General features: G+C 41.7%; 1 protein-coding gene across 2 annotated transcripts; it reads right to left on the minus strand.

The window, feature by feature from the left end:
- Positions 1-2741: 2741 nt before the first annotated feature.
- SLAIN1 (SLAIN motif family member 1) lies at positions 2742-60348 on the minus strand. 2 transcript variants are annotated; one of them, XM_074563414.1, is made up of 8 exons: positions 59718-60348; positions 56337-56476; positions 26560-26709; positions 24490-24639; positions 21335-21673; positions 10715-10879; positions 8155-8467; positions 2742-3843 (listed from the first exon to the last, which is right to left on the minus strand). In XM_074563414.1, the coding sequence occupies exons 1-8, from the start codon at positions 60197-60199 to the stop codon at positions 3768-3770; spliced, it is 1815 nt and encodes a 604-aa protein (XP_074419515.1). In that variant the 5' UTR covers positions 60200-60348; the 3' UTR covers positions 2742-3767. The 2 variants fall into 2 exon arrangements, with proteins under 2 accessions (XP_074419515.1, XP_074419525.1); XM_074563424.1 differs by lacking the exon at positions 26560-26709.
- Between the last annotated feature and the right edge of the window lie 600 nt (positions 60349-60948).

A 60948-nucleotide genomic window follows, 5' to 3' on the forward strand; every position in this document is an offset into this window, starting at 1 on the left:
CTCACCGGTGCTTTTTAATTATGAAGCCTTACCCATCATTCACAGTGGATGTTTAGTGTTTTCCATATGAAGATGCTAATTTTAAGTATTTGTATTGTAATGTTGCGCCTGGGATCCTAGGCTTCCCGCTACACAAAGACAAAGGGAGACCATATCCATGTCTCCAACAACTTGCAATTTAGGAATAGCAAAAAAAGACCAAAGAAAGAAAAAGCGATGAGGCCACATTCTTTTAACGGGTTCAAGAGCAGTAAGGCGACACGGGCAGTGTAACTGTTGTCCTGCTTTTAGTGGCACTGCACTAAAGAAAAGCCCTTTAAGGATGAATTTGAAGGCGAATAAAATTGGGAGTTCCTTACGTTTATGGGGGATTCCCCCCACAGTGGGGAACAACATGGAAGGGAGCTAGGAGCTGCTTTGCTTGCAACAGGCGTAACGCAGGCTGGCATCACGGACTTAGACGGGGGAATCCACTTCAACACCCAATAATAAACTAGTATCGGGATGGGATAGTGTCCGTGGCTTTGTAAAAGAGTACCACTAGCTTGTAAGCCTTTTTAACCGTTTTCCACAGGGAGGGGGAAATCAGTAGGAGTATAAAAAAGTGGTCAAAGCAGTGACACAGTCGAAGTAGGAGGACAGGAGAATGGTCTTATCATTTTAGTTCGGACAGATTTGACATGCTGAAGATTGGCCAAGGAAAAGTTAAAGCTAAAGGTGAGCTGATGTCCGAGTCTCCCCACCTGAAGCCAAGGGCTGAGCCCAAGACTACAGGTTGGACAGAAGGAGGCAGGTAATTTCTGGGACTCAGCAACAAGGAGACAAGACTGGAATTTGCATTCATGGACCAAAAGAGAAGAACCCAAAAGGGTCAAAGAGAGAGTCCTCAAATGCTCTCTTATTCTTAGAAATGAAACTTCGGTTGTGAAAAATAAGTTTGGTTTTGTTTATTTTAAAAATAACTGCATGGTCTTGCCGTTTCACACCACCCTGGAGGAGATTCTGCCTCACACAAAACCAAGCGTGACAGAAGTGGTTTTCTGTTGCTTGTTCCATGTTTTGCTCCCAGTGAGGCTGTGGTGAAATATCCGACACTTTGGGCACGGTGCAGTACTATCTGGTTCGCAGATCCTAATTCCAGGGGAGACAGCCAGCTCCCCCCGCCTGCAGGCAAACAGCAGCGGTACTTCAGTGACGTGGCTGAAACAAGTGATTATCTTGATTGTCAGAGTGTAGAAATGAGATCAAGCTGCTCACACCTTGGGTTTTCTCCTGAAGTTTGATGGCATCCAATGTGACAGATAGATACTTGACAAAAACCACTTAAACCAGCAAAGCTATAAGGTTACCAATTCCTGACACAATGAAAGAACAGATAGCAAGGGAACAGGACAATTAAAAAGGGAAAAACCACCACATCTTCTCAAAAAGTTCATTATATCCCAAATGCTTGGCTCTCCAGTTCACGACACATTGCGTAGCGTGAAATTTAAAAATGCAAGTCACAAACAGCTGGGCACCTTCCTCTAACATGTTGCCATCGTACATAAACAACACTGGGAAGCAACATACGCGCCGGATTCAAACCAAGAGCCTGGGAAATAGAAAAAGCTTTAGCTGCTAAAAAGAAAACATTTTCAAAGTATATACTGCCCTCCAGTGTACAATTCGGTATTACCGCCAAGTTGCTTCCTATTTCAAAAATTCACAGTAATGTGGGGCAGTCATGTCCTAAACAGCGGAGGAAGAGGGATAAAATCCCGGCACTGGGGAACAGAGTGAAGAGACAGCTCAGGCCAGGACTGGTAGGAGCAGCAATGAGCAGAAGCTAATCATCGCCACCGGTCTCCAGCCATCTTCTACGAAAAAGATCGCGTGGGCTCCCTAGCACCAGAAACCAAGAGAGCTTATTAATTTGGGAGGTTCTGCAGCCCTCCTTGTCACAGACAAATAGCAAAGCACCCCCAGAGCTGGCTCTGCACGTCCCCCCCCACACCCCCCGAGTTGGTCTCTAAGCGAGATAAACTGTTCAAGACAACAGAGATTCTCCAGAAATAACTAATTGCTTTAACCAGCAGTAACTTCTTCCAATTAAAGCTTCTTACGAACAAGATGAGTTTGGCACAGTCCTACTTAAGTACTTACCCATGCAGAGGCAATTTCCTTGTCGGAGTACTTCTTGATACCCTCTTCAACAGTTCTGCTTTTTTTCAGAAAAAAAAATGGGATTTTAACCGGATTAAAAGAACTGAAGTGTGAAAAATGAATGGTTTATCTCTGTTAAACATTAAGCTATGCAGAGATACTACTGCACTACTATACAATCACTTCTGGGTGTAATGTAGGTTTTACTTGCCACTAAATGCTCCTCTTTTGTTTTTTATTTTAGCTTGCCCTTTTAAAAAAAGCACGTCCTCGAGCAAATTCAGAGGTATGGTGAAAGACACAATCTGTGTTTCCCACTGCAAGTCACATTTGCATTTGCAGAATCTGCACACTGAATTGAAAAAAATTCCTAAGATCATCGTAAGATTGATCTGAAGTTAATACATATTTGTCTTCTATGCATGCTATGGCTTCATAACAATTTAAAAAATATTTAGAAATTTTCAGATGAACTTAGTTACCATTTGCAAAAATCCAGCACAATCTTTATAAATGCTAAGTAATAAAACTTCAGGAGCTAAGTAGATGCTAAATTCTCACAATGTTTACACTGCACACTCAAGAACAGCATTATTGCTGAAATAGATTCTTTATTTCTGAAACATTCCAAAACAGCAGTATACACAGTTGTAATCAAATATTAAGTCATATGCCATTATAAGAAAGCATTGATTAGTGCAACTGGATTTTGTAAAAGATCTATCAAAAAGATTTATTCACATTAAAACCTCATTTTCCATAAGCAATTGTTAATAAAACATTACATTTTTATTCTTTGTAATAAAGTACCGAAAACCAACTGTCGTTTTAGAGATCACTGTATCTTTGTAAGTGCAATGTGACTTATGCTGCCATTTTAAATACAAAACACTATGACAATAAATTAACAATCGAACAAACGGTGAAAGACCAACAAAACCATGCTGACCCAGCTGGATGGCAATTTCCAGTGAATGCTACTTTTTTTTTTTTTTTGTGCTTCTGCAACATAAATATACTGCTTTGTATTGCCAATGGTACGATTTTGTAAGATATGTTCCTAGCGCTAAAAAAGTACATTGCCCCAAAAATATTATTTATGGCACAGAAAAGTTAAATTATCTCTCTGTTGTTCAAGGTTCAGGCAAGTTTAAATGAACTTAAGTATACAAAATAAAATGTACTGGAAACACTAGAAAAGAATTCAAGCACATATGTAAGTCCCCCCAAATTCAAAATAAAACGCATGATGCCTTTACACTGAATAAATTATCTTCGAATTTCAGTACGGCAAAACTGCTCAGAAAGCATTATCTCCTAGTCCTTTCCAAGGAAATTCTCTGGTACTTTGCACATATATAATACTTTCTTCAGTTCCAAATGCCAACACTGCCATTGTTAGGCTGATAACAACGCAGCTTCAGGTAACTGATTAAGTGCAATATTTAGTATTTGAGAAGATGTTCATTTTTTAAAAATGACATTGCGTTATGGATGGTTACATAGCAAAATCCTGGGGGAAATAATACTGTATGACCCTTCTTTCCCAAATCATTGCTACCCAGCCAGCTGGGTAATGAAATCCACATTATTTGTTTTCCACTGTTGATGGGCATCCTTCATCAATAGCAACCGTCTCTCCAGTTCCCATCCCTCATCGTGCTGAGTGATGAAAGTGGCTTTGGAGGCTGAAGAAAACTGGATGAAACGAATGACAAAAAACCACAAAGGAAGTCATATTTCATGTGAAAGATCAAGGTAACATATATCATTTACTTCTGCACCAACACTGGCTTTGGAGGCATTACTCCGGTATATTTTTGACTTCATGCTAATGCAAATGTAAACATCTAAGGTGAAATTAAGGCCACTTTCAGTGAGATCCCATTATGGTTACTGGTCTTAACAGGATAAAAGATTGGCAAAAAGGAATTTGGTAAATAATTCTTATGATGCATGAGACCCCTCTAAATGGGAAGGTCTTGTTCTTGAAGGCTAAAGGCAATAAAAACCTATTTTTGTCACTACGGACATATTCCAATATGGATGGACAGCTGAGATCTAATGGGAAATATTCTCCAAAAAGCTGTTGTGCTTAGCACACCCATCAAAAAACCAGCACTTTATAAAAATGCTATGCACTAACAATAAAAAATTTTGGCATCTTATCAGTTAAGAATTCTACCAAATTCTGCTCCAGACCCTCTTATCGAGACACATGACGATGTGTTTCCATCCCACAGCCAAAGTCACAGAGCCACCAGTCCCAGCATCACCACTCCTGCAGGGAACTCGTCGTCCTCCAGGCCCTCACCCTCACACCTGGGCTACGTCTCTCACTAATGAATGAGGACTTACTATAAAATGCTTGTTGACCATAGAATCATAGAATGGTTTGCATTGCAAGGGACCCTAAAGATCATCTAGTTGCAAGCCCCCGGCCATGGGCAGGGACACCTCCCACTAGACGAGGTTGCTCAAAGCCCCATCCAGCCTGGCCTTGAACACTTCCAGGGATGGGGCATCCACAACTTCTCTGGGCAACCTGTTCTAGTGCCTCACCTTGACCATCTTCCAAACCTTCCAGGTACTACTGAGGTCACTGTTTCAAATGAGCGCACAAAAAGGAAAACCAACCATCTGACTTGACGTCTGATCACCAACTCAGTGGGGATGAGGAAGGCTATCTCTAATTTGCCACAACCATATTTTAGTTAGACCAAAATTTGCTGAAAATAGTGCCTCAATTCTGTGAAACCGTTTCTTAAAAAGCCAGGTCTCAAGCCTTGTTCTCGCACTTCTCTGCTTTTTCTGTGAGTTACTGATGCCTCCTCTCCCTTCCAAATGCCCTTGGCTGAGAAAAGGCAGAGGTATGTTGTACGGAAGGGAGAGTCCGTAAGTCAAAAGCAGTCACCAGAGCAGCTTCTCGCCTCTATGCTACAATTCCTTTGTTTAGTGGCAAAAATTTTGCACTTAAGTAAAAAAAGCTGGTTAAACTTAGGTTCAGCCAAGCTGCTTTTGTGCAGCTCCACTTTGTTGCAGGATCACTTATCTTGGACATAAATCCAGTTACTTGAGTCATAAAACACAACCTGCCTCTGATGTTTTCTGCAACTGCTTTTTTCATTTCTTTTTTTCCAGATGGAGAGAGAGGAAAGTACGTTTAACAACCTTCAAGAAAAAATGGGGAGGGCAAAAGTAAAGAATTATTAACTAAGCTGAAAATAACTGTAAGAATACTGCCATGTGTCCAGAGATGACTCTCTAACGCAGGGCAGTGAACGGGAAAACACAACAGTGCTGAAAACAGTTTCAAACAAGCACAAGCTGTCAGTATGATGCCATGTGGTCTGAGATAGTTTTGGAGGGTCTGTAGTCCCTTTCTACTGTCCCATCATTAGCTGGATCTCAGTGACTTGCTCCAGCGCGAGGCAGCAGGAACAAGCAACCCTCTCACCGTGACTCCGGAGCTGTGCTTACCTTGCCAGTGGTACCTGGTATGATCCAGACCCTGACCCACTGATTGACTTCCTGACTTTAGCTGGGACCTGCCTCGTCATTGTGGACTTCTCTGGAGATGGGGCCTGTTAGCTAACCCTGGTCACCACCAGTGCTGCTCTTGGTTGGGTGCTGTGGGGCAGCCTGGCTGTCCCGCTCAGCTCCCGGCTCACCTTGCTCTATGGGAAGCTGCCCCTGCTGCCCCTCACATTGTGATCCCGGGTAACGATAGAAAGTGGAGGACCGGCAGATAGCGGATGGGAGGTGAGAAGGTAGGTCTGCAAGAAGCCTGGAGCATGGAGTTGGAAAGGGTTGGGGGTTGTGTGGATCCATTCAACAGGAACAAAAAAACCCAGTGCTCGTTTGTAAGGCTAATTAGAGATGGACTATACTGTTAAAATTTCTTTACACTGCTTTTGGATCCATGAATCTCTAATGGCAAGGAGAAAAGCAGATAATATTTAGCCAAAATGGTTATCTTGGCTATTATAATTTTATTTTACAAATTATCAAAAGTACTTCCTCATCCTGTATTTGATCCTGTGCAGTAAATATTGACATTTCCTGATGCAGACCCTAAACAAAGTGTCTAACGGTGTATTTTAAGTATCTAAAATGCCAATAACTTAGCTACCTAACAGTCTGGCCATAGGTATGAAGACATAGCTTTGCTCTGAGTGTGTACTTCTCTCTGAACATATGATTTATTTAAAAAACAAAAGACCTGTTGTACTTTTAATCAATTCATGACTAAAAACACCGTTTAATTTTCAGTAGACTGAAAGAAGCTAGACTCCTAAACTGGTAATGAGAAATCCCATCCCTTAGAAATGACCACAGTGACAAAAATCAATAGTGAGAAAGTCTGCCTCTGATGGATGAATTCTTTCAAAGAAAATTCTATGTGAACTGAAACTGCCCTTACTTTCCACATAAAATGAAACAAGGATCTTAAAGAACTGTAGGCTGAGCTCTATTCTGTCTGTGCTTTTAGAGTCCTATAAACTTGTCATTCCCACAGTGCAAAGACTCTCCATCTTCAAGGATCATTGGTCTGGCTCTGTAGCAACATATGACGCTGCTAAGGTACATCTGAAGGTAAGACAACAGGAGCCCAGATTTTCTGGACTATAAATAGCTTTGTTACTGATTTGAATCAGCTTCTAATAAAAACAGTGTTGAGAGTACAGTGTCTCACCCTTCCACTGAAACCTCTTAATTTTGTTTTTCTTTAGTATTGTGTATTGTACGAAAAATTACAAAATTGCAAGGGACTGGTCTTCATGGCCCAGAAAGTCTCTTTTTCACATGTTGCTATGAAAGATTTAAGAGCTCTGCAGAAGAACATGAAGTGGAGGAAAGGAAAACGAAAAAAAGAAAGAAACCCCTCTACTATAAAGAACTCTAACAGAGAGAGTTCCAGCAGAGAGCAAAGGAGGCTGTAATAGAAATCTCATGGTACAGTCTTCATCAAAGAAGAAACCTGACGGATCTTTATCAAAGTTTCACCACAGTCGGTCAAAATCTGTTGTCAGTCACGTTGGTGTAATCCCCGAGTAACTCAAACAAAGAGAATGTGAGCAATTGAACTTATTCTGGATTTAGCCAGTATCTAGTGAAAAGCATAAAAACGGTGAGAGCTAAACAGTCCATCCAACAGAAAACCAGGTGGTCACACAGCGGGCCTTCACAAGAGGAGGGATGCATGCAATAGGAAGAAATAGTTGGAAGAGCTGACACAAGTAGATAGAATTTTCTCTTTGAGAAACTTCATCACCTATTAATCACAGAACATACAGCTAAGAGTTTAACTCCCAGCTGTGATAACGTGATTAAAACACAGTCTCTTTCCTCAAGCTTATTTTATTGCTTGCCCTAAAAAAATAAAAAATCATGTGGAGATGAAATTCTCTTGGAAAAATGCAAAAATGCATTTGCTTAGTATAGCTCATTGCAAGTATGTGATACTCCAGGATTCCCTGCTTGCTTATTGTCTCCCAGGTGGAATTTAAAAGATGCTGGTTCAACCAGCAGAAATATCCAGGACATTTCCTTCCTCACAATGCCATAATGTCACAAGTTGCATTTTTACAGTCTACTGACATTTACAACAACAGGGATGCAGCTCTTTCTATTTGAGTACTCCAAGATTTGCTCACCCTGTGACATTGGAATAGCAGCTGACACAAGTCTGGAAGAACGCAAGCCACATATGTTAATGATAGGAGGTTTCCATTTGTTTTGATTTCTTATTGGTGGGCGGCAATCTATTCTTATTTATATGTGATTACAATCTATCAATTATCCCAGTTCACTAGGAACTACCAGCAGGCATTGTCCATCACTGTTTCTGGAAATAAATCTTTACCCATTCAGTGATTCAACAGTGGGAGCTAGAAATTCTTCTGTTTTATAGCCCAACTTCATGTTCAGGAGAAAAAAAAACAAGGACAAACTCACAATCTAACCCAAAGCCATCTGCATAGGGAAGGAGGCCTGTTTAACTCTTACCTTCGAACTGGCTGTGCGATTTTACTTCTGGGTATGCCGCTCCCATTGATGGCCAGCGACGGTCTTGGAAGAGCACTGCGCCCTACAATCCCTTGACTGGCAGTCTTGTTTGGCATTGGGATCCCAGTGTTAGAATAAAACTGGGAATTGTTGGACACCGGAATACTGCTGCTGCTGCTGCTGCTGCTACTACTACTACCACCACCTTGTACGGTCGGGCTTACGTAGGCAGTAGCTTTGAGAGGCTGTCTGGCAGACACTGGAAATTGTCCCACACTGTGAACTCTGTGTTGAAGCTGTCCTGGTGATGGAACTGTACACAGTGGTAGAAAAGGAAGTGACAAGGTCAGTATGCAACAGATGAGGCCAGGTAGTAATGCTCATTTTTAGATAGGTCTGAACAGGAATAAACACACCATTATACAATTTACTTGCTAATTAGAAACTGATGAAAGAAACCCTTGGATCCAAGACTGTATCCAGTGACTCTACACTAACCTAAAATACTCTGTTCCATCCCCATCTGAACAAAAATACCACCCCATATCACCCCTTTTTTCTCCCCTCAAAAGAGGTTTTCTTTAGCCATTACAAGCACACTAATTCTACCTATGCAATTAAGAGTTTTAAAGAGGAGAAATTAATGAAGGTATAAATTAATTGCTGTTAAATCATTTAGATTTTTGTAAGGTTGCTTGCAATAACCACATCTCGTTTAAGGAACACTGCATTAAAGCATTATAAAACATCACGGAAGTCTAAGCTTTATGTATAAAACCAATAAAAAGGCTATAAAAACGTCTTGAATACAGCAGCGTATTCAAAGGCTGATGTTATGTAAACTATCATTTTAAATCAATGCTACGGGTTCCAGAAGCTTTATATATAGATTTTTTTACACAATCCTGCCCTCTGGTGTACATCAGACATGCGTCAGTTTCAGAGTTCACATATCAAAAGCAAACCGTCAAAAGCCTGAAGCCCATAAACTAACATACTGCATACAGGCCAATCCTTTTCCAAGTCTTTAAAAAAAGGCATCTTAAGATCATTTAAAGACACAGGAGAAAATACAGATGTGTGATTGATTTAAACAATACTGGCAATATAGAATTGCAGGGACACCTCCCACTAGACCAGGTTGCTCAAAGCCCCATCCAGCCTGGTCTTGAACACTTCCAGGGATGGGGCATCGACAACTTTCCTGGGCAACCTGTGCCAGTGCCTCACCACCCTCATAGTGAAGAATTTCTTCCTAATATCCAATCTAAATCTACCCTCTTTCAGTTTAAAACTGTTACCCCTCGTCCTGTCATTACACTCCCTGATAAAGAGTCCCTCCCCCCTCTCCTGTAGGCCCCTTTTAGGTAATGAAAGGCTGCTATAAGGTCTCCCCAGAGCCTTCTCCTCTCCAGGCTGAAATATATTGCTATGGAACTCTTATCATAACACAGCTTCTTAAATACCCCAGCACGGTCACTTAGTATAAATGTTTTTCAAAGAATTATTTCAGAAAAATCACACTTTATACACACATATAAATACATACATAAACACATACTGAAATATGTATTTTAAAAATAGTAAGTAAAATTAAACTCAGTGCACTACCATGCAAAATGAAGTGGGAACCTGAACTACTTCCATTCTCCTGTTGAAATCTATTCTATATTCTCCTATTATTAAACAATAAAACAAAGTAAATCCAGCAGTCAAGTATATTTTCCCGAAAAGATGCAATTTAATAGTTTCAAAGGCATTTGTAAATTCTGCTCAAATTTGAAAGAAAACACACAAAGGAAAAGGTTTTGCCAACTTCTCCCTCCAAAACCTCACAGGACATGGGAGGCATAAGTTAAATCATTTCTCCTGCCTGTGTCCAACGAAATACACTTTTCCATTTCTTCTTAGAGTACCTCAACCACTGTGCTAGAAAAGACGGGTTTGCATCTTGATTGATCTTGTTCACATTCTATGTTATTAATTCAACTTCCACTAGATCAATACTCCCTTCATCCCCCCATCAAGAAGTCACCGAGTCATTTTAATTCCCCACTCAAAAGGACATTATACTTGAGGATATAACCCTCTGTTGACCACATTTGCTCAGAAGAAAGCGGCTCAATTTCAATAGGAGAGAGGTCACATATTTTAAGATAGTATTTATACGGTGTACTGTAAAACCAGCATTGTATAAATTAGCAAGAAAAGCAGTTTTCAATTCTAGTATCAAAAGTAAAAAAGTAAGCTTATATGAATTAATTGCACTATTGGTCCTTCTAAAATACTACTACTACTACTACTGATTATTGGCACAAAATGAATGGGCAAAGAAAAGAAAAAAAAAGGAGGTGATGAAACCCTCAAGAGTGCATAACAAGATCAGCAGAATTTGCTTTATAAAATATAAACTTAGAAAATCCTGAGCTATATTAAAATCCGGTGCAAAAGGAACACAGTCTGCTTTTAATTTTTCATAAAGCAGAGGATCAGTGACTGGGACGTGTATTTTACCACTCTATGAATTCCTTGCACGCGGCCAAAGAACACAGGTACTTACTACATGACTGCATCCTTGAAATCCCATTACTTGCTCCATGCAAACTGGAGTCAAAGCTCTGACTGTTCCTCACGGTGACTGGAGAACTAGCAAAGCCAGCATTGCTGTTAATGGTGGGGGTACTTGGCATCCGAGCGAGGTTAGGCATGCTTCTTCGAAGTTTATCTGAGGCAAAAGAAGACAACATCCACAGTCATGTCAGAGTTTCCAACAAACACACGCAGCCTCTGAATAATTCCTGTAGAAAATCAAAATGGAAACAAATTACTTCAACACAAAGAAAGGTTTTGCTCTGCAGGAAGAATATGAATACATTATTGACAGCCTACTAATTGAACCCTTCTGACTATTGTAATAGCATGACTATTCACAAATAATTTTAAAGACACCAATAGGCAGTACATTTTCAGAATCACAAGGATTTAAACACTAAAATGTCATAATAAGGATGAGTTTCACTTAAAAGCATAAAGTAGGTCAGATGAATCATGCCCTAAATGCGCCTGTTTCTTTGCTGTGAATACAAAGCAAGGCTGCCGTGACAGTCAGACACAGGTGTCTACGCTGTGGATGCCTAAAGACAGGTGAGATGAATCCATCCTAAGTGACTCAAGTCTTGCTTTCAGGCACCAATGAGATGCTAAAAAATTCCATTCAGTACTGAGCCTTATTAGCACATTCGGTTTCTGCAGGCGGCCATGCGCAAAACCTGCTAAGATTTGATGATGTTCAGTTGCTTGGACATCAGGATGTTCACATCTGGTGGTTCTCCCTCTGACCCCACTTGTGATGCCTGATTTGGTGGGCATTTTCAGAACAGGCCTTTCACAAAAAGAAAGCTGCAAATGCCCCAATTGTTTTTGGTGCAGGTTCAACAGCCAAGGCAAGTGTCTAAGGGGTCAGAAAATGCAACCCCACTCATGCTAGTTGATTTGGAGGGAGAAGCCAAAACCAAGACTGACACCTCAAGAAGACTTCCCAACCACAACAGCATTAGGTAATGTAAGGTGAAGCTCTTTTGGTCTCTTCTGTCACAGGGTCAATGGGAGATGACTCAGTTCTATATGATCAGAAGAGACTGGCGGGGGCAGAAAGGCACACACTGAATCATAGAATCAGAGAATGGTTAGGGTTGGAAGGGACCTTAAAGACCATCTAGTTCCAACCCCCCTGCCATGGGCAGGGACACCTCCCACTAGATCAGGTTGCTCAGAGCCCCATCCAGCCTGGCCTTAAAAACTTCCAGGGATGGGGCTTCCACCACCTCTCTGGGCAACCTGTTCCAGTGTCTCACCACCCTCATGGTGAAGAACTTCGTCCTAACGTCCAGTCTGAATTGCCCCATCTCTAGTTTTAATCCATTCCCTCTAGTCCTACCATTACCCGACATCCTAAAAAGTCCCTCACCAGCTTTCTTGTAGGCCCCCTTAACATACTGGGACGCCACTATAAGGTCTCCCTGGAGCCTTCTCTTCTCCAGGCTGAACAACCCCAACTCTCTCAGTCTGTCCTCATAGGGGAGGTGCTCCAGCCCTCTGATCATCCTCGTGGCCCTTCTCTGCAGACGTTCCAGCACGTCCATATCTTTCTTGTAGTAGGGGCTCCAGAACTGGATGCTCTGAATGACCTGCTCTGAATTGCCTCCTGTGACGTGACAGACTTCAGTAAAGCACCGCTATGGGGAAACAACGGGTCATTCGTTAAATTGTCATTGACAACACCACTAACACAGGACTCTTGTCCGGCTTCAGGAGCACAAGTGCTGTGCCCTGCTGAGGTGGCTATGTTTCTTTCTCCTGGTTCCACCATCAGTGTGCAGGCCACCAGCTTGCCATAGCTTCCAGCGCCTGGAAGGTGTCTGCCTCCAGTTCTTACAGGGCAACAGAAAGCAGGGGTATGCCTGTCTTCTAAGAGGCAGCTACGACTGCTCCCTCCAATGGCAAGCAGAGCATTTCAACATTGACGCTTTGGATTTATGCAGAGGAACGACACATCACACACAGCTTGGAACTGCTGTTTTGGGTCGACCTCCTAGCTCACACAGCGCGAGTTCAGTCCACAGAAACAGTGAATTGAGTTAGGAATCTCTGTTTATCAGTCCACATAAATATATAACCTAATCAGCACCATCATGAGCTCCTCTAATCCTTAAAGCTGCTAACAACTGACAAGTAATAAGAAGTGACAGTGCAGTTCTATCTATACAAGGTATTAGTAGTCACTAACAGTAACTTCAATACATGTGATGCCTACGTAACTCCAGCGAACCGAGTCACAGCAAGGCTACAACTCCAGCTGGTTTTTATGACTGGTCCTCATGATAAGAACTGGTACAGAATCCTGCAAATAGTCAAAAACATCCTTGTATTTCAAAGGTCCAGCATTTCCAAAGTCCCTATGTCCCGAGTCCCAGTTACCAGTGCGACACTATCTCATGAACATTAGTCCTGTAATGATGACACCTTCTTCTCTTCCATCTCAACTAAGGCTGACTTTGTTACCATACATGGTCTGACATAGAAAACCATTGCGGTCTAGGAAACCGTTTAAATATTCCAGTGACTTACATACACTACATTTGCATATTTCTTAAATCAAACAGTACGTACAAGAGGTAAGATAGGGAGCAGGTTCAGAGCAGGAAAACAAATTGCAAGTTTCTGGAAACTAGAGTACAGCCAAACCCTAATAAAGAACCAGTTTAAGGGTAATCCTTCATTCATCCAAGAGTTAGAGGAGTTGTGCTTCAGTGACTCATCACTAACACAGGCAGGCTGAAACTGTTAGTGGTACCGCAATGAACATTAGCAAAGGAATTACCACTGTGGTTCAGGCAGGCGGTAAAGTATTAATATCAGTGATATAACAATGATAAAACAGTTATCAGGCTTCCAAAACCATCCCAGGGATGCAAACAATGGCATCCATACAGCTACTATACGTCCCTATTTCTGAAATACTCATGATTTTGCAAACTGTAAAAGGAACTGCCTTCCTATGATGCAATCCTTGGCCCAGAGGGGCAGAAAATTCATGAATATGGGATGTCTGTAGCTACTGATAATTTTGGAGCCCTAGCCTACCATTTAAAATCCTAGGTCCTGAAATCCTAGGTCACCATTACAGCACTTGGCAAAAACAAAAAAGGTTTGAGCAGCAGGATGGTGGTAGGGAAGATGGTACTGCATAAACTAGCTTTTCTAATGCTATCTATATATCACATTGTATCAGCAGAACTCGTTGGACTCTACATGCTCTCCCACTCAGGGACTACATCAGCCACCACAGGCATGATCTGCGCCTTGAACTGTACAGTGGATGCAGCTACAATAGCAGGAAAAATAGGTACAGAGGTAGCTTGGACTTCCTCCATGTCGTGGGTGGCCACGTCTTTTGCCTCCTGTTCATTAGGCCCTTCTGGTTCCAGCAGTCTGTTCTGCTGCTGATAATGAATCCTCAGGCAGTCCTCAGGCAGCAGATTCCTGCTGCACCTGCAAATTCTCATCCACTGAGCATCTGCCTTACTTCTTTGATGGGTCCTTGTGTCTGCTGAGATAAATGGCCCTGAAAAGCAATGAAAATAGCAGGTCAGTTTTGTATTTGGGGAAAACCCAGAAACGTTTGTCTTGATGGCATTTTGCAGCTTTCATCTCCTCAGATGATGCATTCTCTTTCATCTCTTCCTTGAAGTTTTCTTCTGTCACCTGTTCCCCTCCTAAGAATAGTAGAAAGAGTCTTACAGACCTTTTGTTTGTAAATGAAATGCTGGCTCTTGATATATGGAAGCAGAAGGTGGGAGTTATGTGACTTTAGTATTATTTCAGGCCACTGAGACATGACTAGATACGAACTTGCTGGAAATACGAGAAGAAAACAAAAATATTTTTCCAAGCTGCTAGCAGCAAACCTTCCCTTTCTAGAGCTCTTTTCTCTCCTAACATCGATAAGAAAATTAACAGAGAGGAGGAGTGAAGGAGTAGAGCCGAGATGTATTCTTAGGTGAGAAGTAATTTGCCCAAACAGTTCTGTTTATGACGAATGCTGAGATTTGCTACAGTTTCTGATACCTCTTCTGCACTGATCTGGTTCAGTGGCAAGCCTAAAAAAAAATAAATCATTAGTTGTTTACAGTTTGTTCTGTTGGAAGATGTTGATATTAACACCAGCGAGGAACTCCAAAGAACCTGCACCTTCTACAGCATCCATAGTTACTGTAACTCACTAACGAATCTCAACTATAATCTAGGCCAAAACAAATATGAGGTTTAAGGAGGATGCAGTCATACAAAACATCACAGATGTACCTTCACCTTTCCCAGGCTTCTTTGAGATGTAATAGCATGACCTAGAGACATGGTACTATTGAGATATTTGAAAGTGTGAAGAAAATGCAAGGATAGGTTATGCAGGGAGTTAATAATCAGTTCCTGGGTATTATCACCTTTTCAGAATAGTACATGCATATACACATGTGCTTGTCACTTCATGAGTGTTCTTTAGGTGGTATATGTTGCCCTTATTTCACTTATCTGCACTTATTTGCACCAAAAATCACTTACTGCATGTTTACACTTTTTCCCTTATGTGGCATCCATCCTGAATTGCCTGTTGCCTACAGCAGAGGAAAAACTGTGAAATACAGGGTCCTCTGCCCTCAACTGAAAATGTGCATGAAAAGACCACCCCACAGCACAGATCATATTCACTACTGCTAAGAAATGGGTCAAAAAGCAGGCGAAAGTGCCCCTTCTTTTGTCAAACAGTCCACAAAATTACGGTAAAGACAGCAGTTTGCTTCTTACCCAGCTGCTTCAGTTCTAATTTTTTCCAGGAAGTTCTTCCCTCAATGCCATTTCTTCTCTGAAGTCAGCCTGAGATCGGTGGCCCAGCTTCTTTCTGGCAGGACACCAGAACAGGCAGCACCTGCCTTCTGTCTTCTGGTCCCAGCACTGCTGGTGGCCGCCCCCGTTCCACTGCTTCTCGTTTATTTTTTTTTTCCTTCCCTGACCTAATATTATCACCGGCCGAAGATTAATGTCCATGTAGCACGAAAAGAGACCTTGCCCTTGCAGCAACGCTGCCCCAGCAGAGGTACGCTCTTGGTGGGCTGCCAGACTGTGAGCTCTGTAGCAGTTCTTGATAAATACCGTCTTCTCTCTGCCAAAACGCTTCATCCAGTGAGGCTCTCCTTGCAAGGAGGGCTGATGTTGACTCTACAGTGAAGTGTCTTAAAACACATTTATTCATTCATTGTTATTCTCTGCAAGTGTTGTCAATGTTTGATTTGAGCAAAAGGACTTGCAAGCCTCATCAAAAGTGCACTATCGTTAAGAAATGTGATACAATGAATCTTATTTATTAGTGTCTCAGAGAAATCTATATCAGCATTTCGCGGTTTCTTACACATATTTAAATCCTTCACACAAACCCTGCAAGTTCAACTCTGCCTTATCTGCGTTATATATACAAATAAGATGGGGAAAAAACATAAGGAAAAAAAATCTGTGCTTTTCTATTTTAAATATCACCTTCTAAATTACGTAGATATTCAGAGTTTCTTCTGAAATTCTTAACAAACTTGTAGACTCAATTACGACTTCACTTTAAGGGATTGATTTATCTTCCTCATCTTTGAAGACCTCAGTTCAAAATTTGCATTGTGTTTGTTATGGTTATAACGTTTATGACATCCCAAGTATACCAGGGTCTAGTTAAAGGTCTGTGGAATCGTCATGTGATACAACAGAGCCATCAGTGTGTAAAAACACAAATACAGATTAAGAACTAAAACCAAGTCTTTCAGGTAAGCAAGAGAAGACACCTTTCTTCATGATTGTCAAGACCTACATTTTGCCAATGTTGAACACTTCCATTTTATTCAGAATTATTACTATTAATAAAAAATTACTATTATTATCTCACCCCGGTATCACAGGCATATGTCTCCCGCCACAGATAGTTACAGCAAATTAAGGATTTTTCCACTATCTACCCATGACTTCTCCCCACTGCTCGCTATTCATAACATAACTTCAAAGGTGACAAAATAAAGATTTTTTTTCCCTCCTTTTCTTTAGTGAAGTCTGCAACAATTTCCTACAGTGAATTCCCTCTTCCTTACTGAGCAAGAGAGGTTATGAGCAGAAAAACACTCTGTAAATCAGCAAATGACGAAGAACAGACCTCATCCCACCTCTCCAAACACACAAATCGATGTTAAGTCTATACTGAACCGGTATCTAGACACCAACCTACTGCCCCTGAAAATTCTGTTCTTCTACATCTGCCTGGAATTTGCTTTAAAAAAACAAACAAAAAAAGACCCACCCAAAAACATTTGTAGCTTTCAAAATGAGACAAGGGAGTTAGAACGGCCTGTGAGGTTTATAGTATTTTGCCTGAGATTCCCCAGAAGCGTATGCAATAAAGCAACTTATAACTAGTAATTTCTGGAAAAAACCGCAAAATTTTTCAAGTGAATGGTATCTGTTTACGAAGGTATCAGCCAAGCTAAAGACTTAAAAATCAACATGAAAATGTAATGGAAAATATATATTAAAATTAACCAGATTGTATGCACTGCTACTCAATGAAGGATGTATTTTTCACCTGTCCCTTCTTACTGCGTTATAATAAAATCCTTCTTTAGTTGGAATAATCTGTCCAAACCAGAAAGTTTCCGATTTTCAGGTATTATAAACATAGACACTTTAAGATGCACACGAAATAAAGGGTGCCAGGATAAAAGTTTATGAGTAAGCTTATCTCAAGATCTGAAAAGTGGGCCTGAACAGATCAATCCCATTTTCAGTCTCTTGTCTGTCCTGGATTTTGACTGCTCTGGATGTTTCCACATACTATAGTTCTATTACTTCTGGTTTCAGAAAATCAGAACTAATAAAGGGCATAAACATATCATCTATTAAAAACAAATAAAGCAACCAACCAGAAATAAAAAATATTTTTAAAAAGTTAAAATGAAAGCAATTTCCTGTGTGTCCCATTTAAAAAAAAAAATTCTATATTATGGACAACATGAAGCAGAAAACAGCTTGGTTTTATTAAATTTGGTGATATTTCTTATATGAAAATGACAAATATAAAGTATTTATGAAATTAATAGAGTTGGCCACATTTTAAGCTTTTTACCATTAAAACTTCTTCAAATGAGAGGAACAGGCAGGAGGTATAAACATAAATCTTTCCACTGTCAAAATATTAAAAGCTTTGTTAATTTATGAGACATACTAGACGCACTCACTTGAGCTAACTGCAACAGATACTCAAAAGCTATTCAGCTCCTATCTTTCCCAGATCTTCTTTAAATCATCTATTCTGACCCACTGATTACAAAATCCCTGAAAACCAGAATGCCTTAAAAAGTTCAGAGATGGAATTTTTCTGACGTATCTCATCATTACAGACAATTCAGCTTATTTAGTGAGAGCATGTAAAAAGAAAGAAGAAAGAGGGAAAGAAGAAGAAGAAGAAGAAAAAAAAGCAGATTTCACATAAAGCTTTTCTATTAGTAAATTCTTGGCAGAACCGGAAATAAAACTTATTTGAAAGCAAAGGAAATACACGCACTCTACAGGTGATGACTGCAAAACGTTGTTTGAGAGGTAAGAAGAAGCATGCCTTCAGCCTATGCTACAGATGGCCTCAAATACACATTACACACATCTTAACATATATATATTTGCCCACATCTGCCACTCTATGCTAGCATTTAGCAGGAGCCTTTTGATACAGCAAGCTTTTGGGGACTGGTGGGATAAGGGCGAGATGGTACAGTATTTTAAAAATAAATGGAGAGTGTAAAAATTACACCAAGGGGCAGCACTTTGCTAAAATGCACTGGCAAGAACAATGTGTAAGTTCAAAATTATGGCCTCGAACACAGCTGGAAAAATCTGTGAGAGTATTCTCACCCCAAGCACATTCAGAATATATATCACCAGGGCACCAGAAGCACCAGATAATCTCTCTGCCACCTAAAATGCAATCCTGTGGATGGAGAACAAGCAAACCATTAGCTGTAGTGGGAAACTGGACACCTAGTGCACAACTCAGTGCCTACGTATTGGTACCTCACGCCATTTGGGAGACCCTGGGTTTTCTAAGGCATTTATCAGCACTGACACATGGGGATGGAGACATCAAGCAGGGGGCGTCCGAGCACCTCATAGAGCACTAAGCGCTTATATGTGGGCAGCGGAATTGTGCCTTTCATGCATATGTGGGCACCTACATTTCATCAGGCCCTCCTCATCAGGTGACCAATATTATACTCTTAACAGAATTATTAAAGGTTTCCAAGTTTATCACACCTTCCACATATTTGTACAGGTAGTTAAAATTAGAATAAGTACCTCAACTAGCGTGCCATACCAAACTTCACTGAAAGCAGGTAGGACAAGCACCCATGATGCCATTTGTTCCTAACGGCAAAAAATTGTACTTGAGCTAAACAAACAGACAAGTCTTGGGGAGACACTGGGTCAAAGTTAAACACTATTTTTTCCACCCCAATTGAGTGTCAAAATTCAACGTTTACCTGCCACTTACTCTTCTTCTACAGAGAGCTCTGTGAATGATCAGAGGAACAAGTGGCCAGACTGCTGACTGCACATACAAGAACACAAATCATCTTTCTGGGGGAAGAGAGATTTGGGAAGACTGTTAGAAGAACCGAAAGCAGCACAGCATGCAGTATATGCAACTTTGATTAATTATGGATGATGCTTTCCACGTGTATTAAAAGCAGTAACTAAACAGTTTAGCCCCTCCATCTATCACACGCCTCTTTCTCATTTCCCTTGGTAAACTGTAACACTGTGGAAACACACTGTCCATCACATTGAGCTTCAGACAAATTCTTATTTTGCAGGCTACATCCATTTCAGTGTGTAGGAGTTTCTGAAAGACAATGAAATTCTTGCCAAGATGATGAGAAGTGCCGATGAGATGTTGTAATACTACTCGGACATACTCAATACAGCAAAAACTTGGCTCCTTGTCTGCCAACAAAACACAGCCAAAGTAAAACATTTCTCACCATTGGTACTTGCTACTTATGTGGATCAGGGCTGCATGAGTCAGAGGCTGAAGGTGCAGAAGGTGAAAAGATAATTCCCCTCTAAAGATAGTGGTACTGGCTATTATAGGACTGTCTGCCACCCCAGCAAACAGGTAACTGAAGACGCATGTGTTCATCTTCTGAGCAAACACCAAACAGATTATCCAACACAAAGTTCTTGAGAAAAAAGGCGACCTGGTGCTAAAATTGGTGGCCTTTTACATTTATACACTTTCTAGTCAATAAACTAGGAGTCTAGTATTTTTAGTGCCCTGGAGGTACTTTCTGAGTTTTCCATGTGGTAATCCAATGCTTAAGTTCCACTGACTCAGAACACAAAAAAATAATTGAAAAAAGCATTTGGGGACCATATAAAAAGATTACAGCACCACATCCTGCCCTTATTCCTAAATCAAAAATGCCCCATAACCTTTCCTTTATCTGCCCAGCATTCCTGCAAGCTCATCAGTGCTGTCCCATTCTAGTACCTCATCGGCAAGAAAAATAACATTGAAATATTCTGCACCAACAAACACCCATGTGGCTTTACCCTCTGTTAACCTCAGCCTTCTTTATGTACTGCCACTTGTCGATTATACTTCCACGCCATGTCTTACTTTGAATGCAAGTCCTTTTGGCACCAACCTGACATGTCTTATTTGTCAGGAAAGCAACACGCATACCTGTAGCGCTCTATAAATAGCAACTGTTTCGAAGAACACATTTCTTTCCTTGCCCAAGGGTGAGCTGTAACCTGTAATGTTACAAACGAGCCTCTTGACAGAAAACTGACTGTTTTGAATTAGCTTGGGGAAAAGACTGAAGGAATAGGAAAGTAAGATGCAGCAGGAGGAAGAAAATTGTGATCATAATAAGGAATGAAAGCAAGGTAACGGCAACAACGGAGGGAACCTTAAATCTTGAGTAAGCACCAAGAGACAAATCTCCCAGGGACTCTGGAATACATCCCAAATGCAGAGCAAAAAGCAGCAGTGGTTCAGGATAGTTCAGGAGTGACGTTATCTCCCGCTACTTTAACAGTCTGCCCTACCAGACCTGGAACAGGAGCAGAGTGTTGACCCCTGCCGTAAGCACTCACCACACATAGTTGCATTAACAGCAAAGTCAGGAATAAGAAAGGGAACGGAAGTCTGAAAACCCTATTTTGTATTTTACTGTACCCACGACGGACATGCATAGGTCAAGCTCAAAAGCCCGATCATTTCTTCTAACCAGCTATTAGCCTGCTAGAAGATGGTTTTCTTTCCTTTTTCTTCTTTCCTCACTTGTGGTCATCCTTTCAGCACTTCAAAACAGACTACAGCAACAACTTTGATGACCAGGTCACAGATTACATTTTGGCGCAAGTTACTTAACAATAACATACCTCAATCATTCCCACAGGCTTAAATTGCTTGTCACAGTTCACGGCCTGATCTAGCTGTCATACGCTAAACACACTTCACTCAGTTGACACAACAATCTTTAAAATGGCACTGGCGCAGAGAAAAGAACACTTCTCAGAAAAGCATGCAACCCACCTCCGTTAATCCTATTTGGTTGCTGCTCTGGAGTTTGGGCTTGAGGAGAGTAGTAGGGCTGTTGATAAGCACTTGAAGGGAAGTGAGGGGAGGTAGGGCTCCTCCTGCAGTCCCGGATACTGGAAAAAGTCTGTGAGTGAGGAATGCCTTTCTGGAAGGGGGAGCAGCGAGTCAGCCGTGGCTGCGGAGGCGGGAGGTGGTCAAACTCTTCCTCGTCCTCAAGACTATAGCGATCATATTCCTGGTCACCGCAGGTCCCTTTCTTCCCCGCATGCAGAGAGACGCTTGAACTGTGCCTTGACACAGATGCCGAAGTTGAAGCATAATCTTGCCTAAGGCCTGTAAATTCCAATGAGAGGATGATTCAGCTTCTGCCAAGTGATTAACTCTTAACATGCACTTCAACCTTGAAAACTGAGCAGGTAAGTAGACATAACTTTACAGCAAAAATTGGATTTACAGTGTCACCACGCCAAAGATCTGAAGTAATCTGATCTAACTTTTGGTGTCTACCTTTCAGGCACCTAAGCCTGAACAATTTCCCTCAAGATCCCTTTTTAATAAAAAATAAAAAAAAGAATAGAGGCATCTCCAAAATGCAGTACCTGTGAGATGTCTTGGATGCCTCTCCTAACATTTGCCTTCAGGAGGCACCTATTTCTCTGTCAATAGAAAGACTACATGAGTATTAAATATTTAACTTTTAAACACTTAATTAGAGGAATTAACACTCAGTCTATTAGTTTTTCCAAGTTATTGCTATTAAACATTTCATAGAACCATAGAATGGCTTGGGTTGGAAGGGACCCTAAAGATCATCCAGTTCCAACCCCCCTGCCACGGGCAGGGACACTCCCGCTAGACCAGGCTGCTCAAAGCCCCATCCAGCCTGGCCTTGAACACTTCCAGGGATGGGGCATCCACAACTTCTCTGCCAGTATCTCACCACCCTCAGAGTAAAGGATTTCTTCCTAGTATCTATCTAATCTAATCAGCAGAGGGCCACGAAGATGATCAGAGGGCTGGAGCACCTATGCTACAAGGACAGGCTGAGAGAGTTGGGGCTGTTCAGCCTGCAGAAGAGAAGGCTCCAGGGAGACCTTATAGCAGCCTTCCAGTACCTGAAGGGGGCCTACAGGAAGAATGGGGAGGGACTCTTTATCAGGGAGTGCAATGATAGGACAAGGGGTAACAGTTTTAAACTGAAGGAGGGTAGATTTAGATTGGATATTAGGAAGAAATTCTTCACCATGAGGGTGGTGAGGCACTGGCACAGGTTGCCCAGAGAAGTTGTGGATGCCCAGTCCCTGGAAGTGTTCAAGACCAGGCTGGATGGGGCTTTGAGCAGCCTCGTCTAGTGGGAGGTGTCCCTGCCCATGGCAGGGGGGTTGGAACTGGATGATCTTTAAGGTCCCTTCCAACCCAAACCATTCTATGATTCTATCATAAGTTTCCCCTCTTTCAGTTTAAAACCGTTACCCCTCGTCCTACCATTACACTCCTTGATAAAGAGCCCCTCCCCATCTCTCCTGTAGGCCCCCTTTAAGTACTGAAAGGCTATAAGGTCTCCCAGGAGTCTTCTCTTCTCCAGGCTTCTATTTATATTCATGCAATGAAAATGCTGACAATGACACTTCCTAAACTTTTAACCCATGTAAATATTCTGGCCCTCCAACCTCCCTGAACAAGAGTTAGTTCCTGCTAGCAGGCCGTTTCATGGACAAGGCTTAATAGTAACACAGCTGTGTTTTAGACAGCCACGCATCCTACCAACCCCTTCTCAGAACACCAGGTTTTTTTACAAAAATCCCTCAGCTTTGACAGATGTCTTTGCTGTCATAATAAAAACTTCTTAATATGCTTTCCCCTCCCTCTTGAGTGGGAGTTTCCAGTCGTGGCTGTAAAGACAGCATGCCTCCATGCACGTATAATACTAACACTTTCCATGGGATTAAGTGGACAACTGTCACATGCTCAAACATTCGGTACCAGCTCCTATTACAAGGATAAAATACAATCAATGCACCTGACACAGATTATAAGAAAAACAGTGGTTTTCTTCCCAGTTTACCTGATTCCTTAAAGAGCTAAGTACCTGAAGTCTTTTTTAAACCTCACTCTGAAGGAGATGAGGGCAGCTGTCATTTAAGTAACACAATCCTTTGTGTCTTTGATAGTCATAATTTGCATTTGAAATAAAATTCTTACCACTTTCACGTAATATCAGAAATTTTCCAAGCTGTGACCACACACATTTGCCACCTGAGAATTCAGCTATCTTGGAAAGTCTCACACTTGCTAATTTCTCTGCTGAACATAATAAGTGCTACCAGATGCTCAGCAAGTTCGGCTGCTGACAAGTGATCGCTCCAGCCTGCTCACTCAAGTTGCTGCAGCCAGATCGCACATCTGATTTCTTCTTCACATTTTTTCTCTATTTCATTTAGTCGCTTATTACTTAGCATTTTCCTTGAGTCAGCATCTTTGAATTTCTCTTGTTTTGCCTCTCATCATTTCCTCCTTGATGTCTCACTTGGCACTAATAGGAAGTAAGAATGATACTGCACTTACTGTCTGAGTGACTTCTAAGTCAAATGCCTTTTATTTATGAATAAAGGCATTTTCAAAAATTACTACCAAGCCAAACTATGATCCATGTCAAACAAACTTTTGGGCTCAGATTTGTGCATAATCACTAGTCTCAAACCAAAATGCTAAATTTAAATGTCCCAATTTGGGACTTAAAAGGGAATTAATTTCAAAATTCATCTGACAATCAAAGTAGGGGCAAAAAAATCCACAACAGCTGCTTATTTTTTTCCTTTCTTGTGAAATGTGTGCATGGTAAGAATGCTTTAGCATCTCCCTTCCCCACAACTAAAATAATTTTAATTAATATGGTAAGACATTATAAAATTTCTCAATCTAAATGTGCTCAATGGTGTGGAGCTTCCAGTTGGGATTCAGCATTATATAAGCATCAAGTTTTGAAAGATCATGTACCATTAACCTGAACTCAACAATGTGTGGGTTCTTCCACCTGCCATTCAAGAGGTGACACCTTTTAAGAAAGATCCACTTGACCAAGACCAGACAGTTTGGACTGTTATGGGAAATCTTCTGAAAATTCTGAAAAATGAAAAAAAGCCACGTACTCTCCTCCTGTAGACGAGCCATGATCTGAACATCGGTGAGGTCCTGCAGCTTGTATCCCATGGAGATGGAATCGTCCTCCAGCTCTGAGGTGCTCAGTTCGCTGTCTATTGATGACTGTGGGCTCAAAGGGGAACTCCTAGAAATGTAACCTATGTAAGAAAACGTAACCTTTAGTCTGTGGATATGTCTGGCCATCTTTCATTCAAGACTATCTGTCCTTTATGTTACAGTAGCTTAAAATATTTTCTGTATAACAGATAAAAATTTTCAGAAGCATAGTGCAATCCATTAACAATTAGCAAAAGCCTTTGATACTCATGAGAAGTAGTAAGCGTAGTAACGAATCATGAATTCCTCTGCTCATTCCCAAAATAGCATCACATAGCCCAGACAATGAATAATTTACCCAATACAGTTCTGAAACAGCTCAGCTTAGTTAGTGTAGTCTAAACACATCTGCACTTGAATCTTTCTTATGGGACTGTGGTTCTCCCTACTCTGTTCTGAAAAGCAAGTGTGTATGTGTCACCAACTTCTGCGCAGTACTCAGATTCCACATCACAGCCATTTATCTAAATTCTACTGGCTTTTAAATTGTTTATAATCATCAGATAAATCAATTATTATAACAATTAAGACTGAACATTATGCAACAACAGAGAAAGCATTGCCTCCTTCACAGAGCTACCTTTTGGAGTGGGCTCTGGATTCTACTTTTTCCCTGCATGATAGTACAATGTAAACTAAATTGCAATTAGTTGCATGAGCTAGTTGTTGCCCAGCTTCAAAGAAAAATCTTTCAAATAAAACAGTGCATCACTTTCTAATATCCTCTGGACCACTAGAAGCTCACAGCCTGCAGGGCGAGAACCGCTGTGACTATCACAGGCTCATCAGCTGTGCTTGTATCGCAGATGTGTTTGCATCCTCTAGCACTGCTCAAAGCAGCCACCGAAAATTCATCCTAAATTCAGCTGTTCTCTAATAATACCTCCAACACAAAACGATATGCAGGGGATTAATTTGCTTTGTAAGGATTGTGAGGAGTAAACGTGTTTGCTTTTTTAAAGCCGCAAGTTACAATGGTCCTCGAGGTTTTGCAGAGGTAGTAACAGCTGTGCCCTTTTGAAGCAGCAGTGGGAAGCCAGACACGATACCTGAGGGTATCTCAAATAGCACGAGATGCCTTCATTTAGGGACTAAACGCCACCCCATTGAACAGGGGAGCTTAGACATCTCGCTCACACACAGACACCTATAACAGGCATTCAGCCTGGAGCTGTACCTCCCCCACAGCACCCATATCCCTCACGGGGTTTTCTGCACCAATTTCATGCATTGTAAAGAAAATTGCACGCAGATCAGTGTGACGCTGATGCTAACTTCCTTAGACCACACCTGCGCTCGCCAGCAATAAAATGTTAATGCCCCTTCCCCAGAAGATTATTTCCTCCAGTGCCAGTGCACCTTAAGAGAAGTCACAGATATAAATCAAATCCTGATACCTGGAGTGAAGAAGGAAAAATGCAACCCTTTGCAATTTACAGCCCACAGAAAGTTTGCGTTTTTCCTAAAACTCCTGAAAATCAGGACAAACATCAAATAAATCTCGGATAGCAGCAACAATGCCAGCTTGAAAACAGCCATGATTCTGCTGGCCATTTTTTTGTTTTTGTAAGTTCTCCCTGCAACTTCATTACACGGCTGCACAAACGTTTCTGTAGACATAAGGAAGGGGTATAATAGGGTAGAAATGAGCAGTAAAGGGCAGACAAAGCTGGGGACTGTTTAAGGTGACACAGTTGCAATTATACTCTCAGGTAAATCATTCTTGAGAAATAGGCTCTGTTTACTAGCATCACTCTCCTATAACATGCTGTGTAACACAGAACATAAGCTACACTTCTAGTTAATTGCCAAATTTTAGGTGATTTTAAAAAAAAATTTACTCTGAGATGAGAGTCTATATACAAACATCTGAAGAGTGTACTGCTGTTAAATGCTAGCCAGATTAGATTAAATTAAGCAATTTCATAAACACTGTAAATCAATAGAAAGATAAGCATTACCTGTCCGTTCAGGTGTTAGTATTGCTTTACTGGAGGTTTTAGAGAAGCTGGGACTATTAAAGCCATTGGTATATGGGGTGAGTCTCGCAACAGGACTATAGGGAAAAGCCAAGGAGACAGGTGTAGAGAAGAGGTTCCGCCATCGGCTAGCTGTTACGGATGTGAGGGAGGAGGGGGGGGAAAAAAAAGATTTACAGTTATAAATAGAATAGTGTTGTTAGAGAGAAAAATCATCTCATCTTAATCTGATCATTATACATTTTTTACTTATAGCAAAAGGAAAATAACGGTCAAAGTTCAGCAGCAAAGCAGAGGATCAGCACAGACTTCTACATGTAAAAATGCACTCCAAAAAGTTTTCTAGCAAGTTTGTCATCCCTACCATTTTTTATGTATACACCATTTTGCTATTGCTATATATTTATCACGTACATCACTGGATGCCAACACACAAAGTAACAGAGGAAGTAAAAACCACTACAGTTAATAGAGAAACACAGATGAAATTGGTAGTGCTCTTCAAGGAATTATTCAAGGCAATCAATCAGTGCACTTTTGAGTTAGCAGTTAAATTATCGGTTATGGGAGTGCAGAGACACAGCAGTAAAAGACTCTTAACCATCAAGTGCTAAAAACAACTGTAATCCCATAGCGAGCTTCTAAGCTACCATATTTTGCCTTCTCTTCTTACAGCATCAAATTCCTGATTACATAAGCATGAATTTTTTTTCCCCTGTTTTTGGAGGATCAACCAAATAACAGAATGGGGCGTCTCTCCTTCTATGTATTGCTTACAATAAGCTTGCAAGGCATCTGGTCTGCTCAGTAACATCACAAAGAGCTTAGAGTAGGCAAAAAAGATAAAGGGTTACTTAATTTACATTTTCTGAGCTCGTCCAGTAAAATATGGTTTGCCTATTTTTTAACGTGCGTTCAGAAAGTAAAATAAACAATATTCACACACTCTTCAGAAATTAATATTAGAGATAAAGTTTTAGTAAGTAGAAGGCAAAGGCAAAATTTTAAAAAGGTAAATTTCGGAGAACGCATTCAGATACAAGCAAAGCCTGTACACGTGAAAAACAAATGAGAGTATTGCATGTTTATTAGTGACAGAATCTATTTTGTCCTGACAGATGTTATGTACAGTGACACAAGGGGGGGGGGCTAGGAATATACTTATACCTAGCTTAGAAATCAATGGCATAACCTCGATGCTTAGGAGATGTATTCTGCTGTGCCAGATGTTGCAAACTGGTATTCAAAACCAGAAGGGACCAAAAGCCCTCAAAATCTATTCTCCATCACGCGGCTAGTCAACGCCACAAATCTGCAGTGTCATATGGACATGCTGATCCAGTCGTTTTGAACACTCACAGATATTCAAATAATATTCAGACCCTCCCTATTTTAAAACCTCATGGTCACCAAAACGATTTAGTAGGACAGACATACAAACTTTATTCTTCCTTCTTGCTTACACCAACACTGTGCCACCGTGGGAACACCAGGGAAGTGTATCTCATTGGCGGGCTGTCAACCTCATCCTTGCAACCTTTTGGAGTAATAGGTTTGCCGTCAGTCCAAAAGATGCTATTTCCCCCCTATTCCTTTTGCTTTGACTCCCTCAAAGGTACTCCTGGCTTTGTAAGGAATAAGCAGCCTTCTCTACTCTGTGCTGCCAAGCCTGGTGCCAGCCTGCGTGCCGGAGAAGGGGAGTTTCCTTGGGAGGGAGCTAAACTACATGGTAAGACACAAAAATGCAGCTGTGATCTTTGCTGTCACAAATCACATCACAGAATTATCACGATTCCCTCGGTTTTCATGATTCCGGTTCCTTCAAGCTTAAGGAAATCTGAAGGTCTGAGACCTTATCCAGGAGCAGAAGCAGAAGCAGCACTTCTAGGAAATTGCTCGATGACAAACAATGCGACACCGACTTCCAGGCAGGGCTGCTTGTCCTTAACGCTCACCAACGTGATCAGTTCAAAAGTCAAGCACTTAAGCGTGCCAGGACAAAAAGGCGAGCAAACACAGAGGGACGTAACTCTACAAACTAGTAATTGACACAGATAACCGGGGATGAGATTAACTCACAAGGAGTTAATAACTGCAAACTGATTTCAGGCATTCCTTGAAAGAAATGCACGCGCTAGAGCAGGTATCAATATCACATCCACAGCTAACATTTGTAACCTCCACTAGAAACCATCAGTTAAGGAGCAAGGGATGACAGGTCCTTGCCATTTTGTTTTTCTGCCTAACACAAGACCCCTTTTTCGTAGCAGCCGGATCATTTGCCAGGCCAATTAGCTGCCAGCGTGTTCTCACCCCCAGATGTGGTCAACCGTACAGCACAAATAAACATCATTCATCACCCTCTACAATAACCGCTGTGAGCCGGCTCACGAAGCACAAAGCAACAGTTGTCACGACTATGAAAGCAAGAGCCCACATGAAGAATGTAATTAGTATTTATGGCAAACCAGGTTCCAAACTCCTCTTTCAAATAGTATGTGTTCTCAAGGGAAGATGGACGAAGAAGCCACGAAAGTCTATTTCTCTATACGCTAAATGTCTAGATGTACCAATCTAAAATATCCCCATTTCCAGAACTTTTGCCACTGTGACTAAAATAAAGCTTCATATGGTTTAAGTGTCAGCAAGGCATTGACACTTTTTAAACCACACGATTAACTCCATTCTTTAGGATCAAATATAGAAAAACATTCTCATTATGTTTCAAATGGAAATATCAAAGTACGTAGTGAGCACTTCTGCAGTATTAACAAAGACAGTAAAATTAGGCTTACTGAAGTCTTGTGCTAATGACAAAACCACAAAAAGGTATTTAGGAAGCAAGTGCTGCAGACACCTAGGCAAATATGTAAGCTAATATGACATTTGCAAAATACAAAAACCGTGCAATGGTTAGTAATTTTACCATAGTTATTTTGCTCCAAACTAACTGTGAGACTGCCCTAGTTTGCATAGTAAAACATCACTATGGTATGCACGGTTTGCTCTTCCTTACTCATTCCTAGTAGGCCATTTCCGGAGCATCATAGAATCATAGAATTGTTAGGGTTGGAAGGGACCTTAAAGATCATCTAGTTCCAACCCCCCAGCCATAGGCAGGGACACCTCCCACTAGACCAGGTTGCTCAGAGCCCCATCCAGATGGGGCCACTGAGAGGCCACTCTAAGGTCTCCTCGGAGACTTCTTTTCTCCAGACTGAACAACCCCAACTCTCTCAGTCTGTCCTCACAGGAGAGGTGCTCCAGACCTCTGATCATCCTCATGGCCCTTCTCTGGACACGTTCCAGCACGTCCATATCTTTCTTGTAGGAGGGGCTCCAGAACTGGACGCAGTACTCCAGGTGGGGTCTCATGAGAGTGGAGTAGAGGGGGAGAATCACCTCCCTCGACCTGCTGGCCACGCTTCTCCTGAGGCAGCCCAGCATACGGTTGGCTTTCTGGGCTGCTAGTGCACACTGACGGCTCACATTGAGCCTCTCGTCCACCAGCAGCCCCAAGTCCTTTTCTTCAGGGCTGCTCTCAAGCCAGTCACTGCCCAGCCTATATCGGTGCTTGGGATTGCCCCGACCCAGATGGAGGACCTTGCACTTGGTCTTGTTGAACTTCATGAGGTTGGCATGGGCCCACCTCTCCAGCCTGTCAAGATCCCTCTGGATGCCATCCCTTCCCTCCAGCGTGTCAGCCGCCCCACACAGCTTGGTATCATCGGCAAACTTGCTGAGGGTGCACTCAATCTCACTGTCCATGTCGCTGACAATGATGTTAAACAAGATCGGTCCCGGTACTGATCCTTGAGGGGCTCCACATGTCACTGGCCTCCACTTGGACATGGACCCATTGACAGCCACTCTTTGGGTGCGGCCATCAAGCCAGTTCTTTATCCACTGAATTGTCAGTCCATCAAAGCCATATTTTATCAGCTTGGAGACCAGGATGTCATGTGGGACAGTGTCAAAGGCTTTGCTCAGGTCCAGGTAAATTACGTCAGTTGCTCTCCCCTTCTCTATTGATGTTGTGACCTTCTCATAGAAGGCCATCAGGTTTGTCAGGCACGATTTGCCCTTGGTGAAGCCGTGTTGACTGTACCTAATCACCGCTTTGTTACTCTTCTGCCTCAGCAGTACCTCCAGGAGGATCTGCTCCATAATCTTACCAGGCACAGAGGTGAGACTGACTGGCCTATAGTTCCCTGGTTCATCCTTCTTTCCCTTTTTGAAAATGGGGATTATGTTTCCCCTTTTCCAGTCAGTGGGGACTTCACCAGGCTGAAGAAAGAGACAGTGTTGTTAAGACCTTTATTTTAAATGTAAAAGCCCAGCTGTTGAGCTCTGAATTTTACAATATTTGTGTTTTTGTCTTAAAGCCCCATCTCTGGTTGCCACAGATGAGATAAGAAACTCAAGTACCTTTAAAAAACAAAGGAAGTTACTAACTGGTAGTTGAATAGAAACATGAATAATCCTGCTCTGAGAACCTTATACTAAAGATGCACTGAAGGCAGAAAAAGTACCAGTCACGGAAATGAAAGCAGGGACATTTAAAGAACCACCAAGAGAAAAAAAGCCAAAAAGTCCATTTGATTTACTGACAGCAAAGAACTGAACGCATTAACAATCTGACTTCTTGAAGCATGAAACCCTTGACCTTTCACACCAACAAAGGAACTAATATTTTCTAATACAATAAGCACGAATTGTCCTAGTCAAAGTCTACAGTTAGACTGGAAGCACCCAACTTTTTGGGTATTATTTTCTTCGTTTCGGTCAGTTCTTACTAACTAGACTGATGATAATGTACTGCGTTACACAATGTATACTGTAATACTTTTAAAAAGGACTTGTCAAAATGACTATGTAATCAATCAAGCAAAACTTTCCTTTAAAAAATAAAATCAGCAACAAGTAAGCCGTTTCATAACTAAAATATTTACTAACCCAACTGAAGTTTAAAAAAAATAATTAAGATTTTATTTTTTATAACTTCCCTGGAGGTATCAAAAACACTAAAATGGACGAGAATAGTAACACACACAGAAAAATATGAGCAACTACCGAAGCACAAATATTCACCATACTGACTCCTGTGAATAATCAGCATTTGATAAGAACTGATGGAAAATTTCACATGAAAACCTGAACAAGTAAACATCTACAAAATTGCACGGCTCAAAAGGAGCAGAGCACCCTGCAAAACCAGGGCATGCAGCACCGTATCTAAAGCAATTCCTTTCCCAAAAGCAATTTCTCATTTAAGCTGCATGAGGTACACAATTTCTAAACATACACAGAACCATGCTTTTGAAAGCGAAGATGAAATTTGCTATTCCAATCAATGGGAAAGTTCATAAGATGGGACACGAGGAATAAACACCATAGATTCTCATTATGTCATTTTAATTTTTTGGGGTTATACTGCTGTAAACAGAGACACAGCAAGTACAGGTCCTGTACTTGATGACTCAGATATATCTATGACATTATATTAACTAAGGATATCAGGGTTTCCAAGAAACCAAAAGTAGTACATGTACATTTTAAAAACTTTCAATTTTCATAACTCCATTATGAAACTCAGTAAACTCAGCTTGACAGAACAGCAACCTACTTCCACTCTAAACAGCACAAAGAAAAAAATATTTCTTTCCTATAAAGACAGAAAACAATAAAGTCATATATAACTGTGTTGTACTAATGACTAACCATACTGAATTGTATCTGAGGTGCTATCTAGCTTTTTATCAATTAGCTTAAGTTTTATATAGGCCTTCAGGCCAGAGTCAAAAATACTTTTTAAGCTCAAGCTAAAAATCAATTAAATTGCACATCTGCAGATATTTGCATATGGATACTAATTACACAGCCTGAACAAAAACACTCTTCTGAGCCAGTACTGGGGGAATATTTACAGTGCTGTCAATCCCATAACTGCAAGTTTTGAACACACAGCACTTCTGTCAGAGCAGGAAACCCAAACCACTTCCCTGATGTGTCCTGCATATGCACGCTTGCACAGCAGCCATGCTTAAAAGCAAAATACCTCTCAGTAGTAAAACGCACAGTCCTGCATAGGAAACAAGGATTTTCTTAATCACTGGAGAAATTCAAGAGTGCTTGAAGGGAATTCAAAACCCTCTGCTTCCTGTAGACAAGAATATCTAAACCAGCTAAGAGGTATCACCTCAGTGAGGCGTATTTAATATCTCCCTCCCAAAGGTACATACTTAGCCTTCGCTTTCGGTCCCTGTACAACAGTAATTCAGAGGCTGAAAACCCCTCCTGCAGTTAGACATATGTCTGGAAATAGACAAGTGGCTAACATGCTTGAAAAGACAACCAGAGGAAAAGGAGATGAAGGCAGTCCCACTACTTGCTCAACACTGCCGTTGTTGGGACACTTGCTCAAGAAGCTACTACTCACCTGCCTGAAGACATTCACTCAGGTCCCTGGAAAACCCAGAGCTCCTGCTAAGAACCTAAAGTAGTCTGAGGTAGAAGAGAGGTGCTAGATACTCAACAGCTACCAATGCTGTGATGCCACCACATAGGAACAGACAGATCTTCAGGCAGCTAAGTTTCCAAAGCAAAGCCAAAGTAGATAATGTCTTGCAAGTCCCTCAGTAGCTCCCAAACACATGGACCTTAGAAGTACGTACAATCTTTAAGTCTACTGCACAGGGCGAGGTGTTTGGCTTCTGCGCTCCAAAGAGAAGGACTGTAATATCTTCCAGGGTTTATTTGAACCCAGTGCTTCAAAGTTTAGCTTTGCAATTACAAGTCCTAAAAACTTACTTATTTTGGAAAAAATTGTGGTTTTATTAGTTACAAAATTACAAGTTCAGGACCCAAGACAGCAACATTTTTAGCTCTACTAACTGTGAGTACGAGTACGGAGCTGTATCCGTAAAACCAGAAGTTAGTCCGGGGCATGTACACATTCCCATCTTGCTGGATGCCATTGTACAGTGAAGGTTTCAGCTTTTCAAGTTGCGCACTCCTCGTACCAGTCTCCCACAGCCATCAGCCATGGTCATCTCAACAGCTTGCTCCAGCACGTATGGTTTCCTAACCACAGCCATCCAGTTAGTGGTAGAAACTTTGCCATCAGCACAGAGCTACACTTCCTATGTTTAATGCACATTTTCAGTCACATTGAATCTGATATTGCCTGAAACCATTTCCCTGCACATCGAGCTCACAAAATGCTCTTGGGGCTTGTTTGCCATCTCTGTCCCTTGACTTCTCGGTGAAGAGAGGCAAAGCACCCTCTCTTTGCCAGCTGCAATGATAGCAGAGAGAAACCCCCGAAGTGTAGACTGCACGAGGGGATTTCTTTCAAGAGTCAGTAACTAGGGGTCTCCAAAACACTATGTAGTGTACATCCCTAACCTTGAACCTTCCATATTTAGACTACAACAACTGAACAAATACATACCAATATTCTTCTTTGGTTTTGGTTTTCTACACTGAATCTTATGGCTTCTCAAGCCCTTAATATAGGTCACCTAGTGAGAAACTACACGGCAACAAAATGTCTTCATTTGATTGTCTTTTACAAGAACGTTATTTCACTACAAAATTCCAAGTTTTCACAGTGGTTTTAATAGTCAGTATACAGGATTGCCATGTACTGTAAAAAAAGATTAAATACTCGTCTTGTGCTACTTTAAAATAATAAAAAGCAATCAAGCTCAGCTTCAAATGTCTAATGAAAACAACTACTGTTATAGTTTGGACACACAAGTGATAAATGAGGAGGAGACGAGAAAATTAATAAAGATTGCCCACTTTCCTCTAAGCCTAGGAAAACTGAAAAATAATGTTAGTTTTAAGAGTATGTGAGAACTGGGAGTACCTGAAAAAGTTTGTTTCCCAATTCGTTCACATAAAGCAAGTCCTTTTTTGAAAAATTATATAAAGGGATCTAATATTCCTGTAGAGTGAGAAAGCAGCTCAGTTGATATGCGTTGGTATACAACTGCTTGGTATATAGAACCGCAACAATACCCCAAGAGCTACCCCAGCAAAAATAGCACAGACCTCTTTTAAAGGCACAATCAGAAAGTCTATCTAAATTGCAGTAGTTTCTAGGACTTTCAGCTAGCACAGCAAAGCACTGCGATCAGCAGTGGTGTTGGCATGCTGCAAGTGGTGACAAAAATGTAAATCTAAGTAAGATTCAGGAATGACACACTTTGTCTGACGTATTCTAGTTGTGCCAATGATTATCTATCAGTGTGAGCAGGGAATATTTACATATTTTTCAAGACAGATGCACAACTCTTTTACTTCAATGAAATTCAGTGGAAGGCTGACCTGAAAATTGTCTTTGGACACATACTGGAAAAATGACCACATTGCTTTCCAACTGCCAGCAAGCTGAAGGGCAGAGAGACTCCAACCACCATTCTCTGACCCAACTTTGTCATAAAAATGATGTTACGACATAGAAGTATTCAAAAGACTAGAAAGGAAATAAAATAGAAAGGTATGGGCCAGCTCCTACAAAACTCCTACATAAAAAAATATTACGCCTTAGCTGTGTGCTTCGGAGGGTTGGGTTTGGTTGTTTTTTTTTTTACCTTGCCTTTTTTTATTTAAGGCAAACTTTTTACCGAACAGCTATATAAACAGACAAGCACAGAGGCTTTGTGAAAAACGTAATTGTCTCAGCATTCATTTTCTTTCTGCGTGCACAACTCTCCCCACATGCACAGGTCCAAAAGCAAATTTTCTGAGCAGAGGTGATAGGCAAACTTGGCTTCGCTGCCCACCTTTTTTGACAAATTGGATAAATATTATGCTGAAGTATCAAGCCCTAGGCAGGACCTAGGGCCCAAATGGCTGTTGCTTCCCCAGCTCCCATACTCAGCAAGTACCATTTTATGTAAACTGCCAGTCTGATGTATTTTTCAGTCCAGTTTCTATTTTCAGTCCATTTGGTGGATCCTTAACCAGAACGTACAGGCTCTCACATTTCAGCTGATTTGACGTAAGATGCACCTTTCTGAACAGAAGACTCACTCTTGTGTATTACTACCTAAGGTAACCTGAAACAAAATATACAGCCCCAGGTTCTCCTGCCAAACTATTAGCATTTCATTCATTAAGGAGAGGGTTTACCACAGTTAATTTTAGGAGCTTTCAAATAAGGAGTCAGGAGCCTTCCAAAACTAGGAATACTTACCAAAGGACACTGTGAACGCAAAAATTTACATGGGGAGACTACAGAAATTGGCAGATGGGGAATCCAAAGGTTAATAATAAATCACATCTAAATCAGAGTTCACATCTGGTTCAGTCTGAACTGGAAATACAGCTGGGAGGGTGTTTGGGCAGGCATGCATGCTATTTCCCCATATTCTCACTTTCTTCTAGTATCTATCTATTGTGCTTTTGGACGCAGGATCTTGTGTCACCCAGGCACAATAAAGATGTTCTTATATATAGACATTGATGGCTGACCTAGTCAGCATGAGATGCAACATACTCCAAAGAGAAAGGATGGGGCACGATTCACCTCGCCTCCACTTTAAAAGGACGAGCTGTGCTTGTTTGTCTGTGCTGCCTACAAAGGCGGCCCAGTGTGACTGGCTCGGATACATATATTCAAACAAAACTCACTCTGACAGCATTTATTTCAGGGAACAATAAACAGAGCTTAAAAACAGATTTCAGAGACTGCATTCAGTTTTCCCTTCGTCTAAGCAATTGAAAAAGACAACTCCTTCGCAGCACTAGAGCATCCATCCTACTGAAACAGCTGTAGATATCCAATTAAGGTTGCTGAACATCTTCCTCGGCAGCAGTTGCAGTTGAAAGGGGAGCCCTTGCTACCTTCCTACAGGCTAATGCTTTACCCCAATCCTCCCCATGTCATAGAATGGTTTGGGTTGGAAGGGACCTTAAAGATCACCTAGTTCCAACTCCCTGCCTTGGGCAGGGACACCTCCCACTAGACCAGGTTGCTCAGAGCCCCATCCAGCCTGGCCTTGAACACTTCCAGGGATGGGGTATGCTGTTGACTGTACTGGTACACTGTACCACCAAATACAACTGTCCTTGCAAGACTTCATGCTAAATCAGATCAATTATCCAATCTGTATTAAAAAGACCTTTTTCTTCATTTGTTTTTTTTCAAACAAGGAAGAGTTCTTCACTCCTCTTAACCAGGAAGATGGAACCCAGTTGTACCCGGGGCATTTAAGGGAGAGATGGAGAAGCAGAAAATAACAGCAGGAAGGTGGGGCTGCTGAAGCCAATGTTGCCTCCAAAAGAAACACGTGTCAGAGAACTGACTCTACGACGTGTCAGAACGTGGGTGAGATGAAATCAATGTCTGACACTGATTGTTTGCTTACATATATGGCGCAGAGCAAAACAACAGCATTTTTATAGTATTTAAACAATTAGCAACAAAACAGGGAACAAAATGGTAAGTACATTACAACATCACCCAAAGGGTAAAGAAGATCTATCACCGTGATGTGCAGACAATGTACATAAGGCCACAGCAACATCTTCTCCAACTCTTGCTGTGCCCCCTAGACAGACCTCCTGCCTCAGCCTGTTCTGGTTTTAAATCATCAGGTCTCTGGTTAAGCTCACAAGCAAGTACTAATTGAGATGGGCAAGGAAGCCATCATCTAATTGCCTCAGCTTGTAGATCACAGAATCACAGAATGGTAGGGTTGGAAGGGACCTCTGGTGATCATCTAGTCCAACCCCACTGCCACGGCAGGCTCACCAAGAGCAGGTTGCACAGGAACGCGTCCAGGCGGGTTTTGAATGTCTCCAGAGATGGAGACTCCACCACCTCTCTGGGCAGCATGTTCCAGTGCTCTGTCACCCTCAAAGGAAAGAAGTTCCTCCTCATGTTGAGATGGAACTTCCTATGCTCAAGTTTTTGCCCGTTACCTGTCACTGGGCCCAACTAAAAAGAGCCTGGCCCCATCCTCCTGACACCCAGACTTTAAGTATTTATAAGCATTGATAAGATCCCCCCTCGGCCGTCTTTTTTCCAGACTAAAAAGGCCCAAATCTCTCAGCCTTTCTTCATAAGAGAGCTGAAGGGGCAGCAATTCCTGTAGGCATAAATGAAGTTAGAAGACAGTAGCAAGCAACTAAGATCTCTTCCACAGTCAGCGTATCTCAACTAGCAGCCACCTGCACCCAACCTGGTGGGTATAACTATTCTGGTCCCAAATAGTTCAAATAACCTTGCAGAAAGCTCCACACCATACCATACACCATATCAGTCATACAGCTTATGAGTGGTGGTTTCACTCCTCTAACGTGAAATAGGTGTCTTTGCACAGACGTCGCTATTGCAGTCTACCGCACAGCAAAGCATTAGATTTAAGTGAGGCAGCATCAGAAGTTATGACACACATTCCACTTTAACGCTGTCTGAGCATCATGATCCACCTGAATCACATTTTACTCACTGCCTGCTTAACGCTGCCTGCTAATCCAAAGGGAAAACATTTTGGTTGGCACAATTTGTGACACAGTTTACATTTTCTGTTAAAAATCACAGGTCTATCATTGATTACACTCCAATGTTACCATTTTGAAAGAGAGATTCATATTCTGTACCGTCACCATAAGCAAAATCAGAAATCTCATGCTCATTGCATAAGCATTGTGAAACTCACCCCAACATTATTTTCCTCCTTGAGTTCATTACCTTTGGTTACTGCTTTGTCTATATTCCAGTGACAGCATGATACAGCAAAATCCCAGACAGTACTGTGGGAAAGCATATTTTGCAATCACTCAATGCTGGTTTAAATGCTCCATTTGTCCCAATACTCAAAAAATAGAAAAAACAGCTAAATTTTGAACTGAAACACGTCTTTTTGTCTTTTCTTTAAATGCTGGCTCACAGGTCTGAAGCATCTCCCTGGTCTGAGAGTGCCTACAGCGTGTTTCCCAGGACAACTCTTCACCGCCTTCTGCTGCTTGCAGAGAGCCCTGACAACCTTTGTCTGATGTATAACTCACACCGTTTCAATCCGGTGGATGTTTGCTCCGCAGAGCAGCACGGCATATTCTCCCTAGGTCTAAAGGAGTCAAGGGAATGTCCGCAGATAAGCAGCAGCAAAGAGTATGCAGTGGCAGGAGTTACCTCCGCAGCCTCCACAATTCAACACTTGCAGCATCCTCATCAGAGATACTTGCCCAGGATGCGGGTCTCACACAGTAACGCGGTGGTGACCAGGAGTTTGAAACTACTGTGCTAGATTATTAATGCCACTGTTCTGTGGAGCACAGCATTACAAAAAAACCCAAATAATAGAAGAAGGACCTATATCTGTTTTCTCTGACTCAAAACAGCCATACTGTCATCATCTCTCAGAGACGCGCCTTTAACTGTAATGGGTGCAAAGACATACATCCATGGAGGGGGAAGGAGATGCAGTCTTGGCGACCCCACCTGAAATCAGGTTGTTTGTAGAGTTTGTATTTTACAGTTGTCTCTGTGCAAAGGTTATATCCAGCTATAGACTGCTGACCAGAACATACACAGTTAGTATTTCCCATTTCTGTATAAAACATATTGTTACGTCACTAATTTTCAGGTCTGCTGTAAAGAAACAGAGAAAGTTTAAAGTCTAGGCCCATAATCTAATCAAGACCTTCAACAAGAATGCCAATTAAACTGCTTTAACCAGGAGAGGAGGCAGAAATTCCTTGTGCCCCAGAAACAGCATTTGCTGCCCCAGTACCAAATCACAAGGATGAGTTGTTCCACTTTGAGATTTAGAGTAGTTACCAGAGATACTATTTTGAGAGACTCTGCAAAACACTTTACATAAAGCATCTGGGGAGCTGTAGCTCTACAACCCCTCCCAGGCACGTCCTTGCTGAGGGCTTGCTGAGCCCTCTAACTCACCACTCTCGCTAGCCGAGATTCTGGGTCAATGAAGAGACAAACCTGGTATCATATATAAGCTTAATAATGCATGTTGGGGTGGGGATTTGCTTGCAATATGGGGCCCACGATCATAAAGCTGTGCACTTACATAAGCACTTCCTCAGCCTAAAAAGTATCTGGTGGCAAAGTTGACTTAGAGAAATCTGGCCTGCCACTTCTTTGGACATGGTTATCTATTATTCAGGAGCAGACTTTCAAGCTACTAATCCATCTGGTACAGATACTGGGTATGTGACTCTTGTTACAGGTCCTCCTCTTCCCCAGCCACACAGCTCTGTCCCCAGGGGCTACGCTGACATCTGGAGTTTGCCTCAGCATCCAAGGGGAAGGAGAAGCAGTTTCACGTCCCCTATTCACACAGAGGGTGCATCCACCCTTGTACAAGTCATGTAGATGCACTGACAACCTTTTTCAGTTGCAGAAACAGCTGGTTCAAAATTCATTTTGGACTGTCCAAAATTCATTTTGGACAGTTCTGTGTCAGATTACTTCTTGAACTTCTACTTAGGATAATTTTTTGTGCATCTCTCTTGCAGCTCAAAGATACTTGTTTCCCCAGTCTGCTCCACACATCCACTTGATTCTTTGAATTACTTAATAAAGACAAAGTAAGCCCGTTGGTGCAGGGGTATTTTGCCAATACAGTACAGCAGAACCTGTAAATGACTCTTACACCGCTGATGAAAGTTTTTCTTTATGTCAACACTCTACAAGGATTGCCATGAAGTTACATCAACACAAGGAAAATTTTCTAGAACAAGCATATGCATATAGCAGGGACTTCTGACAAAGCACATCATGGATTCGCACATCTTTTCACATTCACATGTGCCCTTGTGGCCAAGAAGGCCTTGTTCATCAAGAAGAGTGTGGCAAGCAGATCGAGGGAGGTCATCCTTCCCACTCTACTCTGCCCTGGTGAGGCAGCATCTGGAGTACTGTGTCCAGTTCTGGGCTCCCCGGTTCAAGAAGGACAGGGAACTGCTGGAGAGGGTACAGCAAAGGGCTACCAAGATGATTAGGGGACTGGAACACCTCTTTTATGAAGAAAGGCTGAGGGATTTGGGTCTCTTCAGTCTGGAAAAAAAAAGACAGCTGAGGGGGGAATCTTATCAATGCTTATAAATACTTAAAGGGTGGGTGTCAGGAGGATGGGGCCAGGCTCTTTTCAGTGGTGCCCGGGGACAGGACAAGAGGTAATGGGCACAAACTTGAGCATAGGAAGTTCCACCTAAACATGAGGAGGAACTTCTTTACTTTGAGGGTGGCAGAGCACTGGAACAGGCTGCCCAGAGAGGTGGTGGAGTCTCCATCTCTGGAGACATTCAAAACCCGCCTGGACGCGTTCCTGTGCAACCTGCTCTAGGTGACCCTGCTCTGGCAGTGGGGTTGGACTAGATGATCTCCAGAGGTCCCTTCCAACCCTGCCCTTCTGTGATTCTTGATGAAGAAAGCTATGCTGCTTTCAGGTCTCCAGCACAGCCCTGACCTTCCCAACACTTGTACAACGGCAAGAATACAATGTGTAGCTCTGTAATGTGTGTCAGAAGAACCCCATGATGTCTAAGCAAGCTTTATAAAGTTCTCCTCAAGCAAAATCTCTGACTAGAGGGAAATCAAGCTCCAGAGTTTTAAACAGTTTGTACTGATTGCTGCCAGCCAAATCAAGAGCATGAACTTACTGTATTTTCACTCATGTGGGAACCAATAAATATTGAATCTCAGCTTATCATATTTTTAATCTCAAACACAAAGCAGAAGACTCCTCTCAAAGTTATTTGACATTCATCCCCCAAAGCACACGATTAGTAGGCGAAATACCGTAGGGAACTAACATAAGGACAATGCACAAACCATGAGAAATTCAGTTAAAGACTTCAAGTGATTTCAATAGGCTTTGAATCAACATGGTCTTTTTCCTACTGCATTTCTATACTGTAAGTTTTCTACTACTTCTATCTAGTACATGAGAAGTAATTACAAAAAATTACCATAACACAGATTTTTTTCTAGTACCGTTTATTTAGTTACATCCCCTCCTACCATAAGCCTGGAGACACTTCACTGGAGTCTGTCTCAAGTTAATTGTACAGTGGTGGAAGGCCTGCTTTCAACAGAATTAATTCCAGTTTACCATGGCATAAGTAAAGGATGGAAATTAATTTTGTTGGATGACTCAAAATTCTTACATAAGCTACGGTACGGAAGCCGATCTGAATTTTAGACACATGTGAGGGTAGAGGTGGAGGAATACTGTTTTTCAAAATGCAACACCTCCTCCGCCTTTAATAAACTCTGTGGTCTGTATTCACCTCAACCAATTTGCAGTGTTCAAATTTGACCTCCAGTCCTACCGAACCAACTGTGTTCCTCTCTGTCCCTCCCTGTCACCGGAGGAAGACAAATCTCATGCTCTGGAGATATTTCTGTTTTTTCGATTAGTCCCTGATTTCAAGCCTGAAGTTTATTTAAACAAAGTAGCATGAACTTTATCTTGAAAGCACTTACAGCATGTTTAACACAGAGAGAGAGAGACAGACATGGTAGCTAGAGAAGATGTGACCTGAAAGTTGAAATACGAAGAGTATCATGATATTCATTCAAGTTGGATGCAAGTGAAGCTACACTGATGTCTATCTTCCACATGGCATTGCACCGCAGCGTGTGGATGTACTGGAGCTAGGCTGTTTGTTGTGACTCTGCACAGTGTAGATAGGCTATACGCACTGACAGGGTCAACTCTTAGGGTCTACTTACGTTTTCATAACACAACAAGGAGGGGTGAGGTCTTCTGTGTGCCTGTATATGCTCTGTATGCAAGAGTACCCTTCAAAGCTATGAAGAACATGAGCAGTTTTTATCTTGTCAGCAAGCTGCTTTCTACACAGCAAAAGTAGTACAGGTCATGTGTATTTTCTTAACTTCAGTCAGTTTTCAAGAATAGCTAGCCCAGTACGGCTTTTTTGTGCCGAAATAACACTCCTTAATCTCTTGCAACTGTACATTAGACATCTCCAGTTCAATCAGCCAAAAGCAGTTTTAAAACCCCAATGACGGCAGTGCATCTACTCTTTTGGAAATGCTGTTGCTGTTTTCATCCCTTAGAGAACAACAGCTGCTTTGTGATGTCTTGAATCTTTGTGTCTTTGTACTGGTAGGTCTAAGATCGTCAGTGCCATCATATTTATCTTCCTGCGCATTCAGTACAGGAGCTGAGTCATTGCAACCACAGCAGTCCCACAGAACTCTGCTGGACAGGCTCCCTTTCTGCACCTAAGGTCTCAGGAGTTGAATAAAAGACTGGAGGAGACAGTAGTAAAAGCGTCATTACAGAAAAAAAAATTACAATAAAATCACATCAACTAAAACTCTTCACAAATATGTAATAGGGCAAACATTCAACCACAGTGCAAACAATTTAAAAAAAAAATGTTGAAAGGACTATTTTAGGGAACAGAATTTTTTTAATATGGATTTCAAGAAGGGCTCAGCTGCTATTCACAAAATGGAAGAAGATGAAGGGCACCTTTGCCCTTTCATTCTCTAAGTCCATGCTTAGAGGATTCCTCTAGGATGAGGAGCAAGGCCACTTAACCCTTCCCTGCTTGATTTAAAGAACAGGTATTAGTTCAGCTCCCCTTGCAGATCACAGCTCAGCTACTACACAAGGTGCTCTCGTGCTCTTCTGCTGAAAACGTGCTTGCTCCTTTAGTCTATTCATTGGACTAGAGGAAAAACAAAAGAGCTAACCACTATCTAGTGATTAGTACACAACTTCAGAGAAGGTAGCTAGAGTTTTGCTTCAGTTAATAAGAAAGCACTTCACTTCCACACGCCACACAGGATGTACAACAATTCTCCTAAGCGGACGTGTATTATACTGCTAAACAAATATGGTAGCAATAATTCGAGTCAAAGATGTAATTTTTTCCTCAGGAGAACAGGTGCCTGCAGGAAAAATATAGCTTATTGCATTTCCTAAATTTAAAATTTCTGACGGCATACATAATTCTTTTTTCTTTTGTACGTTACCATCTGCACCAGAGGTAAGCATAACAGGTAAGAAACCTGTTCTGTGACAGACTCATAGAAGGATAATTACCCATCCTTCTCTTAACAGTGTAGGATAATTACATTCCAGGTGGAATTCAAATATATGTGTCTGCTGGGATATAATTTTCTTGATCATTTATCATAACTTGAAAAAGATTTATTAATTAAAACATTAACGATAAACTGCAATTTTTTTCTAACCTTACTGGTTAATTCTGAATTTTCCCTACATCCAAGAAACACCCATAAACAAATTATAGTTTCCCCTACAACTGTATCTCCCTGCCATCTTTATTCACAGGTTAAACCTCTGGCAGGAGGGTTTTGCCAGGAAGCTTCTCTGTCTACAGTTTCTGAGCCTGACACCCTGTTCCAAGATGCCACGCTCCTTTTTTTTTTTTCCACAAGTACACGTGCTGACGATATCGAATCAGACTGGAAAACATGAAAGTTAGGCTGAAATTGAGGTCAAAAGCAGCACTACCCTCCAGGACCCCTGTGGCTTTTCAGATAAATATAGCAGGTGTCACAGTCATGTGCTTATTATGAGAAAGTGTTAACACTATCACCCGAAGCAGAGGAGAGACACAAAACCCTTCAAAAATAAAAGCTACTGTAAAATAGGCTTTTTAATATTTCTGAAACGCCGAACTGGGGAAAAAAATCCATGAAAGCTTACGATTAAGAAAAGTTCTAATAGAGGTTTAAGTGACTGCCAAGTATAATAAGGTATTCAGAATAGATACCATCATGTAGAATTAAGGTTCAACACCAACGTAGAGTCATGTTAAGAAGCACTTATCAGATAGTTATTTCTAGAAAAATGGGTAAAATGACATATAGATGTTTGATACAGAGAGCATTACCATTAACATTACTGTCATGGGGGCCAGGGCTTCTGCAACAACAATTTTTAGCCTAGAGAGATTAGTCTCTTCAGACTCCCTAGAGAAAGACCGCTTTCTCCTGGCACTAACTCACAGCACATTTGTAAATTAAGCTCCTCTGGGGGGGTTTCAGACATCTTGAGAGAGATTCCCTAAGTAAACTTCACCGTGCAAGTACCTCCCATAGGTACCTACACTGCAGCGAGAGCTGTGCAAGCATTTAACAAAGAGGCAATCCTTGCTCCTTACAAAGGAGTAACGTAGAAGTAACATAAGTAAGACAGAGAAGAAGAGAGGAGTATGACACTAGCAACCAAGAATACAGTACAACAGGAAAAGCATGAGAATGGCACAAGAGACAAGAGTCAGAGCACACAAGAGGCAAAAGCACCATCAATACCATTATTATGCTGCATCATCCTTGTGCCCACCTCTTACTTTTCAGGATAAAAGGCACCCTATGGTATCTCGTAAGTGTTTCCACCACCAGAACCTGTCATGTCCACAGTAAGCGGAAATGGGCTTGAGCAACAAAGCTTGATATGTTTCTTCAAGCTTCTCCATAAAACCCATTTTGTTTCTTCCAAGTAATTATCTCAGATTTAGCAGCACCCACATAGGCGAAGAATAACAAAATGTTTTTTGGACTAAGTCCAACACAACAAGAACACATGTGCCTACTTACAAACTGAATTTTTTTTTTTTTATTTATAAATAAAGATCTGTTTGTGATTACAGTGAAGTATTTCACACCCGGTGTTTCAAAAGGCATTAAGAAACAACCATGAGGCACTCTTAACATTGGCTATACGACTACAACACATGAAGCAGAAGTGACAAAAAAAGAAGACTGGTGACACTACAAAGAAAGAGGCTGAAGCAATGATTCCCTCCATCACTCCATCTTGTCCTACTGCATGCTGGCCTACAAATCGCTCTCTCCCGTGACGCTCCTATGGGTTGGGAAGAGGAAGAAAGAACATCAAGAAGGTTTGCTAGTGTCTCACAGAGCTACTTGAGGGACACAGAATCACAGAATTGCCTAAGTTGGAAGAGACCTTTCAGATCATCTTGTCCAACCATCAACTTAACTCTTGACAAAAAATGTTGGATTCCTAGGAAGAAAAGATCTTAAGATGTTAGGATGCTGAGCCTGGTCCTCTGTATTTGCAGGCACCAACACAACAGATGACTAAGTTGCTCTCGCCCACACGCTACAGGCCACAAAATCCCTCCCGGCACCCATATAAGACTTAAGACATGTTATGAAGAAAAAATTGCCTGAAGCTGAAAAATCATAAATACATGAAGCGCCAATCAGCTCTAAAATAAATAAATTAATAAATAAAATGCTGCCAGTCAGATGCAAATTCTTAAGACTTAATGCTCAATCCTACCCTTTTACTACGGCTGTACTGTGGTAGTACCTTGAGCCCAATGAAATTGGAAATACATTATACGAGCCCCACCCAAAGGATCAAACAAATGACAGCCCCTAGCCCTAACAGCTTACTTTCACTTCTGACACAAATCGTTAAATGGCTTTCAAGTGACTTTAAAAGAAGTGTCAAGCACTTAACGTTACTTAAAGGCTGTTCACATGCTAAAAGTACGCACTTGCAAGTTATCTTGCACAACTTATTTTCTTGAGTGCTGATAACTTTTCAGTGACGTGATAGCATCGATACAAAGTGCATACTGAACTTCTTCATGTGTAAAAAGCAATTCTAAACAGAAAAGACAAAATAACGAGCATGGTTTCCTTAAGGGTAAATCGTGCCAGACAAACTTGGTGGCCTTCTATGACAGGGTTACAGTATTTGTGGATAAGGTAAGAGCAACTGACATCATCTACCTGGACTTAGGCAAAGCATTTGACATTGTCCTGCACAACATCCTTGGAGAGACATGGATTTGACAGATGGACCACTTGGTAGATAAGGAATTGGCTGGATGGTCGCACTGAGTGGTGTTCCTCAGGGGTTGGTACTGGGACCGATGCTGTTTAACATATTTGTTGGTGACATGGACAGTGGGATTAAGTGAACCCTCAGCAAGTCTGACAACACCACCAAACTGTGTGGTGCAGTCGACATGCTGCAGGGGAGGGATGCCATCCAGAGGGACCTGGACAGGCTTGAGAGGTAGGCTAATGCAAAGCCATTTTTCTGTGCAAAGGGTGTCCTCTGTGCTAGTATGTATGAGAGAGATTCCAGCAAACTTCAAGCCACACTAGCCAGTGAGCAGGACACAAGGTCTGCAAACCTGCTATCAAGCAACTACAGGTTTGACACTGGAGGGACTTTCGGTCTAGGACAGCTAGCAGAAAGGTCCATATGATTAGGCAGGTGCAATGCCAGCAAACACCAAGTCAGATTGGCCAGTGGATAGGACTGGGCGTTTGGGGGCTGGACACCGCAAGGACAACAGGTGTAGGGGTCTGCTACCAGAGAGTGGAGGTCTGGGGTCTGACACTTGAGGAACCATCTGGTCTGGATAGGTACATGGGGTGTGCATGTACAAGTGTGTGTGCGACATCTGATAGCAAGGCTCAGCTTTACAACTGGTTGGACCTGGGATTAGGGAAGTGCAGCAGCCTCACATCACGTGGATCAGAGAGGAAGAATCTCCTGGGTCTGTGACTCCAACAGCTTCAGCTCTGGAGAAATGAATCAGTGCACTCCTGTTTTGGCCACTCTAAACATACCTCATGTGCTTAGAAAACTTCATTTAAATACCTAGAGTCTGGAGCAGAGCCCACTCTTGAGCACAGAACAGCAGGGGCATGATTCAGTTGTCTAAAACCCAAATGTAATGACATTTGAGGTCCTCCACCTGGTCCAGATGAGCGAGGCTGTTGTGCAGCTCCTGTATCGTACCCATCTGCCCCATGTGGCTATCTCAAGGACCCAAGAGCACATCTAATTACAAGCACCCTTGTTAAGACAAATTAATTACTGCCAAAATGACTGTGCTGTTAAATTAGGTATACCAGACACGTGCCTAAAATTAGAGGAATAAAACTGGGCCACATCATGTTCTATGATTTCACATAATAAATGCCTGAGACCCAAGGACAAGGTACTTACTGTCACATACAACAGATACAGCTCCGTGTCTGACTCTGGTAACTGAGATACAAAAAGTCTTTCCAGGGGAGATTCAATCACACAGATTTTCCTCTTTGATTCAGATGCAACACAAAGCAATACCGCATGTACCTCAGTTAAGACATGCAGATGCATACTATAGCATTTACGCCTTCTGCTACACCTTACTACTTCACCAGTGTATGGACTCTAGCACAAAACTGTTGTGCCTAACTATCACAGAAAGACTCAGGTCAGCTCATAGTATGTGAAAGCACACACAAAAAACCGCCCAGTGTCCTGTTTGTCCCCGTTCTGGAAAATGAGCTTAGGCATCTAAAGAAATGATTATGAGCAAGGTCTGAAGTGCCATGACTGAAGAAATAGGAGACAACAAGAAACCATCTCCGAATGAAGGGCATCAGTGCTGTTCTTACAAAAGATGCAGAGGATATTCAAGACTTGTTCACAGTATAAATAAATATTGTCATCTAATTCCTTCCAACATTCAGTACTATCCAAGTTCTAATTAACAGAGAGAAATTAGTATCTCTGGACTCATTTCAGACAACTGCTTAAGAACAGAGTAGGACAGGTTGGATGAACTGCCCCTTTGGCTTCTTCAGAGTCAGCAGACAACTAGGTTTTTCTTTTTCTAGGTATCTAACTTAATTTACTATTTTAGATTAAATTAATCATAACTTTTAGTACCAACAATTACAAGAGCTCTCTGGCTATTAATGCTTACCATACTTAGTCAGAAATGATCTGTTTCTGACTAAGCAACTGCAGATAAAACTAAGTGAGAAATTAACTGATCTTCTCTCTCTTACGCAGCAGAGGATACAACCCATCAACTCTTAGAGGGGATTTTATCTGAATTTATCATGAGGACATCTTCACCAAAGTTTGCCACCTTTTACCTCTATATGTAACCATTTTAGAAACGGGCAATTCAAGGTACAAGTCATCTCAACCCTGAATTAATACATAAGGGGTAGCAAGATCAACATTTGTACTACATAATGAAGACAAGTGACTACAAGAGAAGCTGGCTTTCTTTCCAAAGGTGGGAAAACTTATTTGTTCCAAGTCAGGAATGCATTTGCAATGCCCCTCTGCAGCCACCAGCAGAACTTCCATGCTTCTGCTTTCAAGAAAAAGCCGTCCCAAAGTGGTGTCATCATACAGAATTTCTCCGGTGTTACAAGGTGAGTACAATCTCAGCTCAGCTAGACGGGCAGACGCAGTTTACAGGTACTTTACCTTGTGGAAGTGGTAAGTGTGCTCCAAATTGACCACTGAATGTGATCCAGGTACCTCTTGTATCTTGGCTTACATGACTTTTTAATTGTGGTAACACAACAAAATAAATAAAAAACAATAAATAAATGAATAAAATAAAGTTTAAGCTATCAGGTCAATGTCACTTTAAAATCAATCATTACCCCATACCAGCTTTCCATAATATCTCATACTTCAATCATAAAATAAAATATTCAAGAACATGAAGTATATTTTATGGCTTCTTTTCTTATGAATCTTTAAAATTAGTAAAAATGTAATCTTTAAACTGCTGCAAATTCTTTTCAAAACAAGAGTTACCTAGGTTTCAACTTTTTTTTTTTTTTTTGCTGAGAAAAGCAATTTTTAGTCTTGCAGGCAGACTTTCACTCCTCTTCTCCCTCAGTCTTCTCAGAGGTGTGGAGGTTTTAATTAAGCATTCAATTACAGTGCTTGATGAAGGCACATTCAAAGACTTTAAGAACGGCTTAGTGAAACCGCCCCCAAAAAAGTGAATATTCCACAAGAAAACACCTTCTATAACTATAAATTTTACAAATACATTCCATTCTAGAAGTAAAATTAAGAAAATCATATTTTAGGGGAGGTTCATAAAAGAAAATGATATAATTATAATTCCATATATAAAATTATATAATTGGAATGTTGATTTTTATGAACTCCTATGTCCCTATCATTTGTACTAAATTATCCTCTGTCTTGCAACATAAAAATGATCAAGCAAATCTGTGAACGCCTGTGCCCCACAAGTATCCAGATTTGAGCTTACTCACTTCATTTCATTATTGGGTAGAGTCAAAAAAGCTTTATTTTATTAGAAGAACTTTTGCACGATCCCTAGGTAAAAGCAAATTACTGGTGTAAATGTTTTATTTCCACGAAATATGAAGAGAGATATGCTGGAACATTTGGTAAACAAGTGCAGATTATTGACTTCTTTCTAATATATTAAACTGTGAGGTCAGAGGCCAAGGAAAAAGACTGGCTTATTTACAGGACTGTGGACTATATCGCAGAAGTAACCAACAAAAAAAGATACTTAGGGGTCATGGCATAAAACAGTCTGAACAAAAGCTTCCCAAAAGCCGCAATACAATGAAGACAAGAACCAAAGTGCTCACTGAAGGTGAAAATACAGAAATAAATAACACTTTAGTAAAGAAGCATTGCTACTTCCATATACCACATGGGGGAGGCTCATCTGCGTTCTGCAGTGTTATTCCGAGCTCTCTTCTGCAGACACCAAAAACAGGCAGTGAAAGAAAAGTCAGAATGCAAAACAAAAGCTGCAACAACAATTTGGGGACCAGCAAACAGTGAGCAAGACACACAGACTATCATGAGCAAAAAAGAAATGACAGCTTCCAGAACAGCCCAGTTCTGAAAAGATCCTCTTTTCGTTAGAAAAATATGGGTAAGCTTTCAAGTGCCCTCAGGTCAATTAATAAAATCTAGGGGTTTTTTTTTTTTTTTATTTCTACCCAGGAAAGTAGTTGCAAGTTTGGAAACAAAACCAGTGATGAGTACTCTGCTTGATAACACTAATTGTGTCTGTATTTTTAGCGCAACTGTCAGGGTTGATGCTACTACTATTGCTTTTAGACATATGCTGCACTACAGACTTTGAGCCTATATTGCAAGCATAAATTATTCTTATTTTAAATAAGCCTGCTAAAATCCTCATGTAAAATTTGACAGTGTTTCTAGCTGTTTAACCACTCATGATGAGCTGACAAACCCAGCTCAGTAGCTAGTGTGGATTAATAGAACATACATATTGTAAAATGGGACGGGTATCTTCTCAACTGAGGTAAGATCCAACGTCACCTCTCTACCAACCTTTACGCAGACTTCAGAATTCAGCATCTTCTTGTAAGTATAATGGCAATCAGAAATCAATTGTAAGAAAATACTTAATTATGAGCTGCACAACAATCAATCCTGAAATATGAAACAAAAGTCTTAAATAGTATGTTTATTATAATTCAATGAAAAGTAGAAGTCATATCTAAAAGCCCTATTAAAAACGCAAGGGATATCTGTGAAATGAATAAAAAGTGCAGTGTCTGATCTTCTGTGCATTTGTTGCCATAAGGGTTTTCATCCCAACACTTCTATCGTGAAGTGTACTTGCAGAGTAGAAACGTTTCAATAGTAGAGAGAAATATTCTGTTTGAAATGCAAGCACACGCTTTTAAGTAGAATATCAAACCCGAGTTTTTCCCAATTGAAATATACAAGTCATCCTCAGCAGCTGTATTAGAAAATCCAGTAGTATCAGCATTTGCAAAACCTCTAAGAACTGCATGGAATTATGCAGCTGCTACAAGAGGTTACGTCAAATAAATGAAATCTAATAGGACATAACTCCTGCCCACGTATATGTGCGCTCCGAGCACTGAGCTTGTGCTGCAGAAGACAGCTACACATCCTTTCCTCCGAGATGACGCATCCCCCAAAAGATGCTCAGATGCTGATAAGAGTCACAGTTGCTCATCACCTTTTCTTATGAGAAACATACACAGAAAGGAACCAAATCAGCCGTGCCACTTCCTTCGTTCCTTCTAGAGCTTTAGAAATTTTATTATTTATGTTGGCAACAACAATCCAATCATCTGCAAGCCTCAGCATGTTATCATTTGCTACCCTGAAAGCACTTTACATAAAACTTTAATCTCCATTACACATGAAAAATAAGGATGAGAAAGCTGTATTAAATCTTATTAATCCAGTCCTCAGTGCTATAACATACATATCTGATCCATCAATGGACAGCAAATAAACTTAAAACTATTTTAGAATAATAAAAAAAAATCCCACCCTGCACTGCGTGCAGCACTGGATCCAGCTCAAGCATACAAAATAAAAGCTTTCATCCATTTACAGTGTTTTCTGTTTGCTTCTGCTGTTAACAGACTACAGCGCAAAAGCTCCCTATGACAGCAATTCTTAACAGGTGACGAAATGTATTTTGTATCTTAAAGACTTCAAACTAAATGCCTTCACTATGAGCCCTTGGGAAGGGGAAAAGAATTAGTAGAATGGAGCAGACCCTCACCTCTTTGTGTAAGCAACAAGTTTCATACACAGATAAAACTTTCTGCCTGGGACACTACCAGCTATAAGATTTTTTTTTATAGGTAAAGAGAATATAGTACTATTGAATTATATTCCCACCCCACACGCCCCTCCCCCAGCTTTTCTTCTGGGTATGTTTTATCAAATCAAACTTGATTGACATGTGGCACTGGGATCCAGCACAATAAAGGCTAAAATTTCACTGATAAGGTTCTTGGGTTTTATGAAATCATAAGCAATTGCAGAGAAACTACGACAGATCTGTTTCACAACATACTTTACCATCCACAGATGACATAACAGCATTCATCCTGAAGTACATTATTCATTTTAAGAAACAAAGAAGAGTTTAATCTTAAGACTATAAATTACTGCAGCCAATTGCAAAACCTACAGACTTCTGCTGCCTACTCTTTTTAAGCATCTGAAGCAGCATTTCTGAATAAGAACTCATCTAAGCCAAACTCTGAATTTAGCCAATACTTCATATTCTCCAAGAAAGAGGAGTTTTCTGTCTGGAAGGCTGAACTGGATGAGATATGCTTTGAAACCCTGCATAAAAGCTGAGCTCCTACACACCGACTCCTTGCTAAGCCTCTTAACTCCTCAGTTGATCCACCCACCCGCTCCAGAGCATTTTACAGCAGGGAAGCTATATAAGGTATCTTCAGTCAGGGTGTCAATCAACACCATCTCATCTATTTCAGAGGGGTTATATCCCTCTGCACCAGCAAGGAAGTTGACACATCCCATCTCCTTCTCACTGGGCTTAATACTGACATGCCCCAACATCTCCAAGCATTACCAAGAGAATACAGAAGAAGCTCCACCACACCATTAAGACTGGGATGTGCCCCCGTTGATTTGAATGAATGTAAAGAAGTAAAACAGACAGCAAGATTAAAAACCAAAGGGAGAAGGAACTGACCCTACAGTAGATAGAGAACTGCTGTAAACAAAACAAATCTGAAAGGTTTCAAACAAAAGATGATTTGAAGAAGAGCAAAAAGAAAGAAGTCAGGTCAGGTCACAGAGCTAAAAAACAAAACAAACCACAAACAAATATTACCTTAACACTAGAATGGCTCACAGAAAACAGGAACAATTCCAAACAAAGATCTTATCATAGGAGGTTAATTTAACTTTCATCCTCCTTAAAGCTAGCATGCTTAATCCACAGAAACAGGGCTTGTAATAAGCCTAGTTCATTATAGACTACATATAAGCTTTACCTACTTAGTGATAAACCAGAGGAATGCCGAGAAAGCCTGTCCATATTCTCACAGCGGTTCACAGAAGAACCACCTGCTGGAGACCACCACTGCTCTTATTTCTTATAGCCTTAAAGATTTACACCAAGATGAAATCTTACTTCCACCATGAAAAACTTAAAACAGTCATTTTCACTAGGAAAAAAACAGGCTGGTGAGCACAAGGCGAAAAGTAAAATAGCATCATTCAAGTGATCCTCCAGCCTGGAAGACCAAGTAGTCATTGTATTATTTCACTCCCTAGGATTGCTTTGGCAGACATCTCTCAGAAGACTTTCAGCCTGGTTATGAGCTATCCTAATGCTGGGATATTTCAGGCAACAAATGAATAGTTTCATGAAAATCAGGATATAACGTAATAGGGAAAAACTATATGAGCAAGAATAAATGAGCACAGATTTTAAAATCTTAAGAAGAGAACAGGAATTAGTTAGAACTCAGAAAAACAGACTGGCAAAATTTTACTTCTTTTGGCTCACAGCTCTTCTCTCTGCATGCACTTATTCAGATATGCTGACTTTGCAGACAAAAATCAATTTTTACTGCTTTTTATTTCATTATGCACTATAGTGCCTAAAGAGCTATGACAATCTAGAACTGGATTAATTTTTGGCTAATGCACCATGGACAAAATTACTAAGCGAGTTCTACCTATAAGCCATTTCAGGAATCACGGATTGCTACATTATACACATTTTTTGACTGCACATTTAGTAATTCTCAAATACATCAGTGTTACCATTGACTCAGTGCCAAGCAAAAGTGGCACAACGGAATTTCAAAAAATCCCTCTAAAATGCCCTTTCAAGACATATGGCTAAAAGGGGAAAACATTGTTCAATTTACAAGTACAAAGTTTGAAACTTCAGTACCAGAAAAGAAGAATGTCGTTCTTACTGAGTCACTTTTAAAGTTAGGATAAAAATATGTGTACATATTTATACGCATATACTTGCTGATAGAGTGGACTGCAAAACAAAACCCAGGAAAGTCAGATTACAGAAATTCTGTTGTACTTTAAAACAGAATTACTAGATTCTTACAAAAAAAACTCAAATCTGGTTTCAAAACCAGATTTCTTCTGAGGAAGAAATAAATATTGTGAAACCAACTTCTTATTTGCTTATTATGTATTATTTGAAGAGGCGTATCTTCAGAAATATGAGAGTTAATCAAGTCCGAATTACTAATTAAAACAATTTCAGCATAGAATTGCTGCAGTAGAAACATGAGTCCATTCGCTCCTTGAACATACTGCTCCCATAATGGGTTTTATATGTGGCATACAATTTCTCAGAAACTTTCTACAGATCCCACAGAATTCATGAGCCCATCATCACTGGTAGAACATATGGATCAAAGCAACTCATTGTCAACGTAACTCTCTGTGACATATGCCACTCTCTGTGACTTGTGCACAGAGAGAGACTGAACTGATAACTTTAGATTTAAATTTGAAACAATAAATTTGCTTTTCTAATGTCTTTATTGCCTATTAAATTTAAATAATACTTTGTAATGGAAAAATAAGTCACACATTCCTCTAGCTTGTTTCTATACTCACGTTATGGACTTGATTCGGTTGCCCATACCCAGATGCGCTGGCCCATCTGAGAGGCCAAGATATCATCGAAGGAAGGGCAGATACGGCACAGGACCTATGGAAGGTCTGTATCTGTGCCACGTGGAAGCTGAAGGTCAGCTGGGGTAACCGAGGCCATCTCAAACGGCACTTGCCATCTGTGTGGGGTAATTTAAATGGAGTTTCTACACCAGAATTCGGCTCTGGACTGGGACACCCTACGCTACACAGATATACCTTCAGGTGACCAGATTGGAGTTGAGTGCTAAGCACCCGTTAGTGTCAGTGGACTCTGGAGAGCTACTGACTTCATCCTAAGGCCAACACCTACACCTCACCACTTGAGCAGCTCCCCAGATTCCTCTCTAACTCCCCGGACCAAACTCCCATTGACTGCCAAGCACGGACACCCACCTCACACTACAGATGCCTGAACTCAGGTGCCCAAATTGCAAGCCAAATTCTACCACAAAGCTAGGTGGGATGACTACTAACACGGGAGTCTCAGTTTGACCCACCTAACTGCAGGCAAATGAGCTCAACTGAATATTGCTAGGAAAATAACCATTGTAGGATCTTTTATATTCCATGCAAAGAGACAGATGCCTTCAGAGACTACTTCAGTTAAATGCCTGGTTTTGGGTAAAATTAATCCACAGCTACGCATATCCTCCAAAGCATCCAGGAACATGCTCAATCTCTCTTAATGACGGCTGTAGCTAGCTTATACAGCCATATGCTCATATTGTCATTAGCTTTATTTCCTTCTCCTGTCATCTCCCTATATTGTTCATTTGCTTCTTCTTTCCTAGCGAGTTATAAACCTTAAGATAATATCCTACCTTAATCACTTACTTCAACAACACCTTATTACAACCTTAATTGGATCCTAGATTGTAAAAAAGTAAAAATAATGCTGGCTGATACTTATTTAGAACAAAATTCATCACGCCTAGATATAACTCTACATGTCCACAGGCACTGAACAGCCATCAGATTGATCCCAGGACTGGAGACTACCGAAAGCCCAACAAAGCAGTGCTAGCAATCAAGTTAAAGCTCTTCTTCATCTGTCCAACACTTAAACGCAGTCCTGATGCTACATTAGAGGTGGACAAATATGCCTTTAAAACTGTATAGCACCGTGATAATTTTGGCTTTACAAAAACCCAAAAGCACTGTTTTTCAAACCTCAATAGAGATACCAATAGTAAAGTTAGCATCAATGTTTTCTAGCCAAAAGGTCCACTATTTTAAGCAATGGATGAAAACTGCCAAGTTTAAAAATCACAAGCTACGCAGTGGAATAAAAGCCTAAGGAAGAAAAACACATTAAGAAAATGCATGATCAGAAAAAAAATCTGCAAACAATTGTTAGCATTTATGTAGTGGAGGGAGACTTCCATACATAGGAAAAAAACCTGTGTGTCTGCCATTTGTAAAGCTTGCTAAATTGCAGAAAAACACCAAACATGAGCATAACGCCAGACCAAAAATGCCAACTAACTAGTAAAGAAATTCAAAGAATAAGATTACCTTGTTCCAATCTAAAGCACAGGGAACGTTTTGCAGCCTCTATCTCAGGATTTGGATGATCCAGAACACGCCTGCACCACTGCAGAGGACTCAGTGATTTCTCTTGAGGAGTGAGACTCTTGGTAGGCAAGACGTACAACCTTAACCAAAATACACACAGGTATCAGCAAGATATCTAATACTTAAAAGTTTACCGTTGTATTCTCACTTTCCTGCCAACTAATAATTTGTAACAGTGCAAAGCCCTACAGTATGATATTCTAATAACAAAAGGTAGACCGAGGTAAAGAGTTTACACTAGTTGTTTTCTTCTCTCCTCAGAAAAGTAGGTGGCAAAATATGAACTCTACAGGTCTGGCACATCAAAACAAACTTGAAGTAGATGTCTCAAATCAAAAATGCTATCAGTCTTCCCTTTTATATTTGTCTTTACCAGAGATTAGATAATTTCAGTATTTGATTTTATATTTAAATCACAATTTCATTGTTATCTATTTCACTCTTTTACCTATAACAATTTAATCAAGTTGTCAGAGTGCTGATTATAATTTAATCTTGCATACACAGTATCTTCTCCCCGATGAACCAAAAGTTGTACGAGTCAGATTTCTAAAGATTAGAAAACATTTGCTGAGAAACAATGAAAATATATTTTCAATATTCAATTCCAGCAGAACAAAAAAAAAAAATAAAAAAAGTGAGAAAAGCTAGTGTATATGCATTATTCTCAGACAAAAGTAGGCAACTAATCAGATGGTCAAGCACAGTAGGGAGCCAGGTATCAAAGGAGATTTCATGGGGACATTCCTGAAGCCGGGATCGGCGTGTCTGCTGTCGCCTTTGCGGATTATCAGGCAGAAGCAGACGCCAGTTCACCTGGGAGAGAGAGGATCTCCCAGGAAGGGAACTATTCTTGGCTGCCTGAGACAGCTTGGCAGCTCCTTGGCCCGACCACTTCTGATCGATGGGGCTGCGGACAGTCAGAGGCAGATTCTCAAGCATGAGCAAAACACTCCACGGGCTGCAAAGGAATTTGGCCTGCACACAGGGGTGCAAAAGGCAAGAACAAAGGGAAAAAAAGGACCGAGCTCCTCAGGGGACCACTAACAGGTAGCATCTTCAGGGGTTTGGCTCAACAGCTACCCGAGTCCTCCAAGAGCAACTGTTCTCCCATGCCTGCTCAATGCTGGTTTTTTCCCTGTGAAGTCAATCAGCACTTTCTACCCGGCTCACAAGGAATAAATATCCTCAACTGCGATTGCTCGCTCTCTCGGCAACCCCAGCAGAGATCAACTACTGAATTTCTCCGAGAGGACTCATGTCCCCCGACTTCCTGCAGTGCCTCACTACACGTTTAAACAAATGATACTGAGAAAAGCGAAAAGAAAAAAAAAAAACTGAACACAAAATTCTTTCAGCTTTCCTGTTAACCTGCAGAAATGTTTCAAAAGCTGAACATCTGACTGATGAATTCTCAGCCATCAGGCATTTGTGTAAAAAGCTGAAGAGCAAGAAGAGGTTTGACTCGTCTGCAAGGATGCCAATTATACGGGATTTTTTGTAACTGCAGCTAAAAAAAAAAAAAAAAGCCTAAAATTATGAATCAACAACTAGGATACGCACTGGTCTTTGGCTTTCCAGATAGCAGTTTGCTTTAAAGACTGACATGACAAAAAAGTCGCTGGCATCACACAGCTGACCTTTCACAGACAACAGGAGAGATTTAGCCTTGAACTAAAAAAGTTCAAGAGCTAAAACAACTCACCCTTAGTGGAATAAATTAGTTAGCACATCCCTGTTACCAAATTCTTCTGTGGATACATATGTGTGACATGAAGGTGAATTTTGGCCACCAAAAAGCATTTAGGATTGCCTCCAGGGGCCAAATCCAATAGGAAATTTTACTAAGGCACGTAAAATAATGATGACTTTCTACCATCCTGAAATGTGAACAGGGAAAACATTTTCTTTAATAGGATGGGATCAAACAAATTCAACATTCCTTAATGTGAAGTTAGGACCAATGTAAAATCCGATTCAAGTCCAGAATGACAACCCCAAAACAGCCCTGTGCAGACTAACAGTACACACAATGAAACAACACTGACAAAAATTTCCATACAATTTGCTGATGATTCTCAAAAGCAATTTTCCAAAACTGCAGCATGGTATTATTTGTACCATGAAATGTACACACGGCCATCATTCAAGAAATATTTACGCTATTTGGATCAATTTTTAAATTCATTCTCTGCTACCAAAAATAAGGATGTTTACATCCATCTCAGCTGCATTATACTGTATTTTATTCTCAGCTGACGTAAACCTCAGCTCAATTTAAAAGCCAACCGCATACAAAACTACATCGAAGCTTTGACAGATTCTTAAACCAGTTATTTAAATATAGATTATATATATTTTATTACTGACACTTTAAAACAAATGAGCATCAATTACATTTAACATGGTTATGCAGCCAGTGATTTCCACAGTATTCCAGCAGTGTCCCTACGGTGCTTGTCCACATTGCCGAGACAAGTTTTGAGGCACCAGGCTCACTTGTTTAATTAAATAAGTCTATAAATAAGAGACTTAAGTTTATAAACAGAGGCGTACAATAAATAAGTCTACCTTCCGTCTATAATTTCCCATTCTACCTCTTTTTAAGCAATTACAATCATTCCTCTCAGTCGATTTTATTTTCTGCTTTATTCCCTTGTTATTCATTTCTGCTTTATTTCATTTACCAGCACCCTACCGTGCCTTTTGGAGCTCCAGGGGCATTTATTAAGATACACGACCGACCATTTAGTTCAACGTCTAAAAGACAAAAGCCCCCCCTCCCCCGCCCCCCCCAAATCCCCGCCGATGGGAGGCAACCGGGCAGGGGTTTTAGGATGGGGAGGCACTCGCTGCTCAGATCAAGGGCTTTCCCAGCACAATTCCGCTATTTTTAATTCCTTATGTAAACGGGAGGCTGAAACTAGGCTGAGACCTGAAATTAGAGGGAGAGACGAGCTTCTTTCAAAGGGGAAGAAAACGAGCACGAAACCCCCGCCGAGGGCGCGACCCCCCTGGGCCCGACCGGGGGAAAACGGCCCCCACCTGAGCCCCATCCTGCACACGGGCCCCTGCTTAACCGCACCGTTTCAGGGTAAAAAAAAAAATAAAAATTTAAGGCAGATTTAAGTTTAAGCAGAACGAGATCAAGCGGATTTGAGGGCTAACGCTAATCAGAGCCTGGAGAGCCCCAGCGGGGTGAGGGCTGAGGGAGGCGGCGGCCTCCGTCGGCCCGGCCGGGGAGAGGGGACGGGACACACCGGCCGGACGCCCGGGTGCAGAGGGAGGTGGGGGGGGCAGAGCCGAACCGGCGGCATGTACCATGTATCCTCGTCCTGTCCGCAGCCGCCGTCCTCCAGCTCCAGCACCGCCACCTCGTCCAGCACCGTGGCCCCCGCGGCCGGGCCGCCGCCACCTTCCTGCCCCCCGCCGCCGGCCGCCGTCAGGCCGGGCGAGGGCTTGAAATAGGCGAGGGGCTCCGGCGGGCCCAGGGCGGCGGCGCACAGCAGGGTGGGCACCGGGCTGGGCATGCACGGCCCGGCCCCGCCACCGCCGCCCGCCACCGAAGGGGGGCTGGCGGGGCGCAGCCCGGCGGGGGCCGGCGGCGGGGCCAGCAGCAGGTGCGGGCCGGCGGCCACCGTGGCGGCGGCGGCAGCGCGGCTGCGGAGCTGCTCGTTTTGCTTCTCCAGCTTCCGCACCAGCTCCTGCAGCTTCTTCACCTCCAGCTCGGCGCTGACGGAGGGGCCGGCGCCGCTGCCTTTCACCTCCGCCATCATCGCCGGCTTCAGCAAAGCAGCCTCCATCCTGCCGGCCCGCCGCCGCTAACCGCCACCGGCACCTGCTCCGCCGCGCCGCCGGAGGGCAGCGCCCGGCCCCCGCCGCAGGAGTGTCGGGGGGGTGGGGGGGAGCCCCGGCCCTGCGCTCGGCCGCCGCCTCTTTGCGCCTCCCTCCCGTCAGCGGCGAGGAGGAGGAGGAGGAGGAGGAGGAGGAGGAGGGTGCGATCCCCTCCCACTCCGGCAGCCGGAACGCAGCGCACGGCGGGAACAAAGAGCCGCCCCCCCTTCCATCCGCCCAGGGGAAGGGGCGGCGGGGGAGCCCCGGGGGCGGCGGGGATTTAAACAAAGGTGCCTCCCCCCCCCCCCTTTCCTCCTCATCGCCCCAGCCGCGGGTTGGGTCTGGGCCGGGACGCCGCTCCTCTCGTGAGGCGTGTAATTAGAGCCTGGTGGTTGTCAGGGTTGTCATTATGCAGATGGGACGTGTGATGGGAATGGGAATCGCGGGAGAGAGGCTTTGTTGGGGCTTCCTTCGAAAGGAGCCGAATTCAGCCAAAAAACTGGGGGGGGGGGGGGAGGGGGGGTGTTCGTGGTTTGGAAACGCCCTGATTCCTGGAGTTCGGATTCACAGGGAGGAAAGGGGCGACGTGTTTTTGAAGACGTGTTGCTGGTGAGGCAGGAAGGCTGAACCAAGCGCAGTGGAAAACCTGCATAACCACGTAACTAACTGTTCACGTATAGGAGAACCTCTGAGATGAAAGACGCCCTTGTATTGAAAT

Source organism: Larus michahellis, chromosome 1 (genome assembly GCF_964199755.1).
Source record: "Larus michahellis chromosome 1, bLarMic1.1, whole genome shotgun sequence".
NCBI classification, from domain to species: Eukaryota; Metazoa; Chordata; class Aves; order Charadriiformes; family Laridae; genus Larus; species Larus michahellis.

Bases quoted from the DNA above. Each gene is read 5' to 3' on its own strand.
- SLAIN1 (XM_074563414.1), bottom strand. From the start codon at position 60,199: ATGGAGGCTGCTTTGCTGAAGCCGGCGATGATGGCGGAGGTGAAAGGC. The intron at 8,468-10,714 runs GTAAGTACCTGT...CACTGTGTACAG, and splicing joins TTCAAGGATGCAGTCATGTA to TTCCATCACCAGGACAGCTT. The intron at 3,844-8,154 runs GTAAGAGTTAAA...CGTTTCATCCAG, and splicing joins ATCGCACAGCCAGTTCGAAG to TTTTCTTCAGCCTCCAAAGC.